The sequence below is a fragment of the Lissotriton vulgaris genome, chromosome 11, assembly GCF_964263255.1.
Source record: "Lissotriton vulgaris chromosome 11, aLisVul1.2, whole genome shotgun sequence".
In the NCBI taxonomy this organism is placed as follows: Eukaryota; Metazoa; Chordata; class Amphibia; order Caudata; family Salamandridae; genus Lissotriton; species Lissotriton vulgaris.
In genome coordinates this window covers 865,585,466-865,657,554 of record NC_141699.1, presented here as the reverse complement: position 1 = coordinate 865,657,554, position 72,089 = coordinate 865,585,466, and positions in this window count along the sequence as shown.

Genomic DNA, 72,089 nt, shown 5'->3' with positions numbered 1-72,089 from the left:
CTTTCTGCTTAATTCAGAGACTCTGTCCCTCACCACCCCTTGTTGTAAATATTTTTGTCCACCCTAAGCGTGGAAGGGTATTCTCAGATGTGAGACCCTTGCTCATTGCACCATCAGGATTCAAGCAAACCGGGCCGAAGACGGCTGTAATGCCAGAAACCGGTCCCCGGGAGCTTGTTTCCTTCCCAGTGTAAGAATTGGCTTTTGTAGTTTGGTTTGCCCTGTTCCCATCATGCACTGGGACAGGAACAGACTAATTTGCATACAGCCAGGTTCTGAAACTGGGATGGTGCAGTGAGCTAAAAAACGGTGTTGGATCTAGCCCTGATCTCTTGACTGGGTGAGAGCTTTCTGCTTAATTCAGAGACTCTGTCCCTCACCACCTCTTGTTGTAAATATTTTTGTCCACCCTAAGCGTGGAAGGGTATTCTCAGATGTGAGACCCTTGCTCATTGCACCATCAGGATTCAAGCAAACCGGGCCGAAGACGGCTGTAATGCCAGAAACCGGTCCCCGGGAGCTTGTTTCCTTCCCAGTGTAAGAATTGGCTTTTGTAGTTTGGTTTGCCCTGTTCCCATCATGCACTGGGACAGGAACAGACTAATTTGCATACAGCCAGGTTCTGAAACTGGGATGGTGCAGTGAGCTAAAAAACGGTGTTGGATCTAGCCCTGATCTCTTGACTGGGTGAGAGCTTTCTGCTTAATTCAGAGACTCTGTCCCTCACCACCCCTTGTTGTAACTATTTTTGTCCACCCTAAGCGTGGAAGGGTATTCTCAGATGTGAGACCCTTGCTCATTGCACCATCAGGATTCAAGCAAACCGGGCCGAAGACGGCTGTAATGCCAGAAACCGGTCCCCGGGAGCTTGTTTCCTTCCCAGTGTAAGAATTGGCTTTTGTAGTTTGGTTTGCCCTGTTCCCATCATGCACTGGGACAGGAACAGACTAATTTGCATACAGCCAGGTTCTGAAACTGGGATGGTGCAGTGAGCTAAAAAACGGTGTTGGATCTAGCCCTGATCTCTTGACTGGGTGAGAGCTTTCTGCTTAATTCAGAGACTCTGTCCCTCACCACCCCTTGTTGTAAATATTTTTGTCCACCCTAAGCGTGGAAGGGTATTCTCAGATGTGAGACCCTTGCTCATTGCACCATCAGGATTCAAGCAAACCGGGCCGAAGACGGCTGTAATGCCAGAAACCGGTCCCCGGGAGCTTGTTTCCTTCCCAGTGTAAGAATTGGCTTTTGTAGTTTGGTTTGCCCTGTTCCCATCATGCACTGGGACAGGAACAGACTAATTTGCATACAGCCAGGTTCTGAAACTGGGATGGTGCAGTGAGCTAAAAAACGGTGTTGGATCTAGCCCTGATCTCTTGACTGGGTGAGAGTTTTCTGCTTAATTCAGAGACTCTGTCCCTCACCACCCCTTGTTGTAAATATTTTTGTCCACCCTAAGCGTGGAAGGGTATTCTCAGATGTGAGACCCTTGCTCATTGCACCATCAGGATTCAAGCAAACCGGGCCGAAGACGGCTGTAATGCCAGAAACCGGTCCCCGGGAGCTTGTTTCCTTCCCAGTGTAAGAATTGGCTTTTGTAGTTTGGTTTGCTCTGTTCCCATCATGCACTGGGACAGGAACAGACTAATTTGCATACAGCCAGGTTCTGAAACTGGGATGGTGCAGTGAGCTAAAAAACGGTGTTGGATCTAGCCCTGATCTCTTGACTGGGTGAGAGCTTTCTGCTTAATTCAGAGACTCTGTCCCTCACCACCCCTTGTTGTAAATATTTTTGTCCACCCTAAGCGTGGAAGGGTATTCTCAGATGTGAGACCCTTGCTCATTGCACCATCAGGATTCAAGCAAACCGGGCCGAAGACAGCTGTAATGCCAGAAACCGGTCCCCGGGAGCTTGTTTCCTTCCCAGTGTAAGAATTGGCTTTTGTAGTTTGGTTTGCCCTGTTCCCATCATGCACTGGGACAGGAACAGACTAATTTGCATACAGCCAGGTTCTGAAACTGGGATGGTGCAGTGAGCTAAAAAACGGTGTTGGATCTAGCCCTGATCTCTTGACTGGGTGAGAGCTTTCTGCTTAATTCAGAGACTCTGTCCCTCACCACCCCTTGTTGTAAATATTGTATAATATTGACCCATGTAATAATCCCTGATGAAAAAATAGTGTGAAATGTGCACGTGTGTAATCCTGTATTAAACCAAGACGACACAAAAACACAGAAACCAAAAGCATAGAGAAATGTGAACTCAAATGATACACAGTGAAATATGTTTCTCTGGTGAGGAAATAATATACAATATACAAAACCTCAAATTCCTAATAATCTACTAGCTATGCTGGATGCTAGATCAATCTAAAACCATAAACATGTGTAGAGGTTTAACATCGATGTAAAACATTCACAAATGTAATGAAACATGTGTCTGTACATTATCATAGTACACAAATAACACATTTACATGATGGAAAAATGCTAGATCCCATTAACCTAGAAACACGTGCATATAGTAATATGACAGTGATGAAAAACAATCACAAATGTAATGAAAACAAATATCTGTACATTGCCATAATACACGAAAACACATCTGGATAGTAAAAGAATACCAAATCCCATGTTACATCGAATTAATGACTTGAAACTGACCCTATGCTTGTTTGTAATTGGAACAATATGGTTTACATAGTGCAACGTATGGAGATCCATAGAACCCATAACATGAATAATCTAACCAGAACATAGTTTGTGTAATCAGTGATGTAAGTCCTGATGCACGTGTTGCCTGGCAACTCCATAAAAAGCAGCTGTAATCGATTCTTTCATTTAGTCCTTTCGGAAATATGGTGCCCAGCAACTCAATCCAATAAACTTCTCTCTGTAACAGCCTGTTGTGATTGTCTACACCCTCTAGTTGTTGTACTACATCAGTGATCTGACTGCGTATTTGCGAAATTCTATGCTTGGCCTCATGCCAGTGTGTAGCTACACTGGAGGTTGTACTGCGTGTGCGGATTGTACTTTTGTGTTCTGTTAGTCTCAATTTACATTTACGCTCTGTTTTGCCGACATACATCAAGCCACAAGGGCATTTCAAACAATACACAACATTAGTTGTGTTGCAATCGCCGAGTGTCTTAATTTTATTTTTTTGCCTGAGTGAGGATGCATGAGATGTTGACCAAGTATCATGTTACTGCAATGTATACAGTTATGGCATTGCGTCATGCCTTTATATTGAGTCTCAAATGTAGGTTTGGGTGGTGAGATTTGTTCTTAAAAATTCTTTCCATGGGTGTATCCGAACGTGGGTTTATCTTGAAATAGACCTTTAAAATCTGGTACTGTCTCCAGAAGTTCCCATCTTCTACACCCTCTAGTTGTTGTACTACATCAGTGATCTGACTGCGTATTTGCGAAATTCTATGCTTGGCCTCATGCCAGTGTGTAGCTACACTGGAGGTTGTACTGCGTGTGCGGATTGTACTTTTGTGTTCTGTTAGTCTCAATTTACATTTACGCTCTGTTTTGCCGACATACATCAAGCCACAAGGGCATTTCAAACAATACACAACATTAGTTGTGTTGCAATCGCCGAGTGTCTTAATTTTATTTTTTTGCCTGAGTGAGGAGGCATGAGATGTTGACCAAGTATCATGTTACTGCAATGTATACAGTTATGGCATCGTGTCATGCCTTTATATTGAGTCTCAAATGTAGGTTTGGGTGGTGAGATTTGTTCTTAAAAATTCTTTCCATGGGTGTATCCGAACGTGGGTTTATCTTGAAATAGACCTTTAAAATCTGGTACTGTCTCCAGAAGTTCCCATCTTTTTCTGATGATGCTTTGAATTTGTTTAGAACTTGTAGAGTATTTGGATACGTATATTGGAGACTTAGATTCTGCTGGTTTGCGTTTGACAAATAAGGATGAGAGTGTCCTTGACGCCACTCTGTTCAGATTGTCTTGTACGATTTTCTCAGGGTATCCCCTGTCAATGAACTTTTGTTTGAATTCAAGTGATTTCGCTGTCAAGGTTTCCGAGTTTGAACAAGTCCTTTTTATTCTGATAAATTGTGAATATGGTAGGTGTTGAATCAGACTGCAGGGGTGAAAACATGTGTTATGTAGCGAGCTGTTTTTGTCAGTTGGTTTGATATAAACTTCTGTTTGAAATCCCCTTTGGTCCAGGTCTCTTCTGATTAAAACATACAGGTAGTTGATTTGAGTTTGTCTGATTGTGTGAGTAATTTGATACGGGGATCCCGTGAGTTCAGTTGATTGTTCAATGCTTCCAGTTTTTCTTGTGGTTCCGTCCATAGCACAAAGATGTCATCTATGTATCGGGCATATTGCGCTATACCTGCATTCCAATCAGAGTTATGAAGTATATGATCACTTTCAAATTTGGCCATAAAGATATTGGCATATGCGGGTGCCCCTGAAAACCCCATCGATGTACCAGTTAATTGGGCATAATATTCTGTTTACCATCGGAAATAACTATGATGTAAACAAAAATGTAGAAGTTGTAGCAAAAAAACCTTGTTCACATCAATGTCCTGCATTGTCAAAAAAGCCCACTCCACAGCTTCCATACCTGCTTCATGCAGAATCGAGGTGTAAAGGGCGGTGACGTCAATGGTGCACATGCACCAATGTTGCTCTGCATAAGATTCAATGAGATCCAGCTTTTGAAGAAAATCTGTCGTATCTCTGATATAGGTGCACCAATTTTGAACACATTTTTAAAGAAAATAATCAAAGAATCTACCAATGGGGTCAAAAAGCGACCCGCATCCAGAACCTATTGGCCTAAATGGGGGGTCAAACTGATTCTTCTGAATCTTTGAGATCATGTAGATCCGAGGTCTTCTTGGATTATTGGTTGTCAAAAATTGTTTGCATGATGAGTCGATATGCTCCATTTTTTCTGCCTCTTGTGAAAGATCTTGCAACATTGTTCGTAGCTGATTAATGGGATCATTGGGCAGTTTGAGGTATGTCGCCTCATTGGTGACATGTTGTTCCACCTTGGATATGTAATATGTTGTATCCATCATGATGAGGGCCCCGCCCTTATCGGCTGGTTTAAATGTTAATGCTGTGTTATTGGCTATGGATTTGATCAACCTCTTTTCATAAATGTTAATATTTTTCTGTTGTGTTTTCTTGAAGTTAATCTTAGAAAGATCCTTTTTAACCAATTCTTCAAAAGCATCTAACATTTTATGTGAAACAGGTGGTTGAAATTTGCTCGGTGGTTTGAACCTCATATGTTGCTCAGCCAGATCTTCAATGTGAGTCTCAACAACACTGGTGAAATAGTGTCTTAAGTGTAATTTACACATGAATCTAAAAAATTAAACGTCAGTATCCAATTTGGTGGTGTCTGTAGTCGGAACAAATGACATTCCTTTGGATAATAAGTTGGCTTATTGTTTCGTTAAAGTAGCAGAGGAGATGTTGATAATCAAGGTTTGGTCTTGCTGCGTAGATTTTTGCCTCCCTTTTCCTCGCCTAGTTTTGTGGTTGTTTCGGTTATTTTTGTTTGAGACAATGTTGGAGGAAAATTTGCATCCAGAGCCTTTGACAAAAAAGCAGTTGAAGATGGTAAAGATTTTTGAGGTGCACTAGTTTCGCCTGATTGTGTAGATGGTCCAACAGTTGAAATTGCACTATCTTTTAATGGTAAGCGATTTATGGCTGCATCTTGTTCCGTGGTAACGCTTTCTTGTGATGAAGTTTGGGTTTTTGGTTGGTTAAATCTCCTTTTGGCGTAAATTTCAGCCCATTTATAAATTTCATTAGGTTTATAATCGAGTTGTATCTCGACAGAAGTTGCTTGTTATATTTCTCCAATTTTTGATTAATGTCATCCAATGTTATGGCCCATGTATCTTGTTCTACACGTTTTTCTAGTTCCTTTTTCAAATCAAATATCTCTTCATCCAGTTCCCTTATTGTCTTCGAGAGTTGTTCTATTATTAACAGGATAAGGTCTAATGAGCACTTATTTAATATAGAAAACCATTCTTCCATGTAAGCCGGGTTCAAGTGTAATCTGAACAACATTGGTCGAATTGATAATCTTAAGCCTCTTGTTATGTGTTTCGCACGGTGGTACTGTACAAGTGTTGATGCGTGGAGTCTCTGATTTAACTGTCGACATGTGAGATATTCTAGTTGTCTTATTTGTTGTGAGATTGATCTTCCATGTGAATCAGATAACTTTACTTCTTGTATTAACGCATACATTTGTGACACTTCTTCATCAGTGTATGCTAATAATGTAGCACGATTGTCAGTGATGCTTGAAATTGAATCAAAATACATGTTAAACTGTAGGTGTGGTTTAAACTAGCTGTGCATGCTATCCTCAGAGGAATGGTCAAAAAGTATATGCAAAGTAGGGAATTAAGGGATGCACTGCCAATCTGACTGTGTAATCAATCTATTCTGATATCTGGTATCTAAAGTTAAGGGTGCGTACCCACAGCCTGTTGTGACCCCACAGGAACTAAATACTAAGATAAACAAACAGGGACTAATCCCTGAGTGGGTAGCACTGTGCCTGAAGCAATTGCCAAACTGAATGTAACACTTTTTCAATCAATTTGTGTGTATACAACAATAAGATGTGACCATTCTTTTACAAATTGTATTGGTCATACAATGAGTATACCAAGTTTCTTAAACAGAAATTCTAAACATAGATAATATGCTGATTTATGTGGATACCATCTCCACTTCCTTGTGCAAAATTTTCAAAAATAAATCCCAAAACAATTCAAAGTGAACACAAATTTTTCAAGCAATAATAATTCTGGAGTGAGCAGATCTGTAGTAATCAACCCAATGCATTTCGGGACCTCGTGGTCCCTTCTTCAGGGGTACATCTGAAAACAAATGAATAACACACTATTGTATGATGTACGTACATAGGAGGTTATCTCAACAACAATGTTATTTGAAAAATGAACACATGGTAATGCCCAAGTTACATTTTAGCTTGAAAATCTTATAACCCATGAGGAAATCTAGTGAAGAGGTGCTAAAAATTCAATAAATTGTGCATTAATTCGATAATTCCATGTAATGTACAATGGTGAATGCATGCCAAATCAGAGTATCCAGACTAAAAGCTAGCCAGAAAGAATCCGGGTAGCCAGGTGTGGTAGGTGTGGTGATCCCGGTGCTCAAGGTGCAAATATAGACAATCTGTGCAAAAACACTCAAGATCATTTGTGAAATCAATGTGAAGGAGTATTCATGTGGCTGAAAGATGGCAATGCAAATCGTAAAATACCTGCTTCTGCCAATATCAAAAACTGTCTGTGGAGTGGGTTGTCGCAAATAATAACTCAATGGTAAAAAGTCTGTGAACGTAAGTGGCTGGGATTAATGGAAACCAGTGTCGGAAACAAATAAACCGCACACTGATCAACGAACTAAGGTGAATACTTACCAATTAAAGGTCTGTATGTCCCATTGAAACAAATAAAGATGAAGGCCTGTAATGAAAAACGTGAACTCTCTAAAACAACCAATGCCAATGTCTATGTCACGAAAAAAAGGGTGGTGGGAAAAGCCAGTGCTTACCTGTTAATAAACAGGTTATCCGGATATTCAATGCAGATGCCAATATCTAAAAAGGTAACAATGCAAAAATGTCACATACAATTTGTGTGTTGAGGTCGGGATATTGTAATAAGGCAAATAATGGAGAGACTACGAGGGGAGGAAGCGCTAAGGATTTACCCAAACAGGACACGACTTCATCCCCACAGTAAACAACCGATCCGGACAGAACTGGACTAGCTTAAATGCCGCGACCGGAGACGCAGTAGAAAAGGCACTGCAATTCCACAAAGTAAATGAAGGACTGTATTGTATGCGCTCGCCGAGCCGGTGATAGAAAGGAGACTGATGCCTGTGAGTGTGCGTCCATATTACATGGAGGCGTGTAAACTAACAAACAGAAGGGAAATTGTGATGATGAATACAAAGAGCAAGCCTCGTATAATAATGACCCATGTAATAATCCTTGGTGAAAAAATAGTGTGAAATGTGCTCATGTGTAATCCTGTATTAAACCAAGACGACACAAAAAAACACAGAAACCAAATGCATAGAGAAATGTGAACTCGAATGATACCAGTGGAATATGTTTCTCTTGTGAGGAAATATTATACAATATACAAAACCTCAAATTCCTAATAAACTACTAGCTGTGCTGGATGCTAGATCAATCTAAAACCATATACATGTGTAGAGGTTTAACATTGATGTAAAACATTCACAAATGTAATGAAACATGTGTCTGTACATTATCATAGTACACAAATAACACATTTACATGATGGAAAAATGCTAGATTCCATTAACCTAGAAACACGTGCATATAGTAAATATGACAGTGATGAAAAACAATCACAAATGCAATGATAACAAATATCTGTACATTGCCATAATACACAAAAACACATCTGGATAGTAAAAGAATACCAAATCCCATGTTACATCGAATTAATGACTTGAAACGGACCTTATGCTTGTTTGTAATTGGAACAATCTGGTGTACGTAGTGCAACGTATGGAGATCCATAGAACCCATAACATGAATAATCTAACCAGAACATAGTTTGTGCAATCAGTGATGTAAGTCCTGATTTATTTATTTATTTTATTTATTTTGAAAGTTTTATATAGCGCGAACAAGATCTTCGCAGATATCAGAGCGCTTTACATAGGAGAGGTGCAGATATACACAGATACATCTATAGTGTTAAAAGTACAGTGAAATGATATCATAAACAATCAAGTAGTCAATTTCAAGGTCAAACAAAAGCAAAGGGTTCGAACAAGTAGTACAGATGAGCACTGAGTCTTTGAAGTTGATCCCCAGTAGTGGTTCAAGTGCATTTAGCCATGAGGATCGCTTTTACTTTTTTCTTGAAAAGTATGGTAGATGGGATGAGTCTGATTTCCGGGGGGAGTGAGTTCCAAATCCTGGGAGCCATTCCTGAGAAAGAGCGTTTGTAGGTTTTTTCTTTGCGGAATCTTTTAGGCTTTAGCAAAAGATTGTTTGTGCCTCTAGTGTTTCTGGATCCTCCAGAAATCGTCAGCTTCTGAGCGAGGTATCTAGGTGAGCTAAGGTGGACAGCCTTGTGCGTCAAACAAGCGATTTTCAGGTGTATCCTGGCTTCAAAAGGCAGCCAGTTCAGGGATTTGAAGTCAGGGGAAATGTGTGAGTGTTTTTTTGATCCAGTGATAAGTCTCGCTGCGGCGTTTAAAGAGGCTCTTATGGGTGCCGTAGTAGCTAGGGGGAGACCGCAAAGGGCGGTGCTGCCGTATTCTATTCGAGGTATGACAAGTGATTGTACCGCAGTTTGGAAGTCTTTGGCTGGAAGGAAGGGTTTAAGTTTCCTAAGGGTGTTGATTTGGTAATTTGCTCCCTTAGTTGCTTTGTTGATGTGTTCCTGCATGCTGAGATTGGTGTCGAGTGTTATGCCCAAGGATTTCGCTGAGTCCACGATGGTGGGTTGAACATTGAGTGCCGTTAGGTGTTTAAGCCACATTTGTGCGGTAGTGATCTTCGCGGGAGGTGAGATCAAAAGGAACTCTGTTTTGAGGGCATTAAGTTTGAGATGATTAGCGGCCAGCCAGGATTGGGTGCTACTGATCGTTGAGTTCAAGAGCGTGATGTCATTGGGTGATTGAAGTTTGAGATAAAGTTGGGTGTCATCAGCATACATGTGGAAGTGTACATTGGATTCTTGTAGCAAGGTGGTGAGAGGTTCCATAACTAGGTTGAACAAAGTTGGGGATAGGGAGGATCCTTGTGGTACGCCTAGCGATACAGGTCTTGGCGCGGACATCAGGTTGTTGCTCTTGAATTTCTGCGACCTGTTATGCAGAAAGGACGTGAACCATTTGAGCACAGTTCCAGATAGGCCCATTCTTGTGTTTAATAGTTCGAGTAAATTCTCATGTTTGACGGTGTCAAATGCGGAGGAGAGATCAAGGAGGATGAGGAGGCAGGTATCGTTATGATCTAGGATTTGGAGGGCGTCATCGATTATGTGAGTCATAGCAGTTTCAGTACTGTGATTTGCTCTGAAGCCTGATTGATGAGAGTTGAGAAGATCAAACTGAGTAATGTGTTTAGACAATTGTATTTGTACGCATTTTTCTAGCAGTTTGGCAAGAGTCGGAATGTTGGTGATGGGGCAGTAGTTGTTGAGGTCTGAGGGGTCGGCTGTAGGTTTCTTTAGCAAGGGTGTGACTTGTCCAACTTTGAGGGAGTCGGGAATGGACCCTTGTTGAAGTGAGCTGTTAATGATTTTAGTCCAGAGTGGAAGGAGCGACGGGGTAAGGACTTTGACAGCGTTAGCAGGAAGGGGGTCCGTGAGGTGATTGGAAGGTTTCAGAGTGCTGAGCAGTTTGCCAATTTCTTCTTCCGTGTAGGTGACAAAGGTTGACCAGGTGGCATTGTTTTTTGGTTTAGTTGGTGCTATGCAGTGGGGTTTGGGGTAGCGGCTTGCATCCATGAGTAGATCATTCTTTATGTTGTCAGTTTTTTGGATAAAGAAAGAGGCGAAGTCTTCGCAGGAGGGAGCTTCACCCATAGTGTTGAGAGGTTGGGGGTGTTCTTTGGATTGCGTTCGGATAAGCTCAAACAGCTTTCTCGGACGATTTTTGGCTAGGTCAAGCTGACGGCTGAAGAAGACTGATTTTGAGCGTTTTATTTTCCTGAAGTAGGCATTTCTCTTTTTCTTCAGGGTTTTTAGGTTCAGTGCAGAGGGAGCTGATCTCCAGGTGCGCTCTGCCATTCGCATGGCGCGTCTGTCGTCATTGAGACTCCCGTCGTACCAGGGATTGGAGATTTTTGCGGAGGCTTTTTTTAGCTGCAAGGGTGCGACTTCATTAATTATTGAGGACATAGTATTAAGATAGTGATCAGTCAAGGATTGGACGTCCTTAACACCAGTAGGAGGAAGTAGTGAGTTGCAGCTGTTGGGGGGCAGAGAGTTTGAGTTTAGTTTTTTCATGTCTCTTTTCCAGATTTTGGGCCTGGCGGATTGAACAGGGTTAAATTTAACTTTTTCATTGATGAAGAATGTGATAATATGATGGTCTGACCAGTCACAGGGTTGGATAGATTCGAGTTGGATAGAGGCTTCTTTGGAGATGATAAGGTCGAGGATAGAGCCTTTCTTGTGAGTTGGACTATTGCAGATTTGAGTGAGGTCAAGGGCGTTAAGGAAATTCTTCAGACCTTTTACCACCGCATCATTATGATCGTTCCAGTGGAGGTTGAAGTCACCAAGGTATATTTGTGTGAGTTGTCGCCCGGAGTTGGTTGAGATCATATCCATGATTTGCTGGGAGAAGGTAAGGTTGTCGCCGGGTGGGTGATAAACGCCGTGAAGAGTGCAAATCGGTTTGCCCTCACTGATAATATCGAGGCAGATGTATTCACAGGAGGTTGGGGAGGGTAGGGAGGGGGAAGTTACTTTCAGGACAGAGAGGTTGCGCCTGTGTATACATGCGATTCCGCCACCTTTTTTATTGCCAGTCCTGTCAAGTCTAGTGATGTGGTAGTTGGGGGGAACCAGAATGTCCATTATAGGTGTAGAAGATTCTGTTAGCCATGTTTCAGTCATGATGATTAAGTCAAGATCCAGTTTTAGGATGAGATCGGCGATAGCGAAGGAGTGTTTTGCGGCTGATCTGCAGTTGAGGAGAGTGCATTTGAGACGGGGTGTGTCGAGGGTGGAAGGGGGTTCTAGAGCGAGGGGGACTTTACTCAGGTTACTATGGATAGCTATTCTGTTGTTCAGTGTGGGGGGTCTAAGGGGATTGGAGTGAATCGTAGGAATGGCAGTGAGAGTGTTGGGTGTATTGCTATGGGGAGCTGGGTCGTAGGAGCGGAGGAGGGCGGTTGTATCGAGGTCCGAGAGAGGATTACAGGAGCGATGGGGGCGGTTTTCGCGGTTGTGAACAGGGATTGTGGTCCAGTGCGGTGGGAGTCGAGTGCGAGAGTTCGCCACCCGGGTGGAGGTCCAGTTGGGAGGGGAGGTGATGGTGGAGGCGCGTACGGGCTGTCTGGGATGTGTGCTGAGTAATTGTTTGATGATGTGAATGTCTTGTTTGATCTGGTGGAGGGTGTTGGGTGAGGGGTGACTGGAGTGTGATAGGCAGAGTAGTTGTTGTTTGATGATGTGCATGTCTTCTTTGAGCTGGAGGAGGGAGGTTGTAGTGCAGTCCAGTGTGGGAGATGTGTTGGAGGTGGGGATGGGAGGGTCGGGCGTTGTGTTGGGGGTGGGGATGGGAGGGTCGGGCGTGGGTGACATCGGGGAGATGTTGGAGGTGTGGTTGAGGGTATTGGTGGTAGGCGGAGAGTGCAGGGTGGAGGGTGGGCGTTTATTAGTGGTGAAGGGGGCGCATGTACGGTAGTGAGGGGTGAGAATGGGGGGGGAGGTGGGATTGTATGTGGTTCTTTGTTGAGGAGTCGTAGTTGAAGAGATAGGGGTGGCGTGTTCTGCGTAGTTGGTTAATGAGTGGAGGTGAGGGCTGAGAATGGGGGGGGATAAAGGGTGGGGTTTATCTGTGAGCTTGTCGATCAGATGCTTAGCTTGATTAGGCGGGATGTGGGTGGGGGCTGTGATGTCATGGGTGAAAAGAATGGGAATGTGGGCTGGTGTATGGGGGGAGGGGGTACGGCTGGTGTATGTGGGGCCAAGATCAATGTCAGTGATTGAGGGGTGTGGGGTAGCAGCAGTGGATGGGAGCATGGCTAAGGTGCCGGTGGTATAGGAGAGGTGCGTGTCGTTTTGGGGCTGCGCTAGATTAGCGGCGTTGTTGGTATGGGAAGTGGTGTCAGGGGTGAGCGGAATGGTTGTGGTATGAGTGGGGGTCAAGATGTTGGTGGGGGGGTGCGGCTGGTGTGTGAGGGGGAGAGGTCTGAGTCTGTGAATGAGGAATGTGATGTGGCTACAGTAAGTGGAGGAATGACTGTGGTGACGGGGTAGAGGAGAGGTGCGTGTCGTTTAGGGGCTGAGCTAGGAGAGAATGGTTGTGATTGGGGGCTGTGAAATCAAGGGTGATAGGACTGAGAGTGCTATGAGTGCTGTGAGTGCTGTGAGTGGGGGTCCGTGGTTTGGAGAGGTGCTGTATGAAAGTGGGGAACAGGTTGTCTAGTAGTTCCAGGTTCCTGTCTGTGGATTGGATAAGGACAATCCCGTTGTTATAGATAGTGATGGTGGTTCTGCCCGGGAAGAGTTGGGAAGGTGTGATGGTGAGTGTTCGGCCATGAGCGGATTTCCTAGCATTGGAGACGGTGAGTAAGGAGAGGAACGTTTTTCTCCATTGAGCTCTTCGTGTGGTGTGGAAGATGATATCAATGTTTACGGCACCATTGACCGGTGAGAAGTAGGTGTCTGCAAAGGGGGTTTCAGGGTGGGACCTCAGTAGATTGTGTTTAAAGCGTTTTGCAGCGTTTTTGGTGAGTGCGGGTGGGTAGTTGATTCTATATGTGTGCTTGCCGATGAGCTCCATGTTAGGGTGACGGAATAGGTAGGGGCGTGTGGGTGCCCAGTAGTCGCCGGTTGCAGGGAGTAATAGTGACACAAGTAACAGCCAGGGTATATGAGGTAGTCGTCAATGCAAACAGGGATAAAAGTTGTAGCAGGAGCGGAATATAGATGCAGACAATAACTTCCCTGGCACAGGGGCGGTACCGGAGGGCACCCAAAATATGTGCAGTAGTAATCAGTGTGTCCGGGAGGGAACGGTGTAATGAGTGCAGGTTACATCAATGTGACAGGTCTACATGAGGAATTAATTGGTATATTGCAGGAATAGCAGTAAATTCGATGTGGGTTACAAACAAAATATGCTAATCATATGCAGGAATAAAATACAATACCTATGCAGGCAGTAAAAAACCTGAATCGAAAGTGACAGTAGTGAGTATGTGTCAGTAGCGAAATACACTTGCACACAAAAGTCAAATGCAGAATAAAGTAGACGTACAATACTAAAAATATACTGGAATAAAGTACCTATGCAAACTGTAAAATACCTGAATCGAAGGTGAACAATAGTGAATAGTCAAAAATATGTGAGGTACATGAGTCAATAGCCAGATACAATTGATAACAATTGATACAATTGATAACAATTGATAACAATTGATACAGCTGCAAACCAGAAGATATAAGAGTCTGGATCAAAATACACTGCAATCAGGAGTCAAAAGTGACACTAGTGAGCAGCCAGAAATATAAGAGGTAGCGATCTGTGCATTATAGCTGAAGGAATAGTGGAATGGGTGCAAGTTACATAAAATGTGTATAATACGATTATAAATAGTCTAAAAAGTCCAATTCTTATGCCAGATATTGAAAGATGACTAGTCCATGATGGTCGCCAAGGAGAGACCAGTCTAAAATGGCCGAACCAATAGGGGATCTATAGACATTAGTCCTCTGTCTGTTGTCATTACTTCGAGGGAAGGGCAGTTTCACTTTCCATCTGAGCAAGCTTAGCTCCTAGCTTGCTGGGGGAGGGTCTTATCTCTACTTTTGGAGGTCTTGTGTGGAGGAGTTAAGATGAGGAGCCTCGCGGGCAGCAGAGTTACCAGAGGGGATTTATTGCGACAGTTTTATGGCCCCAGCCATTTTGAACAAAGGAGGTTGTTTGAAAATGTAAGCCAGCGAGTGGGGTGGGGTGAAATAAATGCCTTTTGTTGTTTCTGCACACAAAGCATGTTGATTTGATTTTGCCAGTGTTGTCATAGTTGTCTGTCAATGGACTGGCCATCAAGTGCATAGCTGCAGTTGTTCATCGACTCCTGGCACCTTTGACTTCTTGCGCAGAGTAATGCCCTTCTGGTGGGTCCTCGACCTCCCAGGCACAAACCCGTCCCGAGGCACAGGTTCGCCGACTGCAGTAATGCCCTCACGTGCACGGGGGGGGGGGGATGGGGGGGGCACTCCCGTGCGAATAGCACCGTCAGCGCAGTAATGCCCTCACGTGCACCCCAGGTTCGCCGACTGCAATAATGCCCTCGCGTGCACCACAGACAGGATCAGTGGAGGGGGGGGGGCTCCCGTGCGAACAGCACCGTCAGCGCAGCACAGGCAGCCACCCACTCCACCACGACCCAGCAGCCAACCTCAGGAACCTCAGGGATGGCACCATGGGTATACCATAGCCGGGGCTTGTTGTTCCCAGTGAGCACCCCACAGCAGGGGGTCTTGCTGTTCCGTTCCACAGGGCACCGGGGCAGCTCCGATTCCAAGCCTCTGCCCTCCCTTGTATGCGCAACCCTTGATCGGTCGCCGAGGATGTACAGGCTCCGGACCTCCGACCCGATCTTGCAATGCCCCACGCAGCCCTGCGGGACTCTCCGCAGCAGGATGGCTCCCAGTGCCTACCTTCAGTGCAGCTCCGCTTCCAGGTCTTCGCCCTCCTCCGACTTAAGTATTAAGCAGCGCTCGACCTCGGGTGGGCTCCAGACCTCCGTCCCAGGTCCGGCAGAGACCCGCAGCAGCCTGGTGACGCGGGGCAGACTCCAGCCACTGCCGCCCAAGAGTGTGTAGAGCCCTCAGCAGACCCAGCAGGCAGACTCCGATCTTCCGTCTCGGCTCATCAGGTCCCGTCTGTCCCGGAGTTCCAGCCGTTCTGTCCAGTCAAAGCGATGGGGGTGCCTGAAGGCGAGCGTCCAGGAGCAGCCCAGCGTAGATTATGGGTGATCGCAGGGCTTTGCAGGCTCCAGACCTCCGTCAATCAGGTAAGTGTTCGCTCCGGTTACAATCCAGTTACTTTTAATCCAGTTACGTGGGTGCTAACAGGGATAAAGCCAGAGGTGGGATCCCAAGCACTGGGAGCTCTTAACAGGAGCTCCTACCAGGCGGCCATATTGCCAAGAATGATATGATACATGTGTTGCCTGGCAACTTCATAAAAAGCAGCTGTAATCGATTCTTTCATTTAGTCCTTTCGGAAATGTGGTGCCCAGCAACTCAATCCAATAAACCTCTCTCTGTAACAGCCTGTTGTGATTGTCTACACCCTCTAGTTGTTGGACTACTTCAATAATCTGACTGCGTATTTGCGAAATGCTAGGCTTGGCCTCATGCCAGTGTGTAGCTACACTGGAAGTTGTACTGCGTGTGCGGATTGTACTTTTGTGTTCTGTTAGTCTCAATTTAAATTTACGCTCTGTTTTGCCGACATACATCAAGCCACAAAGGCATTTCAAACAATACACAACATTGTTGTGTTGCAATCCGCCGAGTGTTTTAATTTGATTTTTTTGCCTGAGTGAGGATGCGTGAGATGTTGACCAAGTATCATGTTACTGCAATGTATACAGTTATGGCATTGTGTCATGCCTTTATATTGAGTCTCAAATGTGGGTTTGGGTGGTGAGATTAGTTCTTGAAGATTCTTTCCATGGGTGTATCCAAACGTGGGTTTATCTTGAAATAGACCTTTAAAATCTGGTACTGTCTCCAGAAGTTCCCATCTTTTTCTGATGATGCTTTGAATTTGTTTGGAACTTGTGGAGTATTTGGATATGTATATAGGAGTCTTAGATCCTGCTGATTTGAGCTTGACAAATAAGGATGAGCGTGTCCTTGACGCCACTCTGTTCAGATTGTCTTGTACGATTTTCTCAGGGTAACCCCTGTCAATGAACTTTTGTTTGAATTCAAGTGATTTCGCTGTCATGGTCTCCGAGTTTGAACAAATCCTTTTTATTCTGATAAATTGTGAATATGGTAGGTTTTAAATCAGACTGCGGGGTGAAAACTTGTGTAATGTAGCGAGCTGTTTCTGTCAGTTGGTTTGATATAAACTTTCGTTTGAAATCCCCTTTGGTCCATGTCTCTTCTGATTAAAATATACAGGTAGTTGATTTGAGTTTGTTTGCTTGTGTGAGTGAATTTGATACGGGGATCCCGTGCGTTCAGTTGACTGATCAATGCTTCCAATTTTTCTTGTGGTTCTGTCCATAGCACAAAGATGTCATCTATGTATCGGTCTTATTCCGCTATACCTGCATTCCAATCAGAGTTATGAAGTATATGATCACTTTCAAATTTGGCCATAAAGATATTGGCATATGTGGGTGCCCCCGAAAACCCCATCAATGTACCAGTTAATTGGGCATAATATTCTGTTTGCCATCGGAAATAACTATGATGTAAACAAAAATGTAGAAGTTGTAACAAAAAAACCTTGTTCACATCAATGTCCTGCATTGTCAAAAGGGCCCACTCCACAGCTTCCATACCTGCTTCATGCGGAATCGAGGTGTAAAGGGCGGTGATGTCAATGGTGCACATGCACCAATGTCGCTGTGCATAAGGTTCAATGAGATCCAGCTTTTGGAAAAAAAATCTGTCGTATCTCTGATATAGGTGCACCAATTTTGAACAAATTTATGAAGAAAATAATCCAAATATCTACCAATGGGGTCAAAAAGCGACCCGCATCCAGAAACTATTGGCCTAAATGGGGGGTCAAACTGATTCTTCTGAATCTTTGAGATCATGTAGATCCGAGGTCTTCTTGGATTATTGGTTGTCAAAAATTGTTTGCATGATGAGTCGATATGCTCCATTTTTTCTGCCTCTTGTGAAAGATCTTGCAACATTGTTTGTAGCTGATTAATGGGATCATTGGGCAGTTTGAGGTATGTCGCCTCATCTGTGACATGTTGTTCCACCTTGGATGTGTAATATGTTGTATCCATCATGATGAGGGCCCCGCCCTTATCGGCTGGTTTAAATGTTAATGCTGTGTTATTGGCTATGGATTTGATCAACCTCTTTTCATAAATGTTAATATTTTTCTGTTGTGTTTTCTTGAAGTTAATCTTAGAAAGACCCTTTTTAACCAATTTTTCAAAAGCATCTAACATTTTATGTGAAACAGGTGGTTGAAATTTGCTCAGTGGTTTCAACCTCATATGTTGCTCATCCAGATCTTCAATGTGAGTTTCAACAACATTGGTGAAATAGTGTCTTAAGCGTAATTCACGCATTAATCTAAAAAATTCAATGTCAGTATCCAATTTGGTGGTGTCTGTAGTCGGAACAAATGACATTCCTTTGGATAATAAGTTGGCTTGTTGTTTCGTTAAAGTAGCGAAGGAGATGTTGATAATCAAGGTTTGGTCTTGCTGCGTAGATTTTTGCCTACCTTTTCCTCGCCTGGTTTTGTGGTTGTTTCGGTTATTTTGGTTTGAGACAATGTTGGAGGAAAATTTGCATCCAGACCTGTGACAAAAAAGCAGTTGAAGATGGTAAAGATTTTTGAGGTGCACTAGTTTCGCCTGATTGTGTAGATGGTCCAACAGTTGAAATTGCACTATCTTTTAATGGTAAGCGCTTTATGGCTGCATCTTGTTCCATGGCAACGCTTTCTTGTGAAGAAGTTTGGGTTTTTGGTTGGTTAAATCTCCTTTGGCGTAAATTTCAGCCCATGTATAAACTTCATAGATTTGATCAAAAATGAAAATGGACACTTGTTACACTACTCGACCTTTGGTTCAGGGAGATTAGGAAACCCTCAAAAAAATCAATGTTTGTTGGAATGCGGTATATGTGTTTCCTCCGCCCCACATTGAAATTGTGGCAGTTATCATAGGGTGTTCCTAGTTGTGTTGGCTGCCAGCCTCATCCAGAGGCACCACTGGTCTCGAGTGCAGTGTCCAGAAACAAAGGGTTTTCCCCACAAAAAAAGATATAGGCAATTGATACACATAGGAAAGTTTAAAAAGGGAAAGGACACCCAAAAGCTTTTAATAAGGGGTGAGTTTCCACTGATATAAAATAGATTTTTATACTCTAAATGGACCAAGTTACTGGGTACAGTAGTATGTTATTGAGAAAAAGTTGTCGACATGTTTCAGCTCCTTAGGTCCTAGGGGTCTGTGGAGCTTTCGTCAGGACTTACAAACATATCATTTTATAATTTTACTCACACAACTTGTGCGGTATTCATAATTCCATAGAGTACTTTCTACGGAGAATCCACTCTCCACAATCTGATAAAGAGGGAAAATAGGCACATTTGTATATTGGTCAAATTTGGTGTGGGGGAAGTTTTGGGGTACTAAGGTAAGCCTTATGTTACTCTGAATTATATAGTGGAAGGTATTGTTTAAACGTACTGTGGATTGACTAAGAAGTATCCTGAATAGGATGTCTCTCATAGGGTATGATGAAAATGGCTATGAAAATTCACAACCGTGAGTGATGGTTGTTCATTAGACGGATAGACAGAGCTGGTATTTTTGAAATTATGAAAACGCGGTGAGGCAGTGCGTTTTACCTGGTGCAGTGGTCACCAAAATACAATCTCTTATTTAGGAGTCCAGATAGCACCAACTACACAAGCCACAGTCTTTGCTGCGAACAACACTATATATAAACAAATTCGAGCAGATATCCAGAGATGGAAACACCACCAGATTTCATGGTTGGGCAGAGTGGCATCCATTGAAATGGTGACTCTCCCTAAGAATTTTGACCTATTCCAGACTATTCCCCTTAAAACCACCCCCGGGCGCAATCCAGAGGTTACAGGCAGCGATATCACACTTCATATGGCACGGCAGGAAACCGAGATATTGGTGCACATAGAGTCACATAATGTGTAGCAATGTAACCATTCTATCACTGATTAATGGGTAATGTTCGAAATTAACCTGTGCATATTTGCGATAGTGCCATAGTGTAGGTAGCTATCTTATGTTGTTGGTTTATTAAAAAATGGTGGGGAGATCATACTTCGAGACCAGTGTGGCGTATAGCATGTTACACTTATAGATACGGAATCGCTGGCATTCATTAAGTCCCCGGAAATAGTTCATAAAAAGACGCATGCAATTTCAAATGTTTAGGAAGGCATGTATTATCGGAAGATTATTGTTAATCTAGACAGGGGGATAGGTCCAGTCTTTAAACAGTGGCGAACATAGTTTCAAAAAGTGTCTTACCTGTGTTGTAAGAGCTCGATACTTCCTACGGGGTCCGCTTATTTTTTAAACGCAGATCTAGGTAAAGAAACAATTGCCTGCTGTTAGAACGCGGCTTCTGCATCTTACCAGTTACCTCCGGCGTAGTGTTGAAAAACGCCATTACCCGCATGGTGGCTTCACACTGGCCTTGTGCTGACTCTGCCCCCGGTTTCCGGATGTTTTGCTATTGGTTCCATTTAAAGGAGCCTGTGTTCTTGGATTTAAAGGGGCCTTGACCATTTGTGTAAATTCAGAAAACGAGGCTTGGATCCATTCTGTTTTTTGAAATAAATATAATGTAAAGAGAGTGTTTGAGAAAACCTTGTTTGTTAGTGGTGGTCAGTTCAATATATTCAGGGCATTTACACGTTGGTTTTTGTGGAGGTGTTTGGTAAAACCCTGTATGTTAGTAAAGGTCAGTGCATTACTTTCTGGGCATTTAAACATTGATTTTAATTTTGAAGGCTATGTTTATTTCCTTGTTATTCAGGGAAGTTCCATCGAAGGATATTTCTTGGGGGGACTGATAATAATTCATTTAGCAAAATGGTGCCAGGCTATAATGTCGTTCAGTCCATCTTCATATGTACGTAATCGGTCCACCCATCTCTGCTCTTTTTCATATAATATCTTCTCCGGATTTTGGGACTTGTCTGTTTGTTATGACCGGATTCTCGAACCAGAAAGGACCAGCTCCTCAGAGCACCACCAACCCGGCCAAAACGTAACCACCTCCCTCCTCAGGACCCATCTATCCAGGCACCTGGGTACCTACCTGAGGATGGGGAACTCGAAATATACAAGCTCATATCATCAGAAACAACACTAAATCTACAGGGATTACTAGGAATACTCACTGATTACTAAGGACGTCCATGCCCTACACCACACTCATACCTTGTAGTCTCACGACCACATGGGTCCAGACTAATCTACCCTGGGGCAGTTCTGATTATTTACCATTACACACTGACCACAGTCAGTGCTCGCTCGGCACCTCCGCAATCCTGCGTGCCTACACACTGGGCTGCAGCCCTAGTGCGCTCTTCCTCACAATCCGGTCCACAATCTGGTGGGCCTAAGCACTGGTGTCCCCCCCAGTGTTCTCTCGCTCACAGCCCGATCCACAATCCGGCGGATCTATGCACCAGTGTCCCACCTGGTATTCTCATTAACGCCGCTTACCAACGACGATCACTCTCCTATGAATACCTTCAGCTCTCTCTCTCTCTCTATGTTGGGAAGTTTCTCTCACTATTCACTAGAGGTTCACTACTACAATAATATTATGGAATGGCCGAATTACTTAGTGTATAACCTATTCTTTTAGCCCAAGGGCTCCTCTCTCTCCCTAATTATTCAGTGGCTACTTACCTATTCAGGGGCAGCATCTGTTCTGGCTGAAACACCTGACTAGAAGGAAAGGTTACCTGCGCTTTAAGAACAAGAGACACACACTGTATGCAAGAGTTATTCCCTGATTTAAACGCTCCTATTTCCTTTTGAGAAAGGTTAGCTCTATCATAAGGACAACACATGCACACTGGTTCACTAAGAACTGGGGTATCTTTATTACAATAACAATAAAATGGGAATAAACACATACACAGATCTGCGGAGTCTCTGTAACTAACAGGAACTGTAAATAGACTGCACACCACTGAAAGGAAAAAGGATTAGACATACAGTATAAGGACAAGGTTAATGTTTGAAAATACAGAAGGATATCACCTGAGGGGTGTGAGGTCTTGCTCTAGCTGTCATCTGGACTCCTCTCTCATCTGTGCCTTAGCTCGTCTTAGATCCTCTCCTGCACTCTTGGACACACATCTGCGCTGATCACTCTGCACTGGATTCCTCTCCCCCACGAACTCTCTCCACCTTCCAACTTCAGTCTAATTGTTTCTGCCGCTCTGATAACCGTTCACTCCACTAGCTTCTTCACTCTATTTGATTATCTCTGTGCTAATGTCCAATTCACTCCAGCTGCTCCCACTGATTAATCCACGATATAACTTCAGTCTCTACAAAAGGCATTACTTCAGACTCCAGCTATTCACAACTCCTCCTGATAAGTAACTGCTTCTGACTGCTTCCTTCAGTTCCAGCTCACTGACTGTCTGTCTGTCTTCTCTCTGTTCCAAGCATCTTCTGTCTCTTCTCCTCCTGCAACTGCACTCCTCTCCTCTGCTCCAATTCAACTCAAACTCTTTCTGATTCTCCACTCCTGCTGCAACTCCACTCCTCTCCTCTGCTTCAATCCAACTCAACTGCTTCCAGCTCAAACTCTTTCCAGCTCGTACTCTTTCTGCTCCTCCAACTCAACTCACTGCAACTCCAGCTCAACTCACTGCAACTCCAGCTCAACTCTTTCTAGCTCGAACTCTTTCTGCAACTCCAGCTCAACTCACTGCAACTCCAGCTCAACTCACTGCAACTCCAGCTCAACTCTTTCTAGCTTGAACTCTTTCTGCAACTCCAGCTCAACTAACTAACTCCGCCTCTGCACTTCACTAATATGGAATGCTGTCTCCTCATGGAAAGTTCCAGCCATCAGCCTCCTCCCACCAGGTCCATGCACCAGGCTCCTTGCTCTAGACGCTCCCACAGTGATCAACTGCTTGTTTCGTCTAGAGACCTGAGCCCAGGGACACTTCTTGATTAGATTCAGCTCTGGCCGGTTCTCTCCGGTTCGCTTAGGACGAACAACAGCTCAAAACTAAAATATTACCTTTACCCTACAAGCATCTCAGTTCTGCAGGGATAGAAAGCAAAATGGAGTCTCTCTAGTTCTGGGCCTTGTAGGCCTGAAAAGGATGAAATAACACTTAACTCTGTCAGAGTACCTACACAAACCATACCAGTATGTAATATAAAGTCAGGACTACAAAGGACACATAATTATGTCAAAGCCAATAGGCAATAGATGGATTAGAGTCAATAATAAGGGATCTATCATCATATAAAGCAGCTATCCTCTTCTAGGTCTGGAAGAAAGGGCTTAAAAGGGCCAACACAAGGTAAGAATACAGATTATAGATGTTAGCAAGCTTAAAGTCTTCATCACTCCGAAATAGAGCCAAAAGCCATGTCAGAACAATGTTAGCATCTCAATCACTGTCCAGTGTATATCTTCACATGAGTGGTTCATTTCTGTGAAGTGAGTGCATAGTTTTGTGGTGTTCTTTTTCAGTTTGATATTGCTTTTGTGCTCGCCTATCCTTAATTTTACTTTACGGCATGTCATCCCAATATATTTCTTTTGACAAGGGCAGCTCACCATGTAGATAACATGGGAGGAATTACAATTTGTATGTTGCTTCTGAGTCCAAATTAAATTCTCTTGGAGGATTGGCAATATAACACAACCAGACACTTCATCCTTGAATGCTGCAAGTTGGCATTAAAAGAGAATTTCTTTGAATTTGATGAGAAGCTGTACCTTCAAACCCACGGAACTTCCATGGGTAGCGCTTTCGCGCCGTCGGTAGCAGGGTTATACGTGAGCCAATTTGAAACACAATTTGTTCTTAATGGAACTAACCCTTTCTCTTCCAGTATCATATACTGGAAGAGATACATTGATGACATTCTTCTAATTTGGAACATAGAACAATATCTGACCCAATTTATGGCCTGGCTAAACAATCTGGACCCTTGGCTTAAATTCACACACACATCTAACAACAACCAGCTTGATTTTCTAGATCTTACAATTTTTAATGATAACAATACTTTGCAAACAAAAACTTATACAAAGCCAACAGCCAAAAATAGCTTGTTATCATACAAAAGCTACCACCCAAAGCCTCTCAGAGACAATTTGCCATACAGTCAGTTTTTACGCCTCAAAAGGAATTGCAGTAAAAATGCAGACTATAAAACACAAGCAGAGGATTTAAGTGTCAAATTGAAGAACAGGGATTACACAGAACAGATAATCAGAAAGTGTAAAAAAAGAGCTGATAATCAACCAAGAGAGTGCCTCCTGCAAATCCATCCAAAAGAGCCCATACAGGACCTCACTACATGTGTGACAACCTTCAATCCGGCCACCTATGCTACCCAGAAACTGATAAATAAAAACTGGCATATAGTGAATACCGGCAAATTTGAATGGCCCAAACCCAGATTCGCAAACAGAAGAACAACAATTTTGAAAGACACACTGGTACACACACGCCCCCTGAAAAAGCAACCCCCGGCCTTAACAAGAAGCATCACAATGACACCACTATCAGGACACTTTCCGTGTGGAACATGTGTCACATGTAAAACGACGACAGCTTCAAAAACCTTGCAACTAACGGAGAATTTAATTTGGACTCAGAAGCAACATACAAATTGTAATTCCTCCATGTTATCTATATGGTGAGCTGCCCTTGTCAAAAGAAATATATTGGGATGACATGCCGTAGAGTAAAATTAAGGATAGGCGAGCACAAAAGCAATATCAAACTGAAAAAGAACACCACAAAACTATGCACTCAGTAAATGTAAATGTATTTGAGCTTATATAGCGCACACACAGAAATGAACCACTCGTGTGAAGATATACACTGGACAGTGATTGAGATGCTAACAGACAAGTCCCAAAATCCGGAGAAGATATTATATGAAAAAGAACAGAGATGGGTGGACCGATTACGTACATATGAAGATGGACTGAACGACATTATAGCCTGGCACCATTTTGCTAAATGAATTATTATCAGTCCCCCTAAGAAATATCCTTCGATGGAACTTCCCTGAATAACAAGGAAATAAACATAGCCTTCAAAATTCAAATCAACGTTTAAATGCCCAGAAAGTAATGCACTGACCTTTACTAACATACAGGGTTTTACCGAACACCTCCACAAAAACCAACGTGTAAATGCCCTGAATATATTGAACTGACCACCACTAACAAACAAGGTTTTCTCAAACACTCTCTTTACATTATATTTATTTCGAAAAACAGAATGGATCCAAGCCTCGTTTTCCGAATTTACACAAATGGTCAAGGCCCCTTTAAATCCAAGAACACAGGCTCCTTTAAATGGAACCAATAGCAAAACATCTGGAAACCGGGGGCAGAGTCAGCACAAGGCCAGTGTGAAGCCACCATGCGGGTAATGGCGTTTTTCAACACTACGCCGGAGGTAACTGGTAAGATGCAGAAGCCGCGTTCTAACAGCAGGCAATTGTTTCTTTACCTAGCTCAGCGTTTTAAAAATAAGCAGACCCCGTAGGAAGTATCGAGCTCTTACAACAGAGGTAAGACACTTTTTGAAACTATGTTCGCCACTGTTTAAAGACTGGACCTATCCCCCTGTCTAGATTAACAATAACTTTCCGATAATACATGCCTTCCTAAACATTTGAAATTGCATGAGTCTTTTTATGAACTATTTCCGGGGACTTAATGAATGCCAGCGATTCCGTCTCTATAAGTGTAACATGCTATACGCCACACTGGTCTCGTAGTATGATCTCCCCACCATTGTTTAATAAACCAACAACATAAGATAGCTACCTACACTATGGCACTATTGCAAATATGCACAGGTTATTTTCGAACATTACCCATTAATCAGTGATAGAATGGTTACATTGCTACACATTATGTGACTCTATGTGCACCAATATCTCCCTAATCTCGAGATCTTTAGCCTACTGAAAACGCACTGCCTCACCGCGTTTTCATAATTTCAAAAATACCAGCTCTGTCTATCCGTCTAATGAACAACCATCACTCACGGTTGTGAATTTTCATAGCCATTTTCATCATACCCTATGAGAGACATCCTATTCAGGATACTTCTTAGTCAATCCACAGTACGTTTAAACAATACCTTCCACTATATAATTCAGACTAACATACGGCTTACCTTAGTACCCCAAAACTTCCCCCACACCAAATTTGACCAATATACAAATGTGCCTATTTTCCCTCTTTTTCAGATTGTGGAGAGTGGATTCTCCATAGAAAGTACTTTATGGAATTGTGAATATCGCACAAGTTGTGTGAGTAAAATTATAAAATTATATGTTTGTAAGTCCTGACGAAAGCTCCACAGACCCCTAGGGCCTAAGGAGCTGAAACATGTCGACAACTTTTTCTCAATAACATACTACTGGACCCAGTAACTTGGTCCATTTAGAGTATAAAAATCTATTTTATATCAGTGGAAACTCACCCCTTATTAAAAGCTTTTGGGCGTCCTTTCCCTTTTTAAACTTTCCTATGTGTATCAATTGCCTATATCTTTTTTTGGGGAAAACCCTTTGTCTCTGGACACTGCACTCGAGACCAGAGGTGCCTCTGGATGAGGCTGGCAGCCAACACAACTAGGAACACCCTATGATAACTGCCACAATTTCAATGTGGGGCGGAGGAAACACATATACCGCATTCCAACAAACATTGATTTTTTTGAGAGTTTCCTAATCTCCCTGAACCAAAGGTCGAGTAGTGTAACAAGTGTCCATTTTCATTTTTGATCAAATCTATCTCTTACCCTGGGGAAAGAAACGGACACACTTTTTCCTCATCCCTCCCTGTTGATTAAATCCCATGTATAAACTTCATTAAGTTTATAATCGATTGTATCTCGATGAAATTTACATATTTTTCCCCCTTGAAGTTCCTTGTTATATTTCTCCAATTTTTGATTAATGTCATTCAATGTTATGGCCCATGTATCTTGTTCCACACGTTTTTCTATTTCCTTTTTCAAATCAAATATCTCTTCATCCAGTTCCCTTATTGTCTTCGAGAGTTGTTCTATTATTAACAGGATAAGGTCTAATGAGCACTTATTTAATATAGAAAACCATTTTTCCATGAAAGCCGGGTTCAAGTGTAATCTGAACAACATTGGTCAAATGGCTAATCTTAAGCCTCTTGGTATGCGTTTCGCACGGCGGTACTGTACAAGTGTTGATGAGTGGAGTCTCTGATTTAAGTGTCGACGTGTGAGATATTCTAGTTGTCTTATTTGTTGTGAGATTGATCCTCCTTGTGAATCAGATAACTTTACTTCTTGTATTAACGCATACATTTGTGACACTTCTTCATTAGTGTATGCTAATGTTGTAGCACGATTGTCAGTGATGCTTGAAATTGAATCAAAAGACATGTTAAACTGTAAGTGTGGTTTAAACTAGCTGTGCGTGCTATCCCCAGAGGAATGGTCAAAAAGTATATGCAAAGTAGGGAATTAAGGGATGCACTGCCAATCTGACTGTGTAATCAATCTATTCTGATATCTGGTATCTAAAGTTAAGGGTGCGTACCCACAGCCTGTTGTGACCACACAGGAAATAAATACTAAGATAAACAAACAGGGACTCATCCCTGAGTGGGTAGCACTGTGCCTGAAGCAATTGCCAAACTGAATGTAACACTTTTTCAATCAATTTGTGTGTATACAACAATAAGACGTGACCATTTTTTTCAAAATTGTATTGGTCATACAATGAGTATACCAAGTTTCTTAAACAGAAATTCTAAACATAGATAATATGCTGATTTATGTGGATACCATCTCCACTCCCTTTGCAAAATTTTCAAAAAAAATTCCAAAAACAATTCAAAATGAACACAAATTTTTCAAGCAATAATAATTCTGGAGTGAGCAGATCTGTAGTAATCAACCCAATGCATTTCGGGACCTCGTGGTCCCTTCTTCAGGGGTACATCTGAAAACAAATGAATAACACACTATTGTATGATGTACGTACGTAGGAGGTTATCTCAACAACAATGTTATTTGAAAAATGAACACATGGTAATGTCCAAGTTAGATTTTAGCTTGAAAATGTTATAACCCATGCGGGAATCTAGTAAAGAAGTGCTAATAATTCAATAAATTGTGCATTAATTCGATAATTCAATGTAATGTACAATGGTGAATGCATGCCAAATCAAGTATCCAGACTAAAAGCTAGCCAGAAAGAATCCGGGTAGCCAGGTGTGGTAGGTGTGGTGATCCCGGTGCTCACGGTGCAAATATGGACAATCTGTGCAAAAAGACTCAAGATCATTCGTGAAATCAATGTGAACGAGTATTCATGTGGCCGAAAGATTGCAATGCAAAATGTAAAATACCTGCTTCTGCCAATATCAAAAACTGTCCGTGGAGAGGGTCGTCGCGAATAATAACTCAATGGTAAAAAGTCTGTGAACGTTTAGTGGCTGGGATTAATGGAAACCAGTGTCGGAAACAAATAAACGTCACACTGATCGACAAACTAAGGTGAACGCTTACCAAATAAAGGTCTGTATGTCCCATTGAAACGAATTAAGATGAAGGCCTGTAATGAAAAACGTGAACTCTCTAAAACAACCAATGCCAATGTCTATGTTACGAAAAAAAGGGTGGTTGGAACAACCAGTGCTTACCTGTCGATAAACAGGTTATACGGATATTCAATGCAGATGCCAATGTCTAAAAAGGTAGCAATGCAAAAATGTCACATATAAATTGTGTGTTGTGGTCGGGATATTGTAATAAGCCAAATAATAGAGAGACTACGAGGGGGGAAAGCGCTAAGGACTTACCCAAACAGGACACGACTTAATCCCCACAGTAAACAACCGTCTAATTGCCTGTTTATATCTAACACAATGGGGCCAATTCCGATCCTGTAAAATTCCCCACGAATCACAGTACGGTCAGTTTTTCCCATACGATTCGTACACCTACACCGACCCCATACGTACGATGAAGTACGATCATAACCAAAAGCATTTCAACATACTATTTGTAACAAACACCATACGAACAAAAAATACATACGATTCATATCCGGGTCACCCTGTACGCGCCGTCCGTACGTAAACAGGTATCAGTTTCCGGCACAGCAAGTGCGATTCGTCTCTGTGACACTCCGTACGACCCTATTGCTACGGGAGCTGAAAACTACCGTAAAAGCAGAGTCCGGTCCGAACCGTACCCCGTTACGCCACAGACACGCCATGAACCCCATCAACCGTGTCATCCCAGTCCTGTATGCCTACGACCTGGTACACAGAAACCGACGACGGCGCAGACGGTGAGTACAACGTACCGCAACAACGGAAGTGTACATGTACGGTGTGTCACACACTCGCGTATGGCACCATTGCAATAGTGATGCGAGCGGCACACACGCCATTTATGTTGGGGTACGGTGCTCACATCTGAGGGGTGTGTGGATATGACTCCCAGCAGTGCCCAGACACAGGAGGGGTGGGTGGATATGACTCCCAGCAGTGCCCAGACATGACAGAGGTGGGTGGATATGACTCCCAGCAGTGCCCAGACATAGGAGGGGTGGGTGGATATGACGCCCAGAAGTGCCCAGACATGACAGGGGTGGGTGGATATGATTCCCAGCAGTGCCCAGACATAAGAAGGTGGCAGGATATGACTCCCAGCAGTGCCCAGACATGACAGGGGTGGGTGGATATGACTCCCAGCAGTGCCCTGACATAGGAGGGGGGTGTGCACAGGACTCCCAGCAGTGCCCAGACATGACAGGGGTGGGTGGATATGACTCCCAGCAGTGCCCAGACATGACAGGGGTGGGTGGATATGACTCCCAGCATTGCCCAGACATAGGAGGGGGGTGCACAGGAATCCCAGCAGTACCCAGACATGACAGGGGTGGGTGGATATGACTCCCAGCAGTGCCCAGGCATGACAGGGGGGCAGGATATGACTCCCAGCAGTGTCCAGACATAGGAGGGGTGGGTGGATATGACTCCCAGCAGTGCCCAGACATGACAGGGGTGTGTGGATATGACTCCCAGCAGTGCCCAGACATAGGAGGGGTGGTGGATAGGACTCCCAGCAGTGCCCGGACATGACAGGGGTGGGTGGATATGACTCCCAGCAGTGCCCAGACATAGGAGGGGTCGTAGGATATGACTCCCAGCAGTGCCTTGACATAGGAGGGGTGTGTGGATATGACTCCCAGCAGTGCCAAGACATAGGAGGGGGTTTGCACAGGACTCCCAGCAGTGCCCAGACATGACAGGAGTGGGTGGATATGCCTCCCAGCAATGCCCAGACATGACAGAGGTGGGTGGATATGACTCCCAGCATTGCCCAGACATGACAGGGGTGGGTGGATATGACTCCCAGCAGTGCCCAGACATGACAGGGGTGGGTGGATATGACTCCCAGCAGTGCCCAGACATAGGAGGGGGGTGTGCACAGGACTCCCAGCAGTACCAAGACATGACAGGGGTGGGTGGATATGACTCCCAGCAGTGCCCAGACATAGGAGGGGTGGTAGGATATGACTCCCAGCAGTGCCTTGACATAGGAGGGGTGTGTGGATATGACTCCCAGCAGTGCCCAGACATAGGAGGGGGTGTGCACAGGACTCCCAGCAGTGCCTAGACATGACAGGAGTGGGTAGATATGCCTCCCAGCAGTGCCCAGACATGACAGAGGTGGGTGGATATGACTCCCAGCATTGCCCAGACATGACAGGGGTGGGTGGATATGACTCCCAGCAGTGCCCAGACATGACAGGGGTGGGTGGATATGACTCCCAGCAGTGCCCAGACATAGGAGGGGGTGTGCACAGGACTCCCAGCAGTACCAAGACATGACAGGGGTGGGTGGATATGACTCCCAGCAGTGACCAGACATGAAAGGGGTGGCAGGATATGAATCCCAGCAGTGCCCAGACATAGGAGGGGTGGGTGGATATGCCTCCCAGCAGTGCCCAGACATGACAGGGGTGGGTGGATATGACTCCCAGCAGTGTCCAGAAATAGGAAGGGTGGGTGGATATGACTCCCAGCAGTGCCCAGACATGACAGGGGTGGGTGGATATGACTCCCAGCAGTGCCCAGACATAGGAGGGTGGCAGGATATGACTCCCAGTAGTCCCCAGACATAGGAGGGGTGTGTGGATATGACTCCCAGCAGTGCCCAGACAAAGGAGGGGGGGTGCACAGGACTCCCAGCAGTGCCCAGACATGACAGGAGTGGGTGGATATGACTCCCAGCAGTGCCCAGACATAGGAGGGGTGGGTGGATATGACTCCCAGCAGTGCCCAGACATGACAGGGGTGGGTGGATATGACTCCCAGCAGTGCCCAGACATAGGAGGGATGTGTGGATATGACTCCCAGCAGTGCCCAGACATAGGAGGGTTGTGTGCACAGGACTCCCAGGAGTGCCCAGACATGACAGGGGTGGGTGGATATGACTCCCAGCAGTGCCCAGACATGGGAGGGGTGGGTGGATATGACTACCAGCAGTGCCCAGACATGACAGGGGTGGGTGGATATGACTCCCAGCAGTGCCCAGACATGACAAGGGTGGGTGGATAGGACTCCCAGCAGTGCCCAGACATAGGAGGGGTGGCAGGATATGACTCCCTGCAGTGCTCAGTCATAGGGTGTGCATTTCCACCATCATACAACAACAACATGGCTGTATGTGTACATCCCTAACCTCTGACACTCCTGATAGTTGCATATCATATCAGTGACCTACTGCACGGAGGATGGTATCCTGTCACACACTGCGTGATACACCACATGTGGATGTTTTGTCAGATCCCACATGCATATCCACCCATGGAGTTGCAGGCACCCACACACCCCTCCATCGTGACTCAATAGTGTCTAGTCATGTAACAGCCCACCAAACAAAAGAAGCACAAATGGACTAAAAAAGTGTCATTTACATCCCGGCCATGATGTGAATGTCCAGGTGTTGAAACATGTATTCCCTCATGGAAGGAACAGGGTTGAAAACCCCTAGATACACAGCACCAAAATGTGAGTCGTGTGCACAAATACCCTGCATTACAATTTGAATAATAAGGTCAAGGCTGAGAACATTTGCATGCATAGTGTGAAAAGGTATGATGGTTTCCATGAAGGCATTACTACATACTACAAACACAAGCACAGTGAGTAGCATGGATAGCACAGACCAATGATCAGAACTCATTCGTGAGCAGGCATGGTGTAATGGTAGAGTTTTTGGCTTTATTTAGCAGTGATATAGATCATTAGTCTTGCTCACATCTAGTATAGGTATTCTTAGCCTGTGTTGGCCCTTTTAAGCCATTTTTCCAGACCTAGAAGAGGATAGCTGCTTAATATGCCTTTATTCTTGACTTTGACCTGTCTATTGCCTATTGGCTTTGACATATTAGACACATTGGTATGGTTTATGTAGGTATTCTGCATCCCTTTCAGGCCTACAGGCCTAGAGCTAGAGGGACTCCATCTTGATGAAGCTGAGAGGCTTTTCAGGGTAAAGGCAATGTTTATAGTTAAGGCTGTTGTTCGCTTGGAGAGAACCGGCTCAGGCTGGCCCCTATCGAAGGAATGTATTTTTCTCCACTCCGAAGACACAACTTCAGGCTGGCCAGCTGGGAACGTGTCCTTGGTACGGGGAGGTACAAGAATTTGGTGGGCGGCAGGTTACTGGCCGTAACTTTCCATGAAAGGACAAGCTTCCATATTAGCGAGCTACAGGAGAGGAGGAGTGTTCATTCCAGCTTGTGTGCAGTTCAGTTCAGTTTGGAGTGCAGTGCAGCGTGGTGCTCAGAACAGCTTGGAGCACAGAACAGCTTGCAGAGAGAGAGAGGATGTCTGCTGGAGCTGCAGAATAGAGTGCAGTTCTTAAATGGAGAAAGAAGGCAGACGATTGCTGAAGATGAGGAGAGAGAAAGCAGTGCAGAGAGCATCAAAGAAGGCTGTCAGCTGGAGCAATTGGACCAGAGGCGTGGTGATGTGGTGAAGGAGGGAGAGACAGAGAGAGCCCTAATCTCACCAGAGGCAGAGAGAGAGCCCTAATCCCACCAGAGGCAGAGAGAAATCTACCTTCTAATAGGTGAGGTAGTCTGAACCAATCACACTTACATCTTAATCTTATCTTTATTCCCTACGCTTTTGCACTGCTAATCTTTTCCCTTTCAGCGGAGTGTTCCTGTTATGTTTAATCTTTTCTCTTTCAGCGGTGTGTTCTACCTATAGTCTTTGTCAGTTACATGTGTTAATTATAATACAGATCTGTGTATGTATCTATATTGTTGTGATTAAAGAGACCCCCAGTTTATTAATGAACTGCCATGCGCTTCATATTTTTGGTCAATATAGGTAAATGCGACTTCTAGGTGCTTACTAGGTACATGAATGGATGAGTAATCCCAATCGGGTAAGTGGTGATCACATAAATAGGGAGTGAGTGGACCTATGATGCCAAGAATAGGAGATGCATGATATTAATTGGCTAACTCCTAATATTGTAGTAGCAGACCCTTAGTGAAGAGACTTCCCAATATATATATATATAAAGGTGTTCATAGGAATGTGGTCGTCGTTGATATGCGGCGTTAGTGAGAACGCTGGGTGGGAGACCAGCGCTTATACCCACAAGATTGTGGCTTGAATAAGTGAGAGCGTCAGGGGGGACACTGACGTGTAGATCGACAGGATTGTTGATCGTTTGGAAAAGGGAGCATTGGGTTCTGCAGGCCCATGTGTAGTCGCACCGGATTGTGCGCAATATCTGCCCTAGGGTAGACCGGTCTGGGTCTGAGTGGCCGCGAGACCAACTGATGTGAATATAAGTGTGGTGTAGGGTATGGATATCCCTAGTAATCAGTGAGTATTCTTAGTATCCCTATAGATTTAGTGGTGTTTTTAATAATATGAGCTTGTATATTGCGAGTTCCCCATCCTCAGGTAGGTATCAGGTGCCTGGATAGTTGGTCCTGAGGAGGGATGTGATTACGTTCTGGCTGGGTTGGAGGGGCCCCTAGGGGCTGATCCCACCTACTCAGAAAATCCAGCCATAACACATGGCCACTGCTGAAGGGAATGTACAAATAAATAGGAAACCAACACAAAAGTCACCACAACAATTTTGCAACTGTCTGTAGTGAAGATCTCATGTGTCACTGATTAAGGGATACTCTTTGGGACTATATCTGTATGCAAAGTGAACACACATTAACAAAGAGTAATTGCTGCAACATTGTGATGGCACATAGATACCATGGTCCAACTCCTCACCATCATGAAATAGACATCTATCACAATCCCTAAACATTACCATGACACCAACTCCTTGGCGCCCAGCACCTAAAGCAAGTACCTGAAATGCAATTGTTTTGAAAGAAAAATAAAATGCTTTATTCAGCTCCAAAGGTAAAAGATGAGTAAAATGAGTCCCGGCTCTAACAAGGCCAATGGCCAGTCCACAAAATAAGACTTGTTGGGGGACGTAGTGGAGTATCACAACCCTAAACTTGCCTGCACAGGAATGATTCAAAGGGTTGGTGACCCGTGAGGGGCATCATCAGGGACAGGGTCCGGCACCACAGGGACAGTAGAGGGAAGGGTAGGTGTTGTGGGTGCAGGGGGGGGGAATCATCCTCAGTGGAGAGTGCAGCGCCAAAGGTGGTAACATATTCACTGCTGCACACAGCTGCCAGGTCCGCAAGACCACCACCTGCACCCGAGGACTTAATGGGAGTGGAGGTAGAGGGCTCTGCGTCTTGCAGAATATGTGTGTGTCTGCGTGCGTGATGTCTGTCCCCAGTCCCTGTGTGTGTGCCTACATCCCCCTGATATTGGGTGCCTGGAGATCTGCGCATAGACTTCCGTGTTGGTGTGCTGGGTGACTCTGTTTGGGTGTGTTATCTGGTGCGTTTGTATGTACTGTGGACAGTTATGGAGAGGGGGATGTGGATGGGTCTGAAGGAGTGGGGGGGGGGGACGCTGCAGGAGGGCAAGTACTGCCATCAGTGAGAAGTCTATGGACGACAAACTCCGACGTTGCTCAGACATGTCAGCTGACATGCCCTCCATGAATTACAACAACCGTGTCAAGATATGTGTTTGTCCATGGAGGACAATCAGCATTCACGTCTGACTAACGTGAATCTGCCGGAGTAGGTCCACAGACTCGGCACTGAGGGCAGCCCAGGAGACAGGGGCAGGGGCTGCGGTGCCGAAGACGAAGGAGACACGGGGGTAGCACGGACCAAAGGGACCCAAGCAACTGGGAGGGTGTAGATGGGTCTGGAGGAGGAGGGGACAGACATAGTGGTGGCAGATGCTGTTGCTGCGTATTCCCCCTCCTCCTGGGAGTCAGAAGCAGAGCAGTCTGCATGATAGGAAGTGTCTTGCTCAATAGGTCCGGCCGCCTGACTCTCCTCACCCTATGCCACTGGCTCCATCCGACTCCTCAAAACTGGTGGCAATGTGGCTGGGTCCCTCCGCCTGGTCCATGCTTGTGCCTCCTCCCGTTTCGGTTGATGATGCTGTTGGCAAGGAGATAGGAACAAAATATATCAGTCACCTGTACACATCAGACACATGAGCACAAAATAATGTGGGCACATTGCAAATCATGGAATGCATCATGAGTAACATGCCACATAACTCAAAACATAGTTAAGACTAGTACTGCGCAGTTGTAATAGACACAATGCTCCTTGGATACAAAGATACAAGTAACAGACCAGGCCACAACTTGAATGAGAGTCACAATGATGAGCCACTGTATGTCAATAGATCAGGGTTTGCTTCATCACGTTCTGTTGCCCACTCTGCCACCCCAGTACAGACATGGTCATGTGCAAATCAGTCTGACCCTGTGCCACATGGGAACAGTCCTGCCCGAACTGCCAAGTAATGCCATCCCTGGACCGGAAACAAGCTTTCTAGGACTGGTCACTGGCTTCACAGCCGTCTTCAGCCAGGCTTGTGTGAAACCCAGATCTGGATTCAAGCAAGCATTGCTGAAGACGGCTGTAATGCCATAAAGCGGTCCCAGGAAGCTTGTTTCCAGTCCAGGGAAGGCATGGCTTGGCAGTTCTGGCTGGACTGTTCCCATGAGGCACATGGTCAGACTGATTTGCACATGACCATGTCAGAACTGGGGTGGCAGCGTGGGCAACAGAACGGCGATGGAGCAAACATTGATCTGTTGACTGTGTGTGAGTGTTTTATTGGTACAGATGCTCCCTCCATCACCACCCCCTATTGTGACACTCCTCACAGGGGCATCTATCACCAGATCATACAGTTGCTAGCACATAACACACACTGGCCGTCAAGTGAATTGGCCCACATGTCCAAAATCAGGACAATGCCTAAGCTAATGTGCTTGCAATTATGAATATCAAAATCATTGCAGCATTGTAAACACAGCCTCAACCACATGGGAAATGTGAACACAGTAGTGTGCACACCAAGACAAAACTGCGTTGTACCCCCAAAACATACATGTTGCACAAATCTATGAGGAACAATCATGTCTGTGAGCAAACAACATAGCCTGTAAAGCCCCGAATGACTGCATTGTACAGCATCACAGGGTAAGTGCATAGTGATGACTTCACATCACAAATTATATCCACAGCTCACCACTGACAAGGCTAAACAGGCAGACCATCACACCTCTCCTGCACAACACCCTCATCACTCCGTCAATGTGAGTGATACAGCTCAAGAAGTGAAAACTCAGAATCAGGGTAATCAATAACTGTGCAGCAATTTCAAATAAACCCAAGGTCACCTCATGTGGCTGGCCATCCATATTAGTCACAAACAACCAGCAACATATTCTTGTGAATATGCACACAGGCACTGCCCAGTGTGAGTATGCACAAGCCAAATCTTGTATACATGGACAGTGTGCACATGTAGATAACACATGATAAATACAAAGTATGTCAGGGACAAATGCCACTTAGGCAGACCCATTCTGAACTCCATGTTGAGGTTCATGATCAGTGCCAAAAATTATGAAGGCCAAACACAGTGCACAGGTTGTGGAACAGGTAAGGTACCAACACATGTCACAGACCTCCCTCCAACATGATGATGTGCTAAGCAATGTGCATACTAATTCATTGCACCCTAGGAGTACATGTGCAAAATGAAAATACACAAATCAGAGGACACATGTGGAGGAGGGGAAGTGATGGAAAAGAGCATCATCTGAATATGGGGAATTGAAACTACAATGCAAGAATTGCCTGTCTGACCAGACCCCCTAACTGTGGGAGTGCTTCCAGGCTTCAGAGCACCGCAGGTAGCATGTGACACACAAGACAACAAACAGACATGTACCTACCCCCTCCTTGCTGCTGTCCCTCCTGCAACTGCCTATGGAGGTATGGGAAAACCACTTCCAGGACCCGGAGCATGTGGGGGGTGAGGTGACGTCCGCCACCATGCCGGCGTGGAGGTGACAGCTTCAGCTGGACCCGGGCGATATGGCGGGTCCAGCACCGGATGTCCTGCCACCTCTTCCTGATGGTCATCATCTTTCGGCGAGGGCCCCCCATAGACCTGACAGCACTGGCAATGTCCACCAGATCTCCCCCTTCTCATAGGCGGTTACCTGTCAGGAAGACAAAGTGAAACAACATCACTATACCTGCTCCATGTCCCAAATACACACACTTTCACCACATTGACGATGACAACAGGGCACAGGATGCTGACAGGACTTGCATCATTGTCCATGTGAATGTGGCCTGTGAGCAAACACGAATGCACTACATGCATTTGAAATGCAACAGATGTCATAAGGGGTGCAAACCACTCACTGAGCATGGCACACACTGAATAAGACATGCAACTGCAGGGTGGTGGACAGCACGTGACATGCTGTCACATATCCCACTACACCCAAGAACCCTCAGCAGACCACACATACAAAGATCATTCGCTTGTCAGTGTCAACAGTGTATACAACCCTCACTTTGCACATGTCACACTTGACAAAGATGTGCCACAGGCGTTATGCTAACTGTGCAAGTCATGCACACGACACTGCATACTTGTCACATCAGATGGCTACAGCTGTGGCATACACCATGCAGCTGAGTTGCAAAACATCACATACACACTTGGCCAGGTGACAACGAACATTCACACTCTTCAACGTCCATGAGTTCAAGCCATGCATTTGTACTACATCCACACAGGTCACCAAAAACAATTAACAACAGCGAGTACATTCATCTGTCACTCTGGGGGGAACACTGTTACATTTCAGTAAATCATGGCAATAAAACATGCAAGGTGTGGCACAGCAGAATGTGTGATTCACAATGCATTGAATGTCACAGTTAGCATAATGCAGGTAAGCTATGAACACTATTTAACTACATCATTCACTGCATGGGAGTCACCACTATGTACACACCCGGCACTCACTCCAAACCACATTGCATGTCTGTTCAACGAATCCACAATGGCTGTTTTGACACTCACACATTCATCACTCACCTGCTCCCCTGGTCTCCCATACAGCTTGCTGTAGTTAGGCAGGAGGGCATCCAGCAGGGCCTGGTTCTCCTCCTCACTGAATGCAGGTGCCCTCTCCATGGTATGTGACATACAGCTCCAGGGAATGCAGAGACAGCAGCAGTGTTGTCCACTCCAATGTTGTGCAGGCAAGTGCTCTCTCACAGCCACATGCAGCCTTAAATCAGTGCTGCTGAGGGGCTGTCAGTCTCAGGAGTACAGTGTGATAGGCCAGATTACTTAGCATCCTATGTTTCATCCAATCCCATTCCACATAAGTCCCTGACACACATTTGCATGGTTTAAAAATTAGCTTTAGCTCCACAACAAAGTTTGCAACATTGTATAGTTTTGCCCAACTGAATTTTGCAAGACACGTGTAGCACACACTCAAATCTCAGTTTCCCTGACAACTAACCTACATTCTGGGCATTCTACTCGTCCCCTAGGTGTTTGCTATGTATTTTCTGTGATCCCCACACAATGATGGTGCGTTTTACGTCGCGAATGCCACATATTCAATAGCTAAACGATGTGCACACATACACACACGCAATGGCGGGCTACGGTGTGCTCGCATATGGCACGGGTACAATAGTGAAACAATGCACACACACGCACGCATTGTCGGGGGACGGTTCGCTCGCGTATAGCACCATTATAATAAAACGATGCACACACACGCACGCATTGTCGGGAGATGGTTCGCTCGCGTATGGCACCATTATAATAGTGAAACGATGCGCACATACGCACGCAATGTCGGAGTATGGTCCGCTTGCGTATGGCACGAGTACAATAGTGAAACGAGGCGCACAAGCGCACGCAATGTCGGTGAACGGTCCGCTCGCGTATGGCACGAGTACATTAGTGAAACGATGCGCGCACACACACGCAATGGCGGGGTACAGTCCGCTCGCGTATGGCACAAGTACATTTGTGAAACGATTTGCACACACACACGCAATGGCGGGGTACGGTCCGCTCGTGTATGGCACGAGTATAATAGTGAAACGATGCTCACACACACACGCAATGGCGGGGTATGGTGCGTTGTACAGGGTGCGTTTCAGATGCTGGAGTTGACGCAGGGGTATAGTGTGTTGTACAGGGTGCGTTTCAGATGCTGGAGTCGACGCAGGGGTACGGTGCGTTGTACAGGGTGCGTTTCAGATGCTGGAGTTGATGCAGGGGGCGGTGCGTTGTACAGGGTGCGTTTCAGATGCTGGAGTTGATGCAAGGGTACAGTGGGTTGTACAGGGTGCGTTTCAGATGCTGGAGTTGATGCAGGGGGCCCATGCATTGTACAGGGCGCGTTTCAGACGCTGGAGTTGGCGCAGGGGGACGGTGTATTGTACAGGGTGCGTATCAGACGCTGGAGTTGATGCTGGGGGACGGTGCGTTGTACAGGCTGCGTTTCAGACGCTGGAGTTGACGCAGGGGGATGGTGCGTTGTTCAGGGTGCGTTTCAGACACTGAAGTTGATGCAGGGGGGCGGTGCGTTGTACAGGGTGCGTTTCAGAGGCTGGAGTTGACGCAGGGGGATTGTACATTGCACACACTCACGTATGGCACCATCACAATTTGGATATGATGCGCACACATGGCAGTGATGTAGGTGTACGGCTCACACAAGGATGTCTATCAAGTTATTGTCATTGCATACTTACATGAGCAAGCCCTAGGTGTGCCATGGAACTGATATAGGACAGGGCATCTGATCAAGTTTCACTATTGATGTGTGATGACCCGTTGACACATGTCATGTGTGAAGGGGCATTATGTGGTAAACATCACCTTTCCAATTCTCACATGTGTATCATCATGCACATGTTGTCATGCACAGCAACTTTGGGATGGGACACTCATCACTACGGGCACCGGTCTCATGATGCCAGGGACGGTGGCATATTAAAAACTGACTTTGCTGTTTGTGTTCTGTGAAATGCATCAGCTGTTGGTGCATCTATAATGGGTCTGTGTTGTGAAGTACATGGTTTAACATATACGAACACCATGCCACATGTCCACTACCAATGGCTTTTGGGTCTCATGGCATTATACTTCATTGATGCACAAGCATACATGTCTGCATTGTGACAATGGTTGTGGTGTTGCGTTCTCACATGCACACCTCATTAGCAAGTTTCATGATAAGTGTGTGCCTTGCAGTCAACTGTCTGTATGGGATGACAACATCCTCATGCAGGGCTGGCAACGTGTGTTGCTCCAATGATATCTTGCTTTGCTCATTCATACCAGCCCAGCAGCTAATTTGTGAGCATGTAATGTTCTGTTCACATACAAATGCTGAATCTGTGTTTTAGGTTGAGTGCCAGGAAGCTGACATATGTGTGCAGGATGTATTACTAAAGCCAGATACCATAGTGACTAGATGTGTAGTAGCAGTGTTGCATGTGCTATATACATTGGTGTTGTTGTTGGCTGATGTTTGTACTCCGTTCTTCCAAATATGTCCTGCAGGGCACCGCCTCTACCAAGGCCTTTTCCAGACTTCGAGACCATGAGGGAACGAGATTGCATCCGACGTTACAGATTCACTCGTGAGTTGATACAGAACTTGACGGACATGCTGGAACCACATCTCCAACCACTATACAGGTATCCAACTGCGCTGAGACCAAAGCTAAAGGTAATGGCAGCCCTGCATTTTTTTGCTACAGGTACGTTTCAATTTATCATAGCTGATGTGGGGGGTATGTCCCAAACCATGTTCAGCCGTGTACTTCGTGATGTGTTGGCTGCCATGTTAGAGCACATTGATGAATTCATCAAATTTCCAACTCCTGAAGAGTTAACAGATGTAAAGGGTGAATTCTATGGCCTGGGAGGGATGCCACATGTCATTGGGTCCATTGATGGAACGCATGTGGCTTTGGTGCCACCACAGGCTCAAGAGCAGGCCTACCGTAACAGGAAACATTACCAGTCAATAAATGCCCTGGTGGTGTGTCTTGCTAACATGCTGATTTCCCATGTTTGTGCACGTTTTCCAGGTTCGTGCCATGATGCATTCATCATGAGGCGTAGCAGGGTACCACAGATGATGCTGCAGCTGCGCAATGATCGGGCATGTCTTGTTGGTGGGTATACTCTGTTGTTCCTGTATGTCTCATATTTTGTTTGCTCTGACGGCATGTCATCGGCCAAAGTTTTACACAATGTATATTTCTAGGAGACGCAGGATATCCCAACATGCCGTGGCTCATGACACCGCTCCGCAACCCAAGAACAGCTGCAGACCAGTGGTACAACAATACACACGGGCAGACCAGGTGAGTGACTGAGCGAACATTTGGACTCCTGAAGAGCCGATTCCGATGCCTTGATAAGACCGGTGAATCCCTTCCATATGCCCCGGTCAAGGTGTGTAACATCTTCATCGTGTGCTGCATGCTGCACAACATGGCAGTTGAGAAGGCTGTGCCACTCATCCTGGATCCTGAGGAGCTGGAACATACACCCGTTGAGGACGAAGGGCTTGGCCACGATGAAAGTGATGAGGAGGAGGAGGATGATATCCAGAGTCAGCTCATACGCAACTTCTTCTCTTAATGGTGAGTCACCGGGAATTTGCGTGCAAGCTTGTGGCATAGAGTGGCATGTGTTGCATATTGTGTGTCCAGCTGACTGTATGCAAAGTCACTTTGATGTTAGTTGTGATGTGTCACACAAGTGATGATGTCATGACACACACATATGTGCAATGAGTGATTTCTGAATGTACATGTGTACTACATTGTGATGTATTGTCACATGACCATGTCTGTATGGAAATCTTTTTAATGTGTCCCCTTGTGTGCCTGTCATTCACAGGTTGCTCTGCCTGTTGTCTGTTCGTGTCATCTTGGTACTCCTGCTATTCATCCTGATGATTGCAACGTTTGCCGAATCAGCGTTCCATGCACAGACATGTTGGAATGTCCGTTTGGGTAAGATATCTAAACAGGCTTTTTTGTGTTGGTATGCTTTGGAAATGTGTGGGAACTGTTTCTGTGCATGTTGTAGCACCATACATACATGTGTCATTCACATGAATCAAGATGCATGTTGCAACACTCCCATGACTGGACAGTCACCTTTCTTGTCAGTCATCTGTTGTTGAATGTTGGCTCTGGTGAACGCATCAATGTGGGGAGACCTTGGGCCAGACACATTGCAGATGTCACCGGTTGACATTGTGTGTGACATCACAACCACAGGCTCTGTGTGGAATTGCTGCCTCACTGTGTGCAGCAGGATGTTTCTGGCTCATCACATTAATCTTGTGGCCCAGTACAGTTTGGTTTACCTAATGACATGTTGTGAAGGTGTGGGCCAGTGTATGTCCCACATGTTCTGACAACTGTCCAGTGAGTCTGTTCGTATGGATGCATTGCCCCTTGTGCTAGTATGTAAAGTCACTGTAACATCACTACATCAGTGCCGGTGGAGAAGACTGCTTTGCAAGCCGTCTTGGTAAGTTTATGTTAACTTTATATTCCCATGATTTCAAGAATGTTGCACTGATGACGTACCAACGTAGTGCTGTGGCAAATGTAAACACTTCAGTTACACCAGTCGGTTGACATTAATCCCAGCAATCTCTTGAGCCGTGCTGCATATCCTGGTCACGGTAGGGGTGGTTTAGTGGCTTTGGTCCTCATTACTCTCTGTAGAGTTTGGCCACACCTTCTTGTCATGTTTGGCATTGTAAGGCACAGTTGGAAGCGCCAATGACTGGCTCTTGGTAGGCTTCCTTGTGTTTCAATAATTCCCTTCCTCGTTGGATGGGCTAAGTACGACTCTTGCGGGTGATGTGTATCTTACATTCATGACCCTCACTGATTCCCAGGGCTGACTACAGTTTTTTGGCTTTGTGTGAGTAGCAGTGCTACACATTCAATTCACTGTATTTTCTAGCCTCATTCATACACTGTGACTAACTTGATGAGCGCATGGTTGTAATTGCATTGAAGCAGCCTGGTGAGTGTTAGACCCCCTTCATTTAGGTGACAAACTCTACTACCTTTTATGTGTCCCTGTTCAAACATCAGATGTAGTATCATTTCAAGACCTGTGCTCACAAATTGGATACAGTGGATGTGGTTAAACTACACGGGTGTAATTGTTACAGTATACGTCATGAGGTATTATGTGATTCAGTGCCAAGAAGTGTTGAATTGTTATGCTTGTTTACCTTTGTTTCAGATCTCCCTCCCTGCTGTTCCCATCCTCTCCTTCCCTCTCCTGATCACCCTTTTGAGTCAGTTATTCATACTCAGACCAAGGGCCTATCTGGAGATGGACCCATTTCAGCATCGCAAAAATCTGAGGATCAAAGGTACCGGCAGTCCCTGGCAGTCATGTGGAGATTGTTTCACCAGCATTACAGGTACCCTCATTGCATGACAGTTATTTTCTTCTGACCAATGCCACTAGCCATATACATTTGCTAAAGCAGCATGGCCTCAGAACAAACTTGAACCATTTCTGTGGTAAATGTTTTCCAAAGTGTACATTGTGCCCCATTACTGTCACCGCAGATCTCTTGCCAGTCTGCATGCGTCATCTATGGCATACTTTGCAATGATTGTGCATATGTGGTTATGTGTAGTGGTTCAATATGCATGGTGTTTGTCATAGGTGATGGTCCATATAGTGATTGACATACATGGTTGTGTATGTATTGTTTGAGCTTAATACCCACAACCGTCAGGCAACTCTTGCTGACGCTGTTGGTCCTGTGCCCTGCTTGGCCTTTTGGTGCCTGGTCCTGTGGCCGTCATATTTGATGATTGTTGACCCATTTTCTAGCAGTGACCCATGAGTAACCAGACACTGCTTCCTTTCCATACACATGTAACATGCTGCTATGCAAATATCCTTGTCTTTGTGTGCCGCTTTTCCATGGTGTCTCACACCTTCAGCCATCACGTGTTCAGACATTGCTGATGCTGCATCCCAAGTGACACAGCAAAAGCCAGTGGCCAGATTCTTCGACACACACGCCTCCAATATGCTCCACCATCCATCAGCCCATTCTTAATGCAGACTGCAGATTGTCCGTGCTACAGTTGCACCACATCCATGACAAAGGCAGGCCTGTCAGCGCCTGCAACGTGCACAGTGCAAGGCCCAGTGGTCATTCATTGACACAAGTTACACTACGGACTCTTGCTCCTGCCACCCTCCACACAGTGAACACCAGACAATCATGCACCTGGTATCAGGCAACCCCTAAGAGCACACATTACAGCTTCGCAGGCTGTGTGTGCAACTCACACTGCCAACCCCGCACTGCCACACATAACAGTGCATGTCCGTACAAGCAGGTCATGTGCGGCGTTCTGCACACATGCTACTTACACCAGCACAACATTGGACTCTGCTACCTCATCAACACAACACAAAACCATCATTACTGTGACCTGGTTGTACGTAGGCCCCGCACACTACTTCTACATTGCCATCACAGATGGATAGTAGACCACCCACAAGGACGACACCAACCTTCCAGGAGTATGATTGTTAAAAGTTTGTGAGGTACACCCCCAGAGTCACATACTACACCAAGTACCATATGTGGTGATGCTCAAAATGTGCAGTGAATTTTAGTTGATTAGATTCAGAAGATCCTCTGCATATGATATCATTTAGACTCCAGACATGGCAATCGAATCAGCCAGCGTGGTAAAGGAAATATTTCCAAGTATGCGTACTCTGAGCAGAGCCCTGTGGCATACCCCACTTCTGTGTTTTGACTAAGGAGTCGATGTTGTAGGTGCGGACCTGATGTGTGCAGTAAGATAGTTATGACAATATCCAGTTCAGCACTGAGGACCACACACCTATGGTCTTCATGTGGTTCAGAAGATTGTGATGGTCTACAGTGTCCAATGCTGTAGACATGTCGGACAGCACCAACGTCACCTTGAAACCTCCATCTACCTCCCAGCGTATAGAGTCTGCCATTTGTATGAGGGCAACCTGTGTAGTATGGGTGGAATAGAAGCTGTATAGTGAGTAATGAAGGAGGCTATTACCTTCAAAAAAGGGCATCAGTTGCTTACAAGAAAATTTCACATAATTCTTTGCCAGACCTGATAGGTAGATCTTGGTGTATGATTGGAAGCTTAAACAGGATCTGTGTTACCTTAACTAAAGATGTGCAGGATGAACGTTTGTCTCCACACATCCGGGTTAGAGACCAATCTGACCTAAGGGTTCCACATGACATTTCAGTGTTGATTGTGTATCTTAGCAAGAATGTTGTAGTGTTTTGTGGTCAGGGGGTCAGTGGGGGAAGTGGATTAACATATGCTAATTGAGCTGAGAGGCTTCAACATAAATTGAGTTAAAATCTTATACCACTGGGCTGCAACACAACTTTCCTGATTGCTCCTCAGACATTGAACTAGTACTTCAGCACGCAGGCCCACAGCTAAACATGAAAAAAATGGTTCAGTGGTAGAGCTACTCCTGCCTGGAGGACAGACACACCACCATCCTGCATTGCTACATCAATGTTTGCATCTAGTTCACCAAATCCACACCATCGCTAACTCATGATGCAAGTCTACACACATGCTTGAACCGAACTTCAGATAGATCCACTCCTTGTCAAGACAGACAGCTACCCAGGTCCACAACAGCAGCCGCCTCAACTACGTCAACAACCTCTACACAGGAAGAAGAGCCAGACTCCAGGAGGACATTTGCACGCCCAGGCCACATGCGCACACCTCATCATCAACATCCCCTGCCACAGCCGCATGACCGTCCACCTGAGATACCTAATAGAGTCAAGAGTGACCCTTGACCCTGCTTCCAGGCCAGGTCACCCCCCTGCCACCGAACAGCTCCACCTGTTCCCTGCCCGCTACTGCGTGTAGCGTGACTTGCCACCTGCTGTGGCCAGCCTTCCACTGTGCACTTGAGGTTGCATACTGCACTTTCCCCAGTGATTTGTAACCTGTATTATCTTCCTCCTCATTGTACGCTGTGCTCTGTTTTTCCATTGTAGCCGTTAAGGCGTGCTCATGCAATTTTTTAACACACCCGCCCCCTTGATTCTACGCACCCCTTCCCGCTGCTGCCCCTGCGGCAACACCACCTTGCCATCACTCTCCAGCCTCCCAGATGCACCTCCCTCCCTGCTTTAAAATGTCCGATGCTGTGCGTCCGCCCAGCGGACGTGCACAGCGGGTGCACCACTGGCACACCAATATTGCACCAATGGCAAGGCTATCTGTGCCTGTCCGTGCCTGGACCACGCCCACCGCCAGAACCCCTGGACCCCAAAGCCACCACAACACCAGCCTGCACTACGACTCCAGGACCCTCCACGCACGCAACCCTGGATGTGATAACTCCTGCTACTGGCTACTTCAAACCACACCCAAGGGACCTTCACCTGCTGGAACTCCGGCTTCAAACCATCAAACAGAACCCACCACCTCCAATGCATCCTCCTCAACACCCGCTCCGCTCGCAAGGACGCCATCGAACTCTGGGACCTCCTAGACTCAACAACCCCTGACGTTGCCTTCCTGACGGAGACCTGGCTGAACATCACCTCGGCACCAGACAACGCCATTGCCATCCAAGAGGGCTACCAAATCTTCAGCAGAGACCGCACCAACAGAGTGGGAGGGGGAATTGCCATCATCCACAAGGACTCCCTCAGAGTCACAAACAACAGCAATGACACCCTCACCACCGCCAAGCATATGCACTTCCAGATCCACACCGACCCCAACACCAGACTCAGAGTGACTCTTGTCTACAGACCACCCACACCCCCACCACACTTCAGCGACAGCATCACCAAGCTCATCAGCACACACACCATCGCATCCATGGACTCCATCCTCCTCAGGGACCTGAACTTCCAACTCTGAAACAACAACAATGCCAACTCCACTGCCCTGATCGACAACCTTGTCAACCTCAGACTCAAACAGCTTGTGACAACACCCACACACGCCACTGGACACACACTGGACCCCATGTTGTCCGCAAGTCCCCATGTCCCTGTCAACCACACCACCAAACATTAGTGGACTGACCACAAATGCGTCCACTTCACCTTCAGGAAGCACACCAAACACCACCCCACCAAACAGTTGCCACGCCGCTGCTGGAGCAAGGTCACCAAGGACAAAGTGACCACCACCCTCGCACTGGGACCACCAACCGACCCCAACACCACCACCATCAACATCATAAAAGTGGATCAACAACTGCCCCAACACCCTTGCCCCACTCAAGACCTCCGCAACCAATCACAACAACAAGAAAGCCACTTGGTTCAACAAAGACCTCCGGCCCTCCAAACGCACCTGTCAAAAACTGGAGGAGAACTGGCTCTGCAAATTAACACCAGACAGCTACACAGCTCACTAGAATGCCACCCACACACACAACCAACTCATCAGGACTACCAAGAGGACCGCCTTCAAGGACCACCTACACAAAAACACACACAACACCAAAGAGCTCATCAACATTGAGAAAGACTTCTACAACCCCACGTCTAACACCAACGACATTCCCCATCACAAGACCTGTGCAGATAACTGGCCACCTTCTTGCACTGCAAGATCACCGACATCCATGACAGCTTCAACACCAACACACCCTCATGCACCACCAATACCACCACCCCTGCCACCCCCACACGCACCAGTCGCCTGAACGCCTGGTCCAACATCAGCTATGAAGACACCAGCAAGACCATGTACTCCATCCACTCAGGATTCCCATCTGAGCCATGCCCTCACCACGTTTTCAACAATGCAAGCATAGCCATTGCATACCATCTACGAAAAACTATAAACATCTCCTTAGAGACAGCAACGTTTGCAGAGAGCTGGCAGCACGCAGAGATCAACACCCTACTGAAGAAACACAAGGCAGACCCCAATGACCTAAAGATCTTCCGGACCATCTCCTAGCTCCTTTTCCCAGCAAAAGTCACAGAGAAGATTGTCAACAGACAGCTGACCCGCTACCTAGTAGGCAGCAACATCCTGGACCCATCCCAGTCCGGCTTTCGCAGCAACCACAGCACCGAGACCACCCTCATCGCCACCACCAACGACAACTGAATCCTGATGGACAAAGGAGAACCAGCCGCACTCATCCTTCTGGACCTATCAGCCGCATTCGTCACGGTCTGCCACTGCACCCTAACAGCACGCCTCCATAATGCAGGAATCCAAGCGATCGCCCTGGCCTGGACCTATTCCTTCACTCCGGCAGCACCCCGAAAATCTGCCTCCCACCCTTCAGCTCCAAGACTACCAAGATCATCTGCGGCATCACACAGGGATTATCCCTCAGCCCGGCACAGTTCAACATCTACATGGCACCACTCGCCCATGTCACACAACAACACCGCCTCAACATCATCTCCTACGCCAACGACACCCAAATTATCATATCCCTCACCACAGACACCCACACCACCAAAGCCAACCTCCACAGGGGAATAAAGGCTGTTGCAGAATGGATGATGGACAGCAGGCTGAAGCAGAATGAAGAGAAGATGGAGGTCCTCATCCTCAGCAACACCCCATCAGCCTGGGGTGACTCCTGGTGGCCAACATCGCTAGGAACAGGCCCAGCACACACCGGCCACGCACACAACCTGGGGGTCATCCTCAAATCCGCACTCTCCATGACCAAGCAAGTCAACGGCGTCTCCGGGTCATGCTTCAACACCCTGCGAAATCTCCGCCGGATCTTCAAATGTATCCCCTCCAACACAAGAAAAACCGTCACCCAGGCCCTCGTCACGAGCAGACTGGACTTCGGGAACACCCTCTACGCAGGGACATCAACCAAGCTTCTGAGATGGCTGCAACGCATCACCAATGCCTCGGCACTACTGATCCTCGACACCGCCCAACGCAGTGACATCACACCCCACCTGAGAGGCCTGCATTGGCTCCCCGTCAACAAGAGGATCACCTTCAAGCTCACCATCCACGCACACAAATCCCTTCACCCCGTCGAACTAGCATACCTCAATGACCAACTCAGCTTCTACACCCCCACCCGCAGCCTCCGGTCTGCTAGCCTCACCCTCGCCATTGTTCGCATCCAGAAATCCACCGCCGGCGGCAGATCCTTCTCCCACCTCGCCATCAAGACCTGGTACACTCTCCCAACCAACCTACATCAGACCCAGGAGCTGCTGCCCTTCACAAAACTCCACAATTCCTGTCTCTTTCATCATTAGCAGCCCCCTCCCCTCCACCCAGCACTTTGAAACCATCACGGGTATGTTGCGCACTTTGCAAATATCCTGTTTGATTGATTGTTTGAAAGTCCCACCGCCAACTGCAGGCAGACCTTCATCCTCCTCAGCCACACTCAGCAGGCACTCCACAACCACAAACCAAAAAGAGAAATATGGACGTCTCCCATCCAACACCACGTGGCCTGTAGTCCGTCCAGCCACCCTTGCCCTGGGCAACATTCATCACTTCCACAGTACAAATGCATGTGGGTGATAGTTATCCCACATCAAGAGACAGACCTGGTAGTCCCTCCCTGGACACCAACACATTACCCATGACCTGTACACCTTCATGAGACTCTTACGTAACTGTCTGTCAGAGCAGTATGACAGTAACCGTCACGTGTGAGTATTTCCCTCCATGGATGTAGTTGATGATACATTGTGACCTATGTGTGTCCACAACCAGACTCAGATCCCAGTGTATGGATGGCTTGTGTTTGTTCAACACTGTGGCATACTTTGACATATTCCGACACGTATGCTGTTGACTTAGGTAAAACATACTTCAACATCAATGCGTATTGTGTTTTTTTATTATTCTCCAACTTGTGAGTGAAATGTGAGTAGGTGCTAGGTGCTGTACAAAAATGGGGGGAATCCAAAGTTCACAGAAGGAAATGTGATGCCTTGCAGTTTCAGTCAACAGAGTCCAGAGCACAGTGTTTGGCATCATTGGTGACACTGTGACCAGCAAGTGCATGTGGGAGAGTGTGACAGTCAATAGGGTGATGCTGTTGCACAGAAAGGCAAGATGCCAGACCAGGTGACCTGGGAGATGTGCATGGCCCTCTGCCTCTCAACGTCTTCTCCGTGGACGACCCACCTTCTTTGGGGGAACCTCATATGCAGGCCTTGACAATGCCTGGGACTCTCCGTCGGATGGTTCCACCTCCTCCTCTCTTCCTGTGCCTGTTGGCAGCCTTTGCCTGGATGTTTCTGGCCTGGTGACACAGGGAGGGTGCTGCATGTTGTCAGCAATCCGACGGAGTGAATGGCTTATGTCTCTCTGCACCGCCAAGAGCTCAGCCAGTCTTGCCTCCATCCGTCCTTGGTGTCGTCGTTGACTGGTGTATTGCTCGGCCTGCTGGTTTTTAGGTCTCGCCTAGACGAAAGCAAAAGCGAAGCTTTTGCTGTCTATGCGAGACAACTTATGTTGCCACTTTTCTGGGAATACTGTGGACATCAGACTGTTACGAGCTTTTTCTGCTGTAGTCAGGCTGTCACGAGCTTCTCCTTTGGAGATTTGACCTCGTGAGCGCGCCTTGACTGCATCTAATGGCTTCCTTTAGTCAGTTTCACTTTGTTTCATTTCAAAGTGCAGGCGTCAATGTGTCTGGTAGTTGTTCATGTGGAGTGCCTTCTGAGTTCGTGAGCGCGCCTTGACTGCATCTAATGTGTGTGGCTTTTTTTTTTCAACGTGGCCCGGGCGCTTGCTTCAGTCAGTTTCGCTTTTAAGGTGCAGGCGTCAATGGGTCTGGTACTTGTTTTATTTCCATTTAATGCTCTTTGGAACAACAATTTTATATTACTTGTGTGTATTACCACTGGCCAGAATTTCAAAGACTTATATTCACGCAGGTGAAATAATACTATTGTGATTAGGGCCGATTTTTGGAGTCTGACCGTTCAGAGTGCAGAGTGGAGCTTCAGAGTGGAGCTTCAGAGTGGAGCTTCAGAGTGGAGCTTCAGAGTGGAGCTTCAGAGTGCAGATTCAGAGTGGAGCTTCAGAGTGCAGAGTGGAGCTTCAGAGTGGAGCTTCAGAGTGCAGAGTGGAGCTTCAGAGTGCAGAGTGGAGCTTCAGAGTGGAGCTTCAGAGTGCAGAGTGGAGCTTCAGAGTGGAGCTTCAGAGTGCAGAGTGGAGCTTCAGAGTGGAGCTTCAGAGTGCAGAGTGGAGCTTCAGAGTGGAGCTTCAGAGTGGAGCTTCAGAGGGGAGCTTCAGAGGGGAGCTTCAGAGTGGAGCTTCAGAGTGGAGCTTCAGAGTGCTGCTTCAGAGTGCAGAGTGGAGCTTCAGAGTGGAGCTTCAGAGTGGAGCTTCAGAGTGGAGCTTCAGAGTGGAGGTGCAGAGTGGAGCTTCAGAGTGGAGCTTCAGAGTGGAGCTTCAGAGTGGAGGTGCAGAGTGGAGCTTCAGAGTGGAGCTTCAGAGTGCAGAGTGGAGCTTCAGAGTGGAGCTTCAGAGTGGAGCTTCAGAGTGCAGAGTGGAGCTTCAGAGTGGAGCTTCAGAGTGCAGAGTGGAGCTTCAGAGTGGAGCTTCAGAGTGGAGCTTCAGAGTGCAGATTCAGAGTGGAGCTTCAGAGTGCAGAGTGGAGCTTCAGAGTGGAGCTTCAGAGTGCAGAGTGGAGCTTCAGAGTGGAGCTTCAGAGTGCAGAGTGGAGCTTCAGAGTGGAGCTTCAGAGTGCAGAGTGGAGCTTCAGAGTGGAGCTTCAGAGTGGAGCTTCAGAGTGGAGCTTCAGAGTGGAGCTTCAGAGTGGAGCTTCAGAGTGCAGAGTGGAGCTTCAGAGTGGAGCTTCAGAGTGCAGAGTGGAGCTTCAGAGTGCAGAGTGGAGCTTCAGAGTGCAGAGTGGAGCTTCAGAGTGGAGCTTCAGAGTGGAGGTGCAGAGTGGAGCTTCAGAGTGGAGCTTCAGAGTGGAGCTTCAGAGTGCAGAGTGGAGCTTCAGAGTGGAGCTTCAGAGTGGAGCTTCAGAGTGCAGAGTGGAGCTTCAGAGTGGAGCTTCAGAGTGGAGCTTCAGAGTGCAGAGTGGAGCTTCAGAATGGAGCTTCAGAGTGGAGCTTCAGAGTGGAGCTTCAGAGTGGAGAGTGGAGCTTCAGAGTGGAGCTTCAGAGTGGAGCTTCAGAGTGGAGCTTCAGAGTGGAGCTTCAGAGTGCAGAGTGGAGCTTCAGAGTGGAGCTTCAGAGTGGAGCTTCAGAGTGCAGAGTGGAGCTTCAGAGTGGAGCTTCAGAGTGGAGCTTCAGAGTGGAGCTTCAGAGTGGTGCTTCAGAGTGCAGAGTGGAGCTTCAGAGTGCAGAGTGGAGCTTCAGAGTGCAGAGTGGAGCTTCAGAGTGGAGCTTCAGAGTGGAGCTTCAGAGTGGAGCTTCAGAGTGGAGCTTCAGAGTGCAGAGTGGAGCTTCAGAGTGGAGCTTCAGAGTGCAGAGTGGAGCTTCAGAGTGGAGCTTCAGAGTGCAGAGTGGAGCTTCAGAGTGGAGCTTCAGAGTGGAGCTTCAGAGTGCAGAGTGGAGCTTCAGAGTGCAGAGTGGAGCTTCAGAGTGGAGCTTCAGAGTGGTGCTTCAGAGTGGAGCTTCAGAGTGGTGCTTCAGAGTGGAGCTTCAGAGTGGTGCTTCAGAGTGGAGCTTCAGAGTGCAGAGTGGAGCTTCAGAGTGGAGCTTCAGAGTGGTGCTTCAGAGTGCAGAGTGGAGCTTCAGAGTGGAGCTTCAGAGTGGAGCTTCAGAGTGGAGCTTCAGAGTGGAGCTTCAGAGTGGAGCTTCAGAGTGGAGCTTCAGAGTGGAGAGTGGAGCTTCAGAGTGGAGCTTCAGAGTGGAGATTCAGAGTGGTGCTTCAGAGTGCAGAGTGGAGCTTCAGAGTGCAGAGTGGAGCTTCAGAGTGCAGAGTGGAGCTTCAGAGTGGAGCTTCAGAGTGGAGCTTCAGAGTGGAGCTTCAGAGTGGAGCTTCAGAGTGGAGCTTCAGAGTGGAGCTTCAGAGTGCAGAGTGGAGCTTCAGAGTGGAGCTTCAGAGTGGAGCTTCAGAGTGCAGAGTGGAGCTGCAGAGTGGAGCTGCAGAGTGGAGCTGCAGAGTGGAGCTGCAGAGTGGAGCTTCAGAGTGGAGCTTCAGAGTGCAGAGTGGAGCTTCAGAGTGGAGCTTCAGAGTGGAGCTTCAGAGTGGAGCTTCAGAGTGGAGCTTCAGAGTGGAGCTTCAGAGTGCAGAGTGGAGCTTCAGAGTGGAGCTTCAGAGTGCAGATTCAGAGTGGAGCTTCAGAGTGCAGAGTGGAGCTTCAGAGTGGAGCTTCAGAGTGCAGAGTGGAGCTTCAGAGTGGAGCTTCAGAGTGCAGAGTGGAGCTTCAGAGTGGAGCTTCAGAGTGCAGAGTGGAGCTTCAGAGTGCAGAGTGGAGCTTCAGAGTGGAGCTTCAGAGTGCAGAGTGGAGCTTCAGAGTGGAGCTTCAGAGTGCAGAGTGGAGCTTCAGAGTGGAGCTTCAGAGAGCAGAGTGGAGCTTCAGAGTGGAGCTTCAGAGTGGAGCTTCAGAGTGGAGCTTCAGAGTGGAGCTTCAGAGTGCAGAGTAGAGCTTCAGAGTGCAGAGTGGAGCTTTGGAGCTTCAGAGTGGAGCTTCAGAGTGGAGCTTCAGAGTGGAGCTGCAGAGTGGAGCTTCAGAGTGGAGCTTCAGAGTGGAGCTTCAGAGTGGAGCTTCAGAGTGCAGAGTGGAGCTTCAGAGTGGAGCTTCAGAGTGGAGCTTCAGAGTGGAGCTTCAGAGTGGAGCTTCAGAGTGGAGCTTCAGAGTGCAGAGTGGAGCTTCAGAGTGGAGCTTCAGAGTGGAGCTTCAGAGTGCAGAGTGGAGCTTCAGAGTGGAGCTTCAGAGTGCAGAGTGGAGCTTCAGAGTGGAGCTTCAGAGTGCAGAGTGGAGCTTCAGAGTGGAGCTTCAGAGTGCAGAGTGGAGCTTCAGAGTGGAGCTTCAGAGTGCAGAGTGGAGCTTCAGAGTGGAGCTTCAGAGTGCAGAGTGGAGCTTCAGAGTGGAGCTTCAGAGTGCAGAGTGGAGCTTCAGAGTGGAGCTTCAGAGAGCAGAGTGGAGCTTCAGAGTGGAGCTTCAGAGTGGAGCTTCAGAGTGGAGCTTCAGAGTGGAGCTTCAGAGTGCAGAGTGGAGCTTCAGAGTGGAGCTTCAGAGTGGAGCTTCAGAGTGGAGCTTCAGAGTGGAGCTGCAGAGTGGAGCTGCAGAGTGGAGCTGCAGAGTGGAGCTGCAGAGTGGAGCTTCAGAGTGGAGCTTCAGAGTGGAGCTTCAGAGTGCAGAGTGGAGCTTCAGAGTGGAGCTTCAGAGTGGAGCTTCAGAGTGGAGCTTCAGAGTGGAGCTTCAGAGTGGAGCTTCAGAGTGGAGCTTCAGAGTGCAGAGTGGAGCTTCAGAGTGGAGCTTCAGAGTGCAGAGTGGAGCTTCAGAGTGCAGAGTGGAGCTTCAGAGTGGAGCTTTAGAGTGCAGAGTGGAGCTTCAGAGTGGAGCTTCAGAGTGCAGAGTGGAGCTTCAGAGTGGAGCTTCAGAGTGCAGAGTGGAGCTTCAGAGTGGAGCTTCAGAGTGCAGAGTGGAGCTTCAGAGTGGAGCTTCAGAGTGCAGAGTGGAGCTTCAGAGTGGAGCTTCAGAGTGCAGAGTGGAGCTTCAGAGTGGAGCTTCAGAGAGCAGAGTGGAGCTTCAGAGTGGAGCTTCAGAGTGGAGCTTCAGAGTGCAGAGTAGAGCTTCAGAGTGCAGAGTGGAGCTTCAGAGTGGAGCTTCAGAGTGGAGCTTCAGAGTGGAGCTTCAGAGTGCAGCTTCAGAGTGCAGCTTCAGAGTGGAGCTTCAGAGTGGAGCTTCAGAGTGGAGCTTCAGAGTGGAGCTTCAGAGTGGAGCTTCAGAGTGGAGCTTCAGAGTGGAGCTTCAGAGTGCAGAGTGGAGCTTCAGAGTGGAGCTTCAGAGTGGAGCTTCAGAGTGGAGCTTCAGAGTGCAGAGTGGAGCTTCAGAGTGGAGCTTCAGAGTGGAGCTTCAGAGTGGAGCTTCAGAGTGGAGCTTCAGAGTGGAGAGTGGAGCTTCAGAGTGGAGCTTCAGAGTGGAGAGTGGAGCTTCAGAGTGGAGCTTCAGAGTGCAGAGTGGAGCTTCAGAGTGGAGCTTCAGAGTGCAGAGTGGAGCTTCAGAGTGGAGCTTCAGAGTGGAGCTTCAGAGTGGAGCTTCAGAGTGGAGAGTGGAGATTCAGAGTGGAGATTCAGAGTGGAGAGTGGAGCTTCAGAGTTGAGATTCAGAGTGCAGAGTGGAGCTTCAGAGTGCAGAGTGGAGCTTCAGAGTGCAGAGTGGAGATTCAGAGTGGAGCTTCAGAGTGCAGAGTGGAGCTTCAGAGTGCAGAGTGGAGCTTCAGAGTGCAGAGTGCAGATTCAGAGTGGAGCTTCAGAGTTCAGATTCAGAGTGGAGCTTCAGAGTGCAGAGTGGAGCTTCAGAGTGCAGAATCAGAGTGGAGCTTCAGAGTTCAGATTCAGAGTGGAGCTTCAGAGTGGAGCTTCAGAGTGGAGCTTCAGAGTGCAGAGTGGAGCTTCAGAATGCAGAGTGGAGCTTCAGAGTGTCATGAGCAATGCCAATAGCTCTAACTTTAACAAAGGCAAAACCATTGCATTGTAAATGCTTGTTATTTTACCGAATCACATGCTCATGCTGCTGCCTGGTTTGTCTACATGCACACAGGCAGAATCACTCGGTACAAAATGGCTCCTGTTCACTCGTCAGTACGGTCTTGCGCCGCCCCACCTTCCCCCTGCCAAATACATTCATTCCAAATACTGCTTATTTTCATATCAGACTGACTTCTCACATCTGGGATAGCAGGGGCACCTTCCACAGTGATTAGTGCTTCACAAAAAATAATTCTCGGCTAGCGCTCAGAAGCCTTGAAGCTTTGATTGAATGACACTGCAGTTTGATGCCCCGCTCGTTTTTTGATGCTATGCGTTCCAGGAACTGATTTTATTAAGACTCACTTGGAGCTCTAAACTGTCACTTGATCTTTCTTTGGGTCATTTCGTTTGCCCGGAAGGACTAACATATCTGTGAAACCCTCTTCTTTTATAGTTTGAGCATCGTCTTCGTTTAGCAGGATAACATTATACATTTGAAAATACAAATGTCCGGGAAGAGCAGAGAGCAAATCTCCGCGATGTTGGGCATTCTCCTATCATAAAGGAAGCGTGTTGGTGGGACCTGTGGCATCTAACGCATCATTTAACCCTATATGCGTGGGCACCTACCACAATAATGTATAGGATGAGTTTGTTCCGTTCCCGTTTTTAATTTGATGTAAAACTCAAATCACTGCACACTCTCTACTACACACTCTCTACTACAGTCACTACTCTCTACTACACACTCCCTACTACAGTCACTACTCTCTACTACACATTCTGCTACACACTCTCTACTACAGTCACTACTCTCTGCTACGCACTCTACTCTCTACTACACTCTACTACACACTCTCTACTACACACTCTACTACACACTCTCTACTACAGTCACTACTCTCTGCTACGCACTCTACTCTCTACTACACACTCTACTACACACTCTCTACTACACACTCTCTACTACAGTCGCTACTCTCTACTACACACTGTACTACACACTCTACTACAGTCACTACTCTCTACTACACACTACTACACACTCTCTACTACAGTCACTACTCTCTACTACACACTCACTACACACTCACTACTACAGCCACTACTCTCTTCGACACACTCTATACTAGACACTCTCTACTACACACTATCTACTACAGTCACTACTCTCTACTACACACTGTACTACACACTCTACTACAGTCACTACTCTCTACTACACACTACTACACACTCTCTACTACAGTCACTACTCTCTACTACACACTCTACTACACACTCACTACACACTCACTACTACAGCCACTACTCTCTTCGACACACTCTATACTAGACACTCTCTACTACACACTATCTACTACAGTCACTACTTACTACACTCTCTACTACACACTCTACTACACACTCTACTACACACTCTACATTACACACTCTACCTTACACACTCTACATTACACACTCTACATTACACACTCTCTACTACACACTCTCTACTACACACTCTACACTACACACTCTACTACACTCTACTACACACTCTGCTACACACACGCTCTACTACACACTCTACTACACACCCTCTACTACTCTCTACTACTCTACTACACATTCTCTACTACTCTACTACACACTCACTACTTTCTACTACACTCTACTACAGACTCTCCACTCTCTACTCCACACTCTCTACTCCACACTCTCTACTTCAATCTCTCTAATTCAATCTCTCTAATTCAATCTCTCTACCTCAATCTCTCTACTTCAATCTCTCTACTTCAATCTCTCTACTTCACATTCTGTATTACACACTCTCTACTACACACTCACTACTCTCTACTACACACTCTCTACTACACACTCTACTACACTCCCTACTACACATTCTCCTACACACTCTACTACACACTCTACTACACACTCACCACTCTACTACACACTCACCACTCTACTACACACTCACCACTCTACTACACACTCACTAGTCTCTACTGCACACTCTCTACTGCACACTCTCTACTACACACTCTCTACTACACACTCTCTACTACACACTCTCTACTACACACTCACTACTCTCTACTACACACTCACTACTCTCCACTACACACTCTACTACTCACTTACTACTCTCTACTCACTCTCTACTACTCACTACTACTCTCTCTACTACTCACTACTACTCTCTCTACTACTCACTACTACTCTCTCTACTACTCACTCTCTACTACTCACTCTCTACTACTCACTCTCTACTGCTCATGACAATGCCATTTATTTATCTGTTTCCAAAACCAACACATAAATAAAACATTTGTCATTTACAATGCCAAAAGCGCTAACTTTTGCAAAGGCGAGACCGTTGCATTGTAAATGCTTGTTTAAAGTAAAGCGATGAGGGCCCCCACTCCCTGGCTGAACTCCCTGGTATCCCGCCGTAATCCCTCCATGATGTTTCTCAGTTCAGAAATACCGGGCCCGTCAGCTTGCTGGTCAGGTTCTCGCCTCCACCTTGTGCCACTCCCACCACCCCTGCCCACACGAGCCCGGCCTGCTGTTGTGGGCACATCGGGTCGGCGGGACCCCTGAGGGTTGACAGTGGTGGTGTTGTCTGTCTCCTCCTGGGTGTCCGACGAACCTTGTCCCTCATTTTCAGATTGGCTCAGTTGTGGATTGTGGGCAGGGCTCCGAGCTACCTGCTGGGATGTGGCAGGAGTGGGTGTGGTGGTTGCGCAGATGCCCCTGATCCAGCTGCTTCACGGGTTTGGGATCCAGAGGTGCCAGGTTGGTCCGTGTCATCCATGGAGTGGTGAGAGGCGTCGCTGTTGGTGGGATCAGGGTCCTGATGAGCCTGCGCCTGTGATCCTTCTCCCCCCTGGTTGGGGGTAGATTGTGCACATTGCCCTGTGGGTGTGAGAGACAGACGATGTTAATGCCATGTAATGCAATAAATCTTTTTCATATACATTGTTGTTATCACTGCTACACCTGCTTTGGAATGTTCACACTGTTCACTTGTGGTGTCAGATTGATCTGTGTTCGGGACACATTTTAATGTGAGGGTCTATTTACAATGAATGGCACAGCCAGGCATATCAGCAGTGATTTGGCAGTCATTGTGCACCACAGCTATGCCAGCATGGATGCAACACTTTCACACTGTGGATCACCATAGTGTGATAACAGTACAGCTGCGTCCCACATCTGTGCCATGGAAGTGGCACGTTGCTTGAGTTGTGTCGCTGGTGCAACGCAGATCCAGCAATGCTCTGTGTGGCCCTATCTGCACAATGCTGTGTCATTCCTTACGTCAGCTTCAGGCATGCACAGGTTTTTGAGGCAGCATGCGCATAAAAGTGGCTGAGTGAAATTTCTAAGATTTCATTCAGCCACTTTTGGGAGGTGTTGATGTGCTGTGATGGGCAGCCACCACTCACCACAACACAAACACACCATGACCAGTCCACATACTTCTGCCACAGGGCTTTAGAACGTGAGACATCTACCAGGTGCATCTCCTTGTCAATACCCAGCACCATTGCAGTAATATTTGTGCGTCCGCTGCGTCAGTAAGGTGTAGCTATGTCATCGTGGTACAAGTGCAAGTGACTTGTGATACAGGCCTGTGAATTTTTTTCTTAAATGCTTCATCAGATCGGAATTTGCAGTGTTACAGGACGGTTGTGACAGTGGGCCACTACATTGCCTGTTCCAGCTGGCTATGTTTATGTAAGGGATATGTGTGATAGGCTGTGCTGGTAGTTGGAGTGTGCGTTGGAACTGGGCCTCACTCATGGTGTGGCTGTCCTCCATGGAGCATGCTGCCAGAATCGTGGTGGTGAGTTCCGGTTTAAGATATCTGACCTTGTTGTCCTGATGTTAGTGTTTGCACTGGTCACAGGAGGACCTTGTGCAGCATACACCATGGCCCAGTGTCAGCTATGTTGTCAGTACTTTCTCACACCCTGTACATTGAGCATGGTCCATGGGTGTGTACCTGGACCATATGGGATGATTGCAATTGGGCTTGTGCAAACACAGTAGTGGTGATAGGGTTGGCCAAAGTTTTACCTTCCTCAACATCCCCCTTGCAGCCTTCTGGCATTGAGCCTTGCACCCACCCCATGCTGTTGACCATTGGTAGGAGTCCTCTGCACACCGCCCTCCTATGTCTGGGCACTGCTGGGAGTCATATCCTGCCACCCCTCCTATGTCTTGGCCCTGCTGGGAGTAATATCCACCCACCCCTGTCATGTATGGGCACTGCTGGGAGTCCTGTGCTTCCCCCTCCTATGTATGGGCACTGTTGGGAGTCACAGCCACACACCCCCATACTGTTGGGCACTGCTGGGAGTCATATCCACCCACCCCTGTCATGTCTGGGCACTGCTGGGAGTCATATCCTGCCACCCCTCCTTTGTCTGGGCACTACTGGGAGTCATATCAGCCCACCCCTCATATGTCTGGACACTGCTGGGAGTCATACCCACCCACCCCTGTCATGTCTGGGCACTGCTGGGAGTCATATCCACCCACCCTTCCTATGTCTGGGCACTGCTGGGAGTCATATCCACCCACCCCTGTCATGTCTGGGCACTGCTGGGAGGCATATCCACCCACCCCTCCTATGTTAGGGTTGTGATACTCTACTACGTCCCCCAACAAGTCTTATTTTGTGGACTGGCCATTGGCCTTGTTAGAGCCGGGACTCATTTTACTCATCTTTTACCTTTGGAGCTGAATAAAGCATTTTATTTTTCTTTCAAAACAATTGCATTTCAGGTACTTGCTTTAGGTGCTGGGCGCCTAGGAGTTGGTGTCATGGTAATGTTTAGGGATTGTGATAGATGTCTATTTCATGATGGTGAGGAGTTGGACCATGGTATCTATGTGCCATCACAATGTTGCAGCAATTACTCTTTGTTGATGTGTGTTCACTTTGCATACAGATATAGTCCCAAAGAGTATCCCTTAATCAGTGACACATGAGATCTTCACTACAGACAGTTGCACAATTGTTATGGTGACTTTTGTGTTGGTTTCCTATTTATTTGTACATTCCCTTCAGCAGTGGCCATGCCTGCTCACGAATGAGTTCTGATCATTGGTCTGTGCCATCCATGCTACTCACTGTGCTTGTGTTTGTAGTATGTAGTAATGCCTTCATGGAAACCATCATACTTTTTCACACTATGCATGCAAATGTTCTCAGCCTTGACCTTATTATTCAAATTGTAATGCAGGGTATTTGTGCACACGACTCACATTTTGGTGCTTTGTATCTAGGGGTTTTCAACCCTGTTCCTTCCATGAGGGAGTACATGTTGCAACACCTGGACATTCACATCATGGCCGGGATGTACATGACACTTATTTGGTCCATTTGTGCTTCTTTTGTTTGGTGGGCTGTTACATGACTAGACACTATTGAGTCATGATGGAGGGGTGTGTGGGTGCCTGCAACTCCATGGGTGGATATGCATGTGGGATCTGACAAAACATCCACATGTGGTGTGTCACGCAGTGTGTGACAGGATACCATCCTCCGTGCAGTAGGTCACTGCTGTGAGTGATGTGTTGATATGCAACTATCAGGAGTGTCAGAGGTTAGGGATGTACACATACAGCCATGTTGTTGTTGTATGATGGTGGAAATGCACACCCCTATGACTGAGCACTGCAGGGAGTCATATCCTGCCACCCCTCCTATGTCTGGGCACTGCTGGGAGTCCTATCCACCCACCCTTGTCATGTCTGGGCACTGCTGGGAGTCATATCCACCCACCCCTGTCATGTCTGGGCACTGCTGGGAGGCATAGCCACCCACCCCTCCTATGTCTGGGCACTGCTGGGATTCATATCCTGCCACCCCTTACATGTCTGGTCACTGCTGGGAGTCATATCCACCCACTCCTGTCATGTATGTCTGGGCACTGCTGGGAGTCCTGTGCACACCCCCTCCTATGTGGGGGCACTGCTGGGAGTTATAGCCACCCACCCCATACTCTTGGGCACTGCTGGGAGTCCTGTGCACCCACCCCTCCTATATCTGGGCACTGCTGGGATTCATAGCCACACACCCCTCATGTGTCTGGGCACTGCTGGGGATCCACTCATGTGACATGAGTTGTTTGTATACCCACCAGGCTCCACTGCTCCTTCAATTCCATGTACTCCCACCGGTGGTAGAAGGGCCATGACCTTCTCCTCCCAGGGCTGGAACTGTACTGGTCTGCGGGGACTACCGCCTCCGGTGTAATGAGCATTGGCGTAGTCCTCGTCCATCTTGCGCTTTACCATCCTCCGCAGATCGTACCACCTGGCCTGGCAATCCTTCCTGGAGCGCCTGATGGGTGCAACAGCATTGACTGTGTGTATAATACTTAGGCATTCATAACAAACAAGGGGGATGAATGTTGCAAGAAATCGGCCCAAGAACATCCTACAGTGGTGCGAGACAAGTTAGAGAAGGAGGTCAAGGAGGGAAGGATGGCATGTCCTTTTGGTTGTTGCCCTTTACCAAACCTGATGGTGTCTCCCCTAGTGGTAGTTCCTAAAAAACAGAAGGCAAATTTAGATTGATTTGTCATTTTTCTTGACCAGAAGGCTTTTCGGTGAATGATTTTATTGGCAGAGAAGACAGTGTAGGACAATTTGCGTCCTTGGATGTAGCTATTTAGTTGATAAGAAAGGTAGGATATGGTGCTGAGTAGGCGAAATGTGACATCAAGTCAGCCTTCCGACTTCTGCTAGTTCATTCAAGTGATTTTTCTCTATTAGGAATTCAATTTCCGGTTAACTTGTATGTTGACAAAGTGCTCCCTATGGGTTGTGCCATCTCCTGTCACCTTTTTGAAACATTTAGTTGTTTTTTGCAATCATGTTTTCCCTTCAGGACAGGTCATGAGCTAGTCACCCCTTACCTTGATTAATTCATCGGGGCGGGCGGGCGGGAGTTCTTATTGGGGATCTGCATTATAGGCTTTCGAGGAGATGACAGAAGATTTGGGAGTACCCTTAGCTCCAGAAAAAATAGAAGGCTCAAGCACTTCTTTGGTGTTGTTGGGTATTGAATTGGATACCATTCAAATGGAAGCAAGACTTTCAATTCAGAAAGTACAGGAGATGGTGGTTCAGTTGGACTAGGCAATATCTGCTAACAAGTTGCAGTTGCGCCAGCTACAACAGTCACTCGGCCATCTTAACTACAGAGTAGTGTGAGCAGGTAGAGCTATTTTTCGTGGCATTGGTTTTGCCATGTCAGGAGCACAGCTACCACATGACAGAATGAGGATTACGGTTGAATTGAGAGCAGATTTTCACGTGTGTTTGATATTTTTGTGTGGTTTCAATAGCATTTCGATGAGTATTTTTTATTGTTTAGTGCAAATTTACTCAGATACAGCATGCTCTGAAGGTTTTGGCATATTTTGGGATGGTAGAGGGTGTGCAGAGAAGTGGCCAGCACAATGGGGGAAGGTAGGAGTATTGCTTTCTTTGATTTCTTTCCATTCATTGTGGCTATTGTGGTGTGGGCCAGAGAACTGGAGAACAAAAGAGTGACATTCAATGTCAATAATCAAACTGTGGTACACTAGGTGAATGGTCAAAAGGCAAAAGACAAGCGAGTAATGAAACTGCTTCAGAGATTTATGCTAGGTTGTCTGAGGTATAACATCATTTTTAGAGCTTGTCATGTGCCAAGTGCGAACAATAACTTTGCAGACGCTTTTCTTGTTCGCAGTGGCAGAGAATCTGTGGTTTGGCACCAGGAGCAGCCTCCCAGAAGACATGGGTACCACAGGAGGGTTGGGAGCAAGCAAAATGAAGATCATGGGACTGGTAGAAAATTCCATATTAGTGAACAAGAAGACCTATAGGCGAGCATGGTCAGAATTTGTTGATGGTGGTGTAACTTACAGAACAAATGATGCACAAGGGCAAATATCTGTCAAATTAATCAAGTAACGTTCTTTTACTCACATTTCTGCAGGAACGCCACAAAATGAAGAAAGGTTCTCTACTTCCCCAGTATGCGTATCTCACCCAACAGAGTCAAAGTATCAATAGCAACGTACCATATCTTTCTATCTACATATATATCTGCCTGATTACTTCCCTTCTTACATTTATTATAATCACTGGGGTGAGAAAGAGGGCATGAACATTTAAAGAGAAAATAGTAGAGTAAGTAATGTATTCTAATTACAGATGCATAGGTGTACTAATAACTGTTCTGTAAATAACCCACCTAAATATATATAAGTGGTACTTAAAGTATTCTTCTCTTTATGGTGTACTTCCAGAAATCTTCCACCTTAATGTCCTTTAAACAAAAGTGTTTCCTTAATTTCAGGGATAAATGGAATCCATACAAAGGAAAGAGCTGAACTCCATAACTAGAAATTCAATCAGATAAGTATAGAAAAATTCAAGTAATAATTAAAGCACACAGCAGACTATCGCTGAGGCCGTTATAACCGTAATTTAGCTTTGTTTGATGTTACAGGCAATATTCAATGTCTCTGAGGACGTAAACGTACTTGCCCGAAATCAGTATTGCCAGAGGGTGAAGACGGAAAGCGGCGGCAAACTGGAGTGCTGGAAGACAGAGACGAAATGCCCGAAACCAGGATCACTGGAGGATGAGGACAGGATCCGCCGAAGGGAACGCCTATACCGGGAGGGAAGCCGATGGCAATATCGACGACCCCGAAATGAAAGTAGGAAAAAAACAGAAGTGCTCTGCTCACGCTCTGCACTGGAACGGGAAGCGTCAGCGGCCGAGATTGGAGCATTTGTATTCACCTGGCTGGCTCCCGCGCATGCGCCCATGCGGGAGTCAGACATTTTAATAGTTTGCCCTGAGTAGGGGCACAGAGGCGGCAGCGTGTCTTTTGCTAGGGCTTAGCCGGCAATCAAGACAGTACACCCCCCCCCCCAGGAAACCCTCCTACTGGTTTGGGTTTATCAGGGTACCGACGATGGAACAACCGCAACCGACGAGGGGCATGTTGTGACCAGCGGGTTCCCACGTACGTTCTTCAATCCCATAACTTTTCCAATGTAGTAAATATTGTAGTTTATGTCTAACTCTCCGCGAGTCGATGATAGCTTCCACCTCATAATCAGGTTCATTGTTCACTAACAGCGGGGCTGGAGTATCAGCAACACGAGTACCGGGTACAACAGGCTTCAAAAGAGAGACATGGAAAACTGGATGTACTTTTAGAGCAACCAGGAAGTTTCATTTCATAACAACAGGGTTTATAACCTTAGAAATCCTGCAAGGTCCTATATGACGAGGCTTGAATTTACAAAACCCTTTCAGTGTAAGGTTCTTGGTGGATAACCATACTTCGTCTCCCTGAGTATATTTAGGTTCTTGGCCTCTGTATGGAATGGCAACTCTTACTATAGAAAATTCAGCAATCCACACCACTGTGTCCCAATCTGGGTAAGAATGTAAACACTGACACTGTATGTATTGTTCAAAACATTGATTGACCCTCTCAGTTTGGCCATCGGTCTGAGGGTGGTGGCTGGAGGATAGTCTAACTTCTATCTGCAATAAATCACATACCTTTCTCCAAAATGTGGATATGAATTGGGCATCTTTATCAGACACAAGAACAGAGCGAAGACCATACAAAAGTACTGTATGTTGGATAGACAGAGAAGCCAGATTTTTGGAAGTGGGTAACCCTTTCAACAGAACAAAGTGGGTCATTTTGGTTAATAGAGCGACCACTACAAGGAGTGTAGTGTTCCCTTGAGTAGTTTTAGGTAGATCTACAATTAAATCGAGAGAAACCGTATGCCACGGGCTAGGTGGAGTGGGCAATGGTACCAATAACCCTGTTGGAGCCTGATGAGATGCTTTCCCTTGTGCACACGCCTGACATGTTTGGATGTATTGGTTGATGTCCTTCCCCATACCAGCGAAGAAGAATGGGGCAACACATGTCACCCCGAACCTGTCGCACAGCAACATTTAGCCATTTCTAGGCTACATCAAGCTGATACTCCTTTGTTCTCCCGTTTTTAATCATTATTTTTCCATGTTTACTATCCTTCTTTTTCTGTATTTCTATGTAATTCCATTTGCAATCCACATGCGGGATACATTCTGCCATTTTCCAGGTTTCTAATGTTCGAGCCGTGCCCTCCGGACCTCAAGTTCAAACACAATCAGCGCAGAGGTTCGTCCAAAGCAATATTTATTTAAAACTTCAATGCATTTCGGGCACCAGACTGCCCTTCGTCAGGAAACGCTACAAATAACAACAATAGCAAATGATGAACATCATATGTACACATAAATCAATGTCTTGTTGTTAGTCTGACACGTCATCAAGTTTTTTATAATACTTTATCACTTTCTCCTGAGACCTATTATGTAATACAACCTTCCTGTGCAATGTAATTAATAACCTATCGCCTTGACACCAACAGTCAATACCTATTCAACTACGTTTCCATCACTTGGGCCCTGTTGTGTCCTAGCTGACACAGTTAAGGGTTAACAATGTATGCCTACACTTAACACCCACCCACCACTGATGTCACAACATCACGTGACACAGTTAATAAAAGGAGCCGAGCGCACGTGCTCGTGGCTCACTAACCTACTACCTATCCAGTGTCCGTGTCGCACTTATTACCAGGGCCGTTTCTAGGTGTTGTGCCGCCCTAGGCGAGAATTTAAAAATGCCGCCCCCTCCCTTTTTTCTACCATCACTCTCTCCCCCGTCATCCAGGCTAGAAGAATAAATGCATTAGAACTTGTATTAAACATTAAACAATAAAACACATCAAACATTAAATAACTAAATTAGCACTGTTCATGATATTTGAAGGGGTGTGGAATGTAATAAAATATCTACTTATCCATGGGACAGGATGCTTCATAAATCCCAGTGTGTTCTTTTGAGAGTCTGCCATTTATTGCAGTATTATCCTTCTACCTGTGTTTGGTACTCGTAACATGCACACGTCACTTTTCTCTTGTAACACATTGTTTTCTACCTCTTTCATTTTGTTTGATTTCGATACCTGCACAAGTGCCACCAGTGCCTACGTAACCTTTGTTCTTGTTTTTGAGTGTCCTCCATACATTGCAATATTATACCTCTATGTTTACTTTGTACGCTTTTGTAACCTGCACACATGTCACTTTTTCCTCCTGTAATGCACCGTTTGCTACCTCTTGCATTTTGTTGGCTCACGATTGTCACTTTTGCCTCATTTAATGTAACGTTTGCTTTTGTAATTTGTTCACTTGTAATGTTCTCATGTATCAGTTCGGTTCCTACTGTGAAGTGCTCTGACACCTTCGGGTAAAGTCTGCGCTATATAAAAACGCATAAATGAGATAAGGGGTCCTCTGCTCTTTCTATCTTCTGCACAATCTTTTCGTGCTTCCTTGACCCCCTCTCCCGTGTCAAACTACTCCTCCAGGCTCCAGCCTCACTCACATGCAGGGCCAGGGAGATAGATTCCATCAGCCATCATCACCTCACCTCAGTCACAGGCCGGAGCGGAGGCCTGGACATGGGGCCGCCACCACCGCCATCTTATGATTTCAAATCAGTCTCAGATCTTTTTAGCCTGCGCCTGGCCTGCTGCAACAAACAGACCCGCCCCGCCCGCGCCACCATCCAAACCAAACCTCACTCAGACACCCGGCGGCGTCGGTGCTACCTAACCTAGCTCCTGCTCATGCTCACTCAGTGTTTTGCCTGCGCCAGCCTGGCCCACTCCGGTCATGACCGTGTGGAGTGGACGGGCTCGGAGTCAGAGATAACAGTCAGAAACTGAACAGATAATGATTCACCCGCCCGCCGCCGCCAGTCATTTACAACACAACATTAGCATAGCAAGCAGGCCTGAGTGATGATGAACAACAACATTACTCATTTGCAATTGAATTTGCATGCAATATGCATCCAATCCGAAATATATATTTAAATGTATTTTCACAGCCAGCGGCCTTCTGACTGACTCACCGGTGCATGCACTGCTCAGTCACGACGTTACGTATGCCCCACGACCACTGTGCTGTTTGGAGGGCCCAGGGCCGGCGGGAGACGGAGTCGGGACCGGACAAGCCAACAAGACTGTGTGTGGCACTGGCAGCAGCAGGGTGGCAGCTGCAGTATACTATACTAATTAAATTGAATTCATGGCCATCACAGGGGGAGCAGCGCGCCAGCCGACACACACAGTCCGACCATCCCCCGTGCGCGCCGAGAGAGATGGTGGTACTGGTGCCCCGTGCGCGTCACTGGGCTGCCCTCCCTGGCTGAAGCACAGCTCATGGATTGGCTAAATATGTTCCCCAGGGCCGTCATTGGTAGCGCTATCCAGCGCTACAAGATTGACGGCCCTGGGGACCCACACTTACACTAGTGTGTCCGAGCCCGCACCCCGCTCTACACACACACGCTACGGACCGGTGCGCGCCGCCCCCCGCCCCCATCACTAATCTAGGGTGTGCCACTCGGCTGAGGCTCTAAACTGTCTGCGCAACACCAACATCAATCATGATGATGTCACACTCACAAGGCAGCAATTGCAAATAGCAGGTGCGCTTGCACAGTGTCAGTGCAATCGGACTCCACTGCATGATTGATTTCCTGTTTCCTTCCAGACTAGTGCCACACACAATAAAATGCCGCCCTCACCATTTTGCCGCCCTAGGCGGCTGCCTAGTCCTGCCTAATGGCAGAAACGGCCCTGCTTATTACCAGCATGTGGGACTAGGGCCCACGACACAACATTTGGCGACGAGGGTGCTGTGACCCCAAGAGCAGCATCCACAAGAAAAAGGGGGAGAGAATACTGCCCGAGGGAAGGGCACCCCCAGTGGAAGCAGCGCCGGCCGCCGAGAGACCCCCGGGCGTGTTCCGTGCCCCGGGCCCATACGCTGATGTTGAGGTGACCGGGAGCCGACCCCGTACCTCATGCGCCGTGCCTGCTGAATAAGAGCGGACCGGACAGAGCCCACCTGCACCGGCTGTGACTGACCCCCACCGGAGAGGAGTGCTGGCCGGGCGGAGCCCACTTGCCACGGCCGCAGCTAAGGAAGGCCCGTCGGCGGAAGGTGAGCCCGGGAGCGAGCTGTGGCCCCAAGTTCAATAAGGCCTGCGGAGCCCACCCGCAACTGTAGCGACGCCCTGCTGGGCATGCATGAATGAAGCGGAGCCCACCCGCGACGCTAGCAAGACCTCGAGGTGAGCCCGCAGGCTGCCCGAGACTGATCAGGGCGACCGGAGGTTCGTGGGAGTCCACCCCGCCTCCGTGATTGCCCGGAATGACGAGGGGGAGGGAGCTGAGTAGCTAACCACCTCCCGACCCCCCTCGCAACGTGAGAGAAAGAAGACACTGCCATTGTGTGGCCATTCCTAATATTGCGCCCAAACAGAAAGAAAGGCAACCACTAACAGTGGGGACGGCAAAGTGCCCAAAGAAGTACGAGGAAGAGACCGCCAAGTGCAACTAGTCACACACCAGCAATCATGGGGCAAAGGACAGTGCACAAGTTAGCACCACAGTGACAGCGGAGTGCACAGCAGCTGTTGCCGCCAACAAGTGGCTGCACAACAGACTCACAGCAGCGCAAGACAGACTGCCAAGCAGGAAAGGCTGCCAAGAATAAAAGTGGACAAACTGCATCCACCCCAAAAAAATCAGCAAACAAGCATTGGACAAACCAAGGAAGGTCTCCAGAGTAAAACAGACCTGCAGCAATCACAGCTGGAATAGATCCAATCAGCAAACAAGCACAAGACAGCACAAGGGAAAGCCTACAGAGGTGAAGTAAGCCTGCAGTGACGAGGACGAAGACTGAGACCCATCATCCCTGCTGAAGCGACGCCTGTGGCCACAGGTGCTCACCGCAATCACAGAAGACAACCTTACGCTGGACGGAGAGGAAGAGTGAAGACGTCTACCGCATGCAGCAAGATTCAAAGGCAACCGATGGAAGAGCGCAAGTGTACCTCGGACGCGGACAGTACAGGACAGCGCCTAACAGAAAGGAAGCCACACCCAAAGCACCAGAAGAGGTGCGAGGCAAGTACCCAAGTGTGAAGAAGAAAAGTGCGGCACGCAAGTGGAAGAGCGACGTCAAAGAAACTAAAAGTGCAAGGAACAAAGCTACACTGAAGAAGTACCGCGGCCGGTACCAAGTGAGGCAAGAACTTGTAACCGCAATGCACACAGACGTGCAATGGAAGAGTGACGCAAAGTTACCCCACAGCCAAAAGGAGGCGAAGAAACCACGCATGGTCAACGCCCCACGAATTTAAAGAGTCTCACCGGCATCGCGTGCAAGAAGTGCGCCCACCGGAGAAGATTCAAGGAGAGGTGACGTAATCCTCCGGAACCTGCAGAGGAGATGAAGAGCGCAGACGAAAGTGCGCCAACGCAAAAGCCGACCAGTCCAATGGTCGCCCGAAAAAGGAAAAGAAGATAACCGACCTGCCAACAGGTCGCCGGAGTGCTGACCCGCCATATAGGTGCAGCGAAGGCATCCTGCCAAGAAGTCAGGATGAAGATGTCCTGCCGTAAGATGTCAGTGAACTGAGAGATCAGGAGAATGTTCGAAAGAAGACCCGGAGAGACGGACGCAACACTTACAAGAAAAGAAGTAATAGGAGGCAAGAGAGAAGATCGTAATGACCGGTCCAGTCACCGAAGAGTGGAGAGAAGACCGTGTCCTAAACACAGGACAAGACCAGACGGAAACAGGTGGTAGTGCACGCTGCTTGAGGAAGCCTGGTCAGCAAGACAAAGAAAGAAAGGTGACCGCACCGTGTCGCGAAAAGGAAAGGGAGAAGAGTGGCATGATGCCATAAAGAAAAGAACTGAAGTAACAAGTCATGTGGCACGACGCCATCAGGAACATCTGGAAAAGGTGAAGAGAGGTGTAACAAGTCCACACACCTACAAGAAGAAGAAGAGGTGACACACACCACAACACCGTGTACAGTGAACCACACGTCCAGGAGAACACTGATGCACCAAGAACAGAACAGGCATCTATTCACAAGACCCCGACGACCCGTGGACGGTAGTAGAGCACAGGCCAGACCACTGGCAACACCCACCTTTGGGATCGAGCGGAAATCTGGAAGCGGAGGGAGCTCAGATTGCCTGAACAAGGAGAACTGACCATTCCACTCCAGCCCGTGGACATCCAAGGGGCAAAGGCCTCAGGGACACCGGTGGCAGAGGCTCCCGACACGAGAGATGGGTCCATCGCCGTCCAACCAACACGTCCCAGGAAGAAGAGAAACTTTTGCGCAAAGGCAGGAGTCAACAACTACCCTCCAGGTGGAGCTACGGACTTTGAGAGGTAGTACCCCCATCGTCTCCTCCATTCACACGCAGACTGTGGAGTTGGAGCAACGCTGTGGAATAATACCCGGCCCAGGGCAAACCTGATGTAAAGGGCCTCCGGTACATCTCGTGGCAGGAGAACACCCGAGAGAGAGGTGTCCTAGTGAGAAGAATGTCCTTCAGACACTCCATCTTTGTAATGTGAAGCCAAGCTGCTGACAGTGAAGAAACCAACGGACCAGCGGAAGACAACATCATCCCAGTCTAACATCTGGTCATCCTGTTGACGTCATCCTCAAAAAACAAGATCTCAGTGGACTGACCAACACACTTCCACGGCGCTAATCCACAAACGCACGCACACCAAGAACCAAGACGTCAAGCCAAGAAGAATTAAAGGTTCAGCAGCAATTTCCATCCTCGTCATCAAACAAGCAGCTGAAGAGACTCAATGTAAATCTGTAATTATTGTATATTTGTATATTTTCTCCCACAGGTTCGGACTTTTGTCTTTCCTTAATTTTTATCAAATTTTGGGAGGAATGTTGTTGATGGGGAAATACTGGCACCCTCCCAGGAGCAAATCATGAATGAAACTCACCAGACATAGCAGGTTGCTCAGAAACAGAGTGAAATTTATTAAATGGTACCAAAAGCATGCATCATTGCTAATTAGCAAGGAAGAAGTCAGATCTGCCACCTTAGGGGCTCTCAGACCGCTTCTTCCCAGAGTGACAAGTTTCTAGGTCTTATATACTGTGTGAAGTGCCATTTCAGCTGAACTAGAATAAGGCACCA